Source organism: Saccostrea cucullata, unplaced genomic scaffold, assembly GCF_032062105.1.
Source record: "Saccostrea cucullata isolate Sc308-1 unplaced genomic scaffold, CSIRO_AGI_Scuc_v1 ctg816, whole genome shotgun sequence".
NCBI classification, from domain to species: Eukaryota; Metazoa; Mollusca; class Bivalvia; order Ostreida; family Ostreidae; genus Saccostrea; species Saccostrea cuccullata.
In genome coordinates this window covers 247,644-319,732 of record NW_026927602.1, presented here as the reverse complement: position 1 = coordinate 319,732, position 72,089 = coordinate 247,644, and the positions used below count along the sequence as shown (strand labels likewise).

At 31.9% G+C, this 72,089-nt stretch overlaps 3 protein-coding genes and 1 long non-coding RNA gene across 4 annotated transcripts; 1 reads left to right on the top strand and 3 right to left on the bottom strand.

Annotated features, from left to right (window-relative positions):
* Positions 1-214: 214 nt before the first annotated feature.
* Positions 215-4,117, bottom strand: LOC134274932 (uncharacterized). The gene is made up of 7 exons (XM_062757176.1): positions 3,847-4,117; positions 3,267-3,529; positions 2,850-2,993; positions 2,623-2,670; positions 2,337-2,493; positions 1,868-1,987; positions 215-1,250 (listed from the first exon to the last, which is right to left on the bottom strand). Exons 2-7 carry the CDS (start codon positions 3,449-3,451, stop codon positions 1,218-1,220), a joined length of 687 nt encoding a protein of 228 aa, XP_062613160.1. The 5' UTR covers positions 3,452-3,529; positions 3,847-4,117; the 3' UTR covers positions 215-1,217.
* A 12,151-nt stretch (positions 4,118-16,268) lies between these two features.
* LOC134274931 (uncharacterized) lies at positions 16,269-22,220 on the bottom strand. Its single transcript, XM_062757175.1, has 8 exons — positions 22,203-22,220; positions 19,979-20,040; positions 19,418-19,665; positions 18,553-18,696; positions 18,309-18,356; positions 18,021-18,177; positions 17,374-17,493; positions 16,269-16,564 (listed from the first exon to the last, which is right to left on the bottom strand). The coding sequence occupies exons 3-8, from the start codon at positions 19,600-19,602 to the stop codon at positions 16,532-16,534; spliced, it is 687 nt and encodes a 228-aa protein (XP_062613159.1). The 5' UTR covers positions 19,603-19,665; positions 19,979-20,040; positions 22,203-22,220; the 3' UTR covers positions 16,269-16,531.
* An 11,705-nt stretch (positions 22,221-33,925) lies between these two features.
* LOC134274937 (calponin homology domain-containing protein DDB_G0272472-like) lies at positions 33,926-57,927 on the top strand. Its single transcript, XM_062757181.1, is given in 23 exon segments — positions 33,926-34,282; positions 34,627-35,028; positions 37,185-37,256; positions 37,628-37,725; positions 40,640-40,846; positions 43,762-43,856; positions 45,002-46,597; positions 47,406-47,450; positions 48,825-48,852; positions 49,174-49,205; positions 49,359-49,459; positions 49,735-49,848; positions 50,189-50,330; positions 51,689-51,792; positions 52,128-52,337; positions 52,521-52,559; positions 53,848-53,943; positions 55,192-55,512; positions 55,804-55,872; positions 56,065-56,177; positions 56,495-56,597; positions 57,081-57,274; positions 57,554-57,927. Coding segments are annotated over 23 exon segments (4,332 nt in total). The 5' UTR covers positions 33,926-34,204; the 3' UTR covers positions 57,627-57,927.
* Positions 57,928-62,869: 4,942 nt separating this feature from the next.
* On the bottom strand, positions 62,870-63,906 carry LOC134274930 (uncharacterized). Its single transcript, XR_009993735.1, has 3 exons — positions 63,844-63,906; positions 63,443-63,554; positions 62,870-62,923 (listed from the first exon to the last, which is right to left on the bottom strand). It is a non-coding gene; the product is annotated as an uncharacterized LOC134274930 (long non-coding RNA).
* Between the last annotated feature and the right edge of the window lie 8,183 nt (positions 63,907-72,089).

The window sequence follows — 72,089 nt, the reverse complement described above, 5'->3', positions numbered from 1 at the left end:
CTGCTTGAGAAAATTGAGACAGATAAGCTGATGGGCTTAATCTGTTCAAATTTTCTCAAGCAGAGAGCAACCCTTCTGCAGCTAACAAAACACTAAACACTAGTAACCCCCCTTTTTTTTCGTTCAAAAGCAAAATGTAATTGAAACTCCAATTCAGGAGCAATCAGAGCTTAATGTAATAATATTTAATTAATTTATCTATTTATTTTCGTTTTGATTTTGCAGGCTATAATTACTTTTTGCATATTTCTACATGAATGTAACATACGTTAGAATGGAAGCAAATAGGAAACTGCAAACAATACAAGTAATTTAAAAATAACTCTCAAAATAAAAATCATTTTTACTTCATTTTAAAAGGAGCATTTAGAGAAACATGTAGAGAAATGTGTATCAGAAAAAACAGCACATCTACAACCATGGCCTCTATGAACATGTATATTGTCAGAGTATTGTAAAAGTGATCAAGTATAGTTAGAAAAAAAAATACATAAAGACAATATAAAAGCTAAAATCTTCGTAAAGCTTTTTAACATGCTAGCAATCTGTTCAACAGAATTTTTGTACATTTACTTCTTATCAAATAAAATATTTAACCGAATGAAGTACAATATTCCAAATAAAATACATGTGTATTTCACCGGATGAAGAACAATATTCCAATAAAGGGTAAAATGATCATCTATACAGCCATGTATTTAGATTTTTAAAAGGAAACAAAAGAGTAGATGAAATTTTGATTAGGTTAATAGTCTATATATAGCAAACAATTAAATTCTCAATTGAGTCAATAGTTTTCTATAGAAAGTTACAGAGAAAAAATCTCATATATCTAAGTCGTATAATCATGACAACCCTAAATTTTAACATACACATCTTCACTCTACATATTAATTACATGTACTTTTACGACTCTCTCAAAAATTAAAAAAAATATATTATGCCTAAAAAAGTAAAATGTAAAAAAAGAAACATAACCACATTAAAAATATGTTGCAGTAACAGAAAACTAAAAAAAAAAAAATAATGGATATGACATAAAACAAATTCATGTATGAATACAAAATAATAGAATATATAAATATATAAACTGTACACAAGTGACGAGGACACATATTATACACATGTAAAAGGATATATCTACTAATAATTAGTCAACTGAAATCAATTAGATATAATTCCTGACACCAGTAGAGTCTTCCAAGTAGTTTTTAATATCAATCCAATGACTTTTCCACTGTTAGAAATTCCTACAAAATAATAATAAAATAACTGCAACATAGTCAAAGTTCTGAGAATTTTACGTTTTCTCAAGTAATAATAATCATTTTGATTGTTATGGTGTCATTTCAGCATTCAGAGGGGTAACAGTGTTTTTTTAAACAAAATATTTCTGATGTTAAACAACATATTAAGCATACTGTGATAGATACACATTGCTCAAACAGAGATGTTTAATAGAAAACTTTTACAAATGAAAAGATACTACAGTCAAACTTTAGTATCTCAGATACTGATCACTCAAATACCACGGATATGTCAAAGTGATTTGCAAGTCCTAACCATATTTTCTTTAAGTTGATTGATTGTATACTGTTTAACGTCCCTCTCCAGAATATTTCACTGATTTGGAGACGTCACCATTGCCGGTGAAGGGCTGCAAATTTGGGCCTATGCTCGGCACTTACGGCCTTTGAGCAGGGAGGGATCTTTATCGTGCCACACCTGCTGTGACACGGGGCCTCGGTTTATACGGTCTCATCCGAAGGACCACCCCATTTAGTCGCCTTTTACGACAAGCAAGGAATTTTGCCTTCTATTATCAGTTTGATATAACAAGGTTAGACTGTAGATACACTGTACATACTTTGATCCCTGTTTGACACCACATACAGCAGCAGCGAGAGGTTCTATCCTTGAGCACATATCCATGTCTCTCATAAAGGTGCTTAGCCCGATTGTCACAGGCTACCTTAAGGTAAATTGACTGCAATAAAGAACAAGGTGCAATTATTATAAAAACTGACTTGGATGAGGAAATAACTTTATTTATTTAATCATGTTTGCAAATATATTTCAACATTAGGAAAAATATGGAAAATTCTCATGTAAATTGCATATGTAACCACCATCTGTTTGTAATTTTTCTTAATTTAATTTTGTTTTATTGAAACATACTTAAGATACTTATAGAAATGCATGTTTTGATTAAATTTCAGAAAGTGTCAAAAATTAAGAAAAATTTAAAAATTTATACAGCATTACTTCCTGTAGAACAAACAAATTTGAATGTTAAATCTTTTGCCTGTAAAAAAAATCAAACAAATTTACCATACCTTGCATCCTCTTCTCCTTGCATCGGCATCAGCTGCGTCTAGCATAACTTTTCCTATACCCTTTCCTCGAAATTTGGCATCTACACCAATGGCATCTAAATAGCACTTTCCTGGTGGGGCCTTCTCACCCCCTAAAGCACAATCCATACACACAAGCCTACAATGATATTCTGACCGTTTGATTTAAATGCAAACAATATTATTGGTTATTAAAGTGTAATGAATGTAAAATAAGAAGAAAAGTGAAGAGGAGGGGGGTAATGAAATTTAAAAAAAATGTCCTCACCCACAAATATCTGTACATCCAAGTGGGGGCATGTCCTCCTCTCTCTCCCTGTTTAAAAACAAACAAACCTTTAGTATCTTTATACTATATTATATCTTTTTTCTCCTCTTAATTAATTCTGTATTTGAAATCATCTTATACTTTCCTTCTTATTTATGATTTTTATTTTATGACTAGACTGGTGTCTTGTTAAACTGAATGAAATTTGTTTAAATAGTAAATATTACGGGAAGATTTCACTATCTCCATTGTAAACCAGGACACAGGCACAGGCCCTTTCCCCTTCATACTCCCCCACCAGATTTCTCTCGTAATACTCCGGGGGTCGATTTCTCACTCTGTTCATCAAGAATTGTTCCATGTCGGGAAGGCTGTGTAAAATATAATAGAAAGATTAATTAAAAAAAACAAATTACTAATCTTAATTTTCTAAAATTAAGTTAATTTTTCAATGAACAGAAATCACACATACAAGAAATGTAGAAATAGGTATTTAATAAACAAAGGGTATTTTCAAAAAATAGGCCCATGTACTGAGGAGTTCTAATGTAAAGTTTTAAAACAAAATCAAAGTAGTAAAAAAATTTTCCCAGGTAACAATAGTGAATTACCATTTTACAGGTAAATAGAGAATTTATACATACCTGCCTTTACTTGTAGCATAGACAAATTTTCCTTCAAAGGCTTCGACTAACACTCTTGCAAAGAATTTGAAGTCCTCCTCTGAGTTCCTTAAACGTCTTATAGTAACAGGGCCACTCTTAAGCAGCACAGAATCAGGGCCACTCAGGTCTGAGGCCTGTGGTTGTTGAGTTGTCACTGCTGCCATTATTAATTAACGATTTCTTTAATTAATGATTCGTAATCACTGTTTCAATTTTTTTTATCTACCTCCTCTTAAGGAACACTGAAAAAAAAATGAAAATGAAAATTTTATTTTGTTTAGGTGCATGGGAAAAAATGGCTGACATAACATGTCTAATTAGAGGGAAAATATGATCCCTGAGAATAATTTATAACTGTTTTACATGACTTAAGTGTGAATATTCTGCAGAAAATAGTAATCCAATGCTATCGTCTGCGCAATATCATTGATTACATTTTGCTAGAGCTGTTTCCAAAGCAAAAATAAGAAAATAACAATTTCCTGTCAGGCTAGCAAAGAAAAAAACAACAAATTAATTTCAAATGCTGGGACAGTAACATCATGCAATTTTTTCTTACCTTAATTTACCTGCATTCTCTTTAGGTCTCTCCTTCGCTTTAGGTATTACAAATATGTACTATAGGTTGTCTGCAATTATTGAAACAAAAAAGATAGGTTTCTTTTTTCATTAACAGTACATTTTGTAAAAGGTCTGAAGAATGTCTACAGTCTGTAGATCAGTCAATGTCTCCTAAACACTTAAACAGTAAAAATCCTGGGTTTTTTTTCCACAGAAATCAATAAATAATGCATCTTAAATCCATTTTTCACTGTTTCAGTTCTAATTTTGTTTTTTATAAGACTGCATGCAGGTACTAGATTAATGTCTCCGAAATACTAAAGGAGATTTAACCATACATCATTCTATATATAGTCCTTTATTCAGGTGTAAAATTCTAGTACAGTTCTAGCAATATTGTTATCATTCATGAATTCACATGACATTTCATTGATCTAGTACACAAGGGGATTTAAACTAGGATGTTCATTTTCTAATGTTTCAAGTACTTTTACATATCTAACTTCTTGTATTTAAATACTTGTTTCAAATTTATTGCATCTATAAATTTTTCAACACGTTAAGTTTGCGGAAACTTTTCTTTGTCATGTTGAATATTACAATGTACTCAATAAGTCCCATGATACATGTACTAGGGTTGGTCTAGAAGATATGGGATGCAAGTCAAAAACCAGAATTGTACAGGAAGAATACAGATCATACAAATTAGGACAATTCCCACGTAAGCTTGGACTTTCCGTAAGGCGTGTCATTCTCGATGTTACATTAAATTAACATCTAAAAGAGCCATAGCGCATTTGATAGTCACTTTCGCCTACTCTATTAGTGATTTTTTAAATACATTCTTTAACCAAAATTTTGTCATACAATGTTAGTTAATATATGCCTTAAAGCAAATCACACAAAAATAATATTTAAATATTAATAGTTCCGTCATATGACAGATATAAAAATCATTTAGTTTATATAGAGAATATAGTAAATACTGAGGTACCCCCCTGAACAATGACAAACTGTAGCTAAAGACCACCCTTAACTAGAAAAACAACTTCTGAATAATTTTATTTGGATATGACTGCAGTTCAATTTTGGTTAAAGGTGGTCTTCATATTGAAAATGTTGAAAATACGGTATAATTTTTCTTCTCAAAATTATTTTAAGATTCAACAATCTGTCTTAGATTTGTCTGTCGAATGACAATGACTTCGTGGCGTAGTGGTATAATTGCTGGATTGAAGACATAATGATCGTGAGTTCGAGTCTCTCAGTTTTTTTATCTATGCAATTTTTTTCTCTCTATGCATTTTTCCTAAGTTTTCTTTTTTTATTTTATTTTATAATACGTGTATAAATAATGTAAAAGATACATTAAACAACATTTCACCTTGAAAGCATCTCGGGAAAAGCAGTCTTAAACTATTTTAATGACCCTAAGTCGTAGCTGCTATTTTGATTTATTTTTAAGATTTTCTAAAAGTCTTGTTTAGAATAAGAGTGTTGAACTATTAAAATGATTGTCATGTAGTAAACTTGCAAATATGAAAATATAACACTGGGCCATAAATGATAACAAACATGTAGTTTGATCTTGATTCATGTATCTATAAATAGAAACAGGTGATTTCCTTTTAAATACTTGTGTAGGCCGAGACGTCGGTAAGGCAGCTATGGCTCTTTACACAGTTTTCATTCACTGTTGAAATATACAGGGGATAAAAATTCAGGCAAATGTCAACTAGTGTATCGAAAAAGCAATAAAATTGTCTCTTCCAGCAAAGAAGTGGAGCTTAATTTAGTTGTCTCATCGTTGTCAACAACTTAAAATTCCTGATGTTATTAATTTCTTAACCAATGAGAATCTAAGTTTTTAAGGTATTCTATATTTCTAATTAATAGCAGCAGATTCGCTTTTCCCCATAGATTTCAATACAATCCTTGTTAATTAACTACTGCTTAGTTCATTAAATTTTTGAAACTTTCCTATAACTAGAGGTAATGCGATGAGCTCACTAAATGATACCCCCCGCCTCCATATAGTTATAATGGCATAGTCCATGTTTTGCTGTGGCCGGGAAACCAAAAATATGTGTCGAATCAAAAAGTAAAATAGGAGGTACACAATGGCAATTACAATATGTAATAAAGATTCTGTGAAAGTTTCATCAAATTTCATTCATTGGTATGAGAGGAGTTGCGGATAAGAGATGGCTACCCAAAAGCGTAACAGACGGACGGAGGGACGGACGGACAGAATTAACGATTACTATATACCCTCCCGCCTTTCAAGCGGGGGGTATAATAAACGTGATAAAATTCTTTAATGTGATATTAGAGCATTATGTACTTGATGGGCATTTAAGGGGAGAGAATTTGATCCTATTAAGGATGGAAATCCTTAAAAGTGTTGTTGAACATACTACGCATGTTACAAAATCATGAAAAGTTTTGATCTTATACACCGTGTATATCCCAACATGCGGGGTGTATACTATATATGTTGTTCGCGGGGTGTATGCTTCCGAAGCGAGAGAAAGGGGGTCGAGGTACGTTCTTTGTCCGTTTTCTCAACCTACGGATATTTTTCGCCAGAAAGCATGTGCCTACGGAAGAAAGCATTATCTAAGGAGTATATGGATACCTATGAATCCACTGGACACCTTCTAGTTTCATCAAACACCTCAACACTATTCCGAGGATCGGAGCATGATAGACGCTACACTGTGTTTATGATCAAAGAACAGAACAAAGCTTTGCATTATCATCAATTTTATACTGTCGTTTAATACATGTCTACAATATAAACGTTTGAACAAATTGTCTATAAATAAAACAGTTCGTACAAAAGATATTGACGAAAAATCAATGTTGTGTCCGGGGTGTATGCAACATGGTGTACGCGGGGTGTATACCCCTTTCTTTTTACTCTATAGTATCATTGTCTGAAATATCATTAAAACTTTTACTTAACAATTGACTTTTATGAAAGTTCTATTAATTTTTTAAAATTATTCACCAGAAGAGCACAACTTCAGGTTCATGAATTCGATTTACTGGAAATAATTGATACACGCGTACGTTCATCGCACTTTTGGCTTTGCATGCATATGGAAGTATATGTACAGGATACTTTGTTTAATTGTTTGATGTGATGACCAATAATCCATCCCTTCTTTCGATCTAAAGGCGCCTTATTCAGATATTTACTTAATAAATACTTCACATATGCATCATTTTGAACGTTAACATTTTCTCATAATTTCTGTTTAACTTTTTAAAATATTTTTAAATGACATTGAAAAAATGGGGCTTTTTGTAATGTCATAAACACAGAAATAAATGTTCTCCATCAGGTAGTATCTATATGCTGTGTACTTTGCCCTTAGGCACCCACATTTGGCAGTAAAAATATTTTTTATACTGAGGTATTGTATTGAATTGAGTACATATTTTCTAGGTATGGGCCCGGGGAGGGTGTGTTTGTGTCTTAGGTCATTTTGGGGGGTAACTTTATTACGTGTATGTACTATGCGATAATAAATTAGAGGAGGGGTGAACATTTATTGATATTAATAAAGGTCAAAGTTATATTTGTAATTGTACCCAAAACATTTTTTATATTCAAATTGTGCATGTCCTCAGAAATTGTCGTCCCTTATTACAACTGTGCTTTTTTTAAAGCCGGCTTTACATGTTCATATTGTGATTTGTAAAATATGAAATCTTTTCAGAAAAAAAAGTTTGCCCCTTTTTGTTGCAGCATATAGTCAAATAATGGTTATGTAGTATGTTTAAGTAAGAAAAAAAGAGAATCGGTACTGAAAAAAGATGGGACCTTCAATACCATCTGAAATAGGAGTTTTGAGTTTCGATAAGTCTCCCCCTTTTTTATAGCTAGTCAACTTATGTCCAGTTTTTTTTTCAGGTAACCCCCCCCCCTTTTCAAAAAAAAAAAATTCTACGTCACTGTCATAAATGCTTAAGAATACATGTATTAATAACATAAATGTTGCAGAAACAAAAATATTTATTCATAATACACCATTCATGTAGTGTTTCTATTATTTTTAACAGGCGAAATGTTTAGATTGCATTTGTGTCAAACGAGCTGAAGGGCATAGTGTCCTAAATGCAGGGTTGGGGGAAGGCAAAAATTTTTATGATTTACGTAGATTTAGACCATTGCGCCATCCTACAATGTAGATTAATTCAGATAACAATCGCTCCTTGCACACCTAGCGCTTATTATCATACACCCTGCTTGAAAAGTGGGAGGTAATATAGTAATCGGTATTTCCGTCCGCCCGTCCGTCTAGCTGTACGTCCGTCTGTTACGCTTTGGGGTACCCATCTCTTATCCGCAACTCCTCTCATACCACTGAAGGAAATTTTATGAAACTTTCAGAGAATCTTTATTACATATTGCCATTGTGCACTTCCTATTTTGCTTTTCGATCAGACATATATTTTGGATTTTCTAGCACAAAACATGGACACTGCCATTTTATTCATATGAGAGGCGGGGGTATCATTTATTAGTGAGCTCATTGCTCACAGTACCTCTAGTTTTTAAATATGATCGTTTCTTTTTATTTTTTTTTTAATTCTTTTGATTTTTTTTTAAATTTAGTTTGTTTTATACTTCAGTAAGTATATGGAAATAACTTTTTGGTTCAGCATTAGTATTAAGGTCTTTTATCATCACTATCTGTCGCTTATAAGCCTGTATTTGAATGATTAATGTAAATCAAACAGAACCAAAATAAATGAGAGCAAAGGGATTTGACAAGGTTCAGCATTATTATTAAGGTCTTTTATCATCACTATCTGTCGCTTATAAACCTGTGTGAATAATATTTCCATTGATACTTCGCATTAACAATCCTTAGAAAAATATGGGGTATACACCCCGCTTACACCTTGTTGCATACACCCCGGACACAACATTGAATTTTCGTCAATATCTTTATATAAGAACGGTTTTATTTACAGACAATTTGTTCAAACGTTTATATTGTAGACATGTATACTGAAAGGAAAAAGAAACGCATAATAAACTTTTGAATAAAATTAAAACTTTTATTTCCAATATGTTTTCCAGGATTGTTATCAAACATTTTGATTCAACTTTAAACAACAAGTAACCGAAATCTTGTGTGACTTTGATTGATAATTCCTGAGTTATTGAAATTGATATGTCGATACCCCCCAAAATTAAAAATAAAAATTCTCATAATCTCCCTTGCGCATCAGTAACAGCCTTGATTTTCTTGAGCATTGAGTTTACCAGAGCATTTATCTTTCTCAAGGATTATCATAAAATCCTTCTGACGGTAGTCTTAACGGCTGAGATTAGCTGTATTATTCCAAAGCTAACAAATCGCCCCGCCCAATCGAATACGAATTTTCGATTAAGGATAGAATTTACAGAATCTAGCTGGTTTGGTAAACATGGATGTTTGTAAAAAAGTCTCGACAAACACTGGTTACATTTTCTTAGCGTGAACATGCTAAAAACAATACGCATACAGCGCGTACGTGCGCGTGTGAGGGTAAAATCGACGTCAAGTTGCCAAGCCTGCGTATCAAATTAGAGCAGAGAGTTTCTGTCAGTATTAGGGTGAAAAGATGAGTAGGATTGCATGCCGTTAAAATATCGGTTTCAGTGACAATGACTTGAAGATAACCGGGGTAGCATGATGAAAAGCCCTATCTTGATGTGACGTTGTTACACGGCAACGTCACCCTCATGGTTGGTTGGAAACCTTTTAAGTTACTTTCTGACAACCGAAAAAACTTTTTTGGTTGAAAAATTAAAAACAAACTGCACAGCAACATGTTGTTGCCATTTTATTCACTTAGGCAACTCAATTATTAGACCCAATGTAACTTCCGTCAGCCATACTATGATTGCAAGAAATTTATACTGGCTGCAAATATCGGAAAACGATGTCTATAACTCTAATGCATCTCTTGGCACTACAAAATGTGATCACACAATTGTCATCATCAACATGCACGTGTATTTGGCTTTTTATCACTTCCCCTACGTGACACCATACATTTCATGGTTGAGCGATTTTGACCAGCGATTTCAGTGCACAGTAGCCAAAATACACATCTGACCACTTTTCATAATTTTCGGCCACATATTCAATATTTTTCGCTTTTATGCTATTATGCGTTTCTTTTTCCTTTCAGTATATTAAACGGCAGTATAAAATTGATGATAAAGCAAAGCTTTGTTCTGTTATTTGATCATAAACACTGTGTAGCGTCTATCATACTCCGATCCTCGGATTTGTGTTGAGGTGTTTGATTAAACTAGAAGGTGTCCAGTGGATTCATAGGTATCCATATACTCCTTAGATAATGCTTTCTTCCGTACGCAAATGCCTTCTGGCGAAAGATATCCGTAAGTTGAGAAAACAGACAAAGAACGCACCTCGACCCCCTTTCTCTCGTTCCGGAAGCATGCACACTGTGTACAACATAGTATACACCCCATATGTTGGGATATACACGGTGTTATAGTATAGATATTTTAACTGCATAGTTTAGTTTTTTTTTTAATCTTTTTGAAATAGACAAGTGAAAAAAAATTAACGAAACTCCAACATTTTTGTTATATACGAGTATTATGTAAATTTTGACTTGTTGGAGGACGATCCTGTACCAACAGGCTGGAGAAGGCTATTGTGTTGTGGCAAACCACAGAAAATAACAGATAAACCGTCCTCTTAATTCCTATCATTTTTTTCCAGTTTAATGTTCTGGAGTCCTCGCTCACATACAACTGTGTAATATAATGTTTATGACACATGATTACTGCAACTATACGCTTGAAAATAGCATTTATATTATATTCTTTTTTACCTGCAGGCAAAGGAGAAGAAAAAGTTGGGGTTGCTGAGTAGATTAAGCCGATTTTTTGCCCGTCAATGAATTGTATGAAAGTTGGACCTAGTGGATTCCTATTTTATTGTTTAAGATATTTGAAGAGAACATTAAATTGATTCAAAGAATATAATGATTTGAACAATCCACTTTGCTGTCACCATCACTTTAGGAAGTAAAATTTAAAAAAAATATTTATATTCTTGTGTATTTGCTTGTTTTTTTGTTTTTTTATGCCCCTGTAAACAAAGTTTCGGGGGTATATAGTTTTTGTCGAGTCCGTCCGTCTGTCTGTCTAGCTGTCTGTCTCTCTCTCTCTCTCTCCTTCTGTCTAGCTGTCTGTTTGTCTGCAAAAAATTTAACCTTGCCCATAAATTTTGATTTAGTGGAGTTATTACTTTCATATTTCACATGTGTACATGTCTTCCATGTGACAAGACCTTTCTTTTGGTACCACCAAATTTGACCTTTCGACCTTGGAGTTTGACCCACTTTAAAAAAAAAATTCCAAACTTTTTCTTTGCCATATTTTTTTAACAGTAAATACCAGGACATTTATACTTCATATATATATATATATATATATATATATATATATATATATATATATATATATATATATATATATATATATATATATATATATATATTGTAGACAGACCTTTCATTGGATACCAACGACTTTGACCTTGGAAATTTTTGTTCTTGTGAAAAAACTTTTTCCTTGGTCATATCTTTTGAACGGTAAGGGATAGGACTTTCATACCTCACATATGTAATCCTTGTGAGAAGAACCTTCATTGGATACCAAGAACTTTGACCCCTTGACCTTGGAGTTTGACCTACTTTTAAAAAGCAAACCTTGACCATATCTTTAAAAGGGTTTAGGCTAGCGCATTCATACTTTACATATTTCATCCTTGTGACAAGACCGTTCTTTGGGCACCACCAAATCTAACCCTTTGACCTTTACCTTGGAGTTTGACCTGCTTTTCAAAATTGGTAACATTGACCATAACTTTTGAAGAGTTAGGGCTAGGGCGTCCATACTTCATATATGTTTTTTTTATGGCAAGATCTTTCATAAGATACCAATGACCTTGACCTTTTGACGTTTGATATTTCCGTACTTATGAAACAAACTTTAACCTTGGCCATACTTTTTGAACGCTTAGTGCTAGTGATATTATATTTCACATATGTAATCCTTGTGACAAAGCCTTTCATTTGATATAAAGAATTATGCCCTTGTTCCTTGTCCTTAGAATTAGACGTACTTTTTAAAATTGGTAACCTTGGCCATAACTTTTGAAGGTTTAATGCTTGGGCTTCCATACTTCACATAATTGTATTCTTTGTGGCAAAACCTTGGAGATTTTCGTACTTCTGAAAAAAATTTAACCTTGGCCTACTTTCATATCTTTCACAGTTGTATTTTTTTGAACAGTAAATACCCAGACATTTATCCAGTGAGAATACCCTACTTTGGATACCAGTATATTAAACTTGCATATAAGAAAAGTTTAACCTTCTCTATGTTGCCATACGGGGGTATCAGTGTTTCACAAACACATCTTGTAATTTTTTTTTTTTTTAATTTTGGTTCTTAAAGAAGTTGTACAAGTTTTTTTTTGTCTTTTCAATTTTTTACGTTAGTTTTTGTGTCCCCGTAATCGAAGATTCGGGGGTACATGTATATATTTTGTCCTCAGGCTGTCCGTCTGTTTGTACGCAAAAACTTTAACCTTGCCCATAACTTTAGGTAGGATTGGGCTGTGGCTTTAATATTTCACAGATGTATTCCTTGTGACAAGACTTAATTTTGGGTACCACGCTATTTTACCACTTGAGTTTGGAAAAAAAAAACACACACACACACACTTTAACCTTGATCATAACTATTGAACAGTAAGGCTTTTATACTTCACATGTAACCATTGTGACAAGACCTTTCAAATCTGAAGTTTTTGCTTAAGATTTTAACATACGAATCTCTTACGACAAATCTTACATGTACGTGCTTTTCACGAAGGCATTCGTAGCAGATTGAACTGAAGATTTACTTACGATAGACTATGTCCTTATCAACATTCTCAATATGCATTATAATCCTTAAATTAGTAAATGATAGTAAAAAAATAGCTCAGTTTTCATCATTTATCAGCAAAAAACAAACGTTATTGACAACAAATAACAAGTTTCAGCAAGAAGTTGGAAGTGTGACATCACAATCACAAGTCTGACGTAGAGTAGGTCGTACGAAAATCTTACATGAAACTTAAATCGTAAATATTTTGAAGTGTATTTTATGTCATTTTTCCAAAATTAGCGTAAGAAAAAATACAAAATATTATTGGAAGTTACTTTAACAAGTTCTATTTAATGTGTTTTTTGAATTTTAACATTAAAATCGGTTTGAAAATACTTAAGAGAGGTTTTGAGCTCTCGTAAAGTCACGATAGATATTGCACTTGGGACTTTCTTAAGAATTTTTGTGAGAACGACTTTTATCGTCAAGTTTTCACTTCAGATAAAGATATGTCGTAAGATTTTTTGTGAAAAGGGCTACAGTAATGTTTTTATTCAGTAACAGATTGGCCAGTGGGGTTAATGAAAGGTCAAAGTTAAAATTGAATTAAAAACAAGAGGCCCATGGGCCACATCGCTCACCTGAGCACTAAGGGTAGGAAAAAGTAGAAAATAGCTTTTTATTGTAAAGTTTAAATCCAAAAGTAGTCCCATGACCAATCATGGATTTGCTATTTCTTAGAAAATGATTTTTAAGGAATTTTCCTATATATACATGTATCTTTAAAAACTTTGGTCGGCCATTTTGGCCCCGCCCTACCCCTGGGGGTCATGATTTGACCAAATTTGAATCTACACTACTTGAGCATACTTCCATATAAATATGATGAATTATGGCTTTTTCATTCTTGAGAAGAAGATTTTTAAAGAATTTTCCTATATATTTCTATGTAAAAGTTTGGTTGGCCATTTTGGCCCCGCCCTACCCCCGGGGGGTCATGATTTGAACAAACTTGAATCTACAATACCTGAACATGCTTCCATATAAATATGATGAATTATGGCTTTTTCATTCTTGAGAAGAAGATTTTTAAAGAATTTTCCTATATTTCTATGTAAAAGTTTGGTCGGCCATTTTGGCCCGGCCTACCCCCGGGGTCATGATTTGAACAAACTTGAATCTACAATACCTGAGCATGCTTCCATATAAATGTTACGAATTATGGCCTTGTCATTATTGGGAAGAAGATTTTTTAAGAATGTTCCTATATATTTCTATGTAAAACTTTGGTCGGCCATTTTGGCCCCGCCCTACCCCCGGGGGGTCATGATTTGAACAAACTGGAATCTACACTACCTGAGCATGCTCCCATATAAATATGATGAATTATGGCTTTGTCATTGTTGAGAAGAAGATTTTTAAAGAATTTTCCTATATATCTCTATGTAAAAGTTTGGTCGGCCATTTTGGTCATGATTTGAACAAACTTGAATCTACAATACCTGAGCATGCTTCCATATAAATGTTACGAATTATGGTCTTGTCATTATTGGGAAGAAGATTTTTTAAGAATGTTCCTATATATTTCTATATAAAACTTTGGTCGGCCATTTTGGCCCCGCCCTACCCCCGGGGAGTCATGATTTGAACAAACTGGAATCTACACTACCTGAGCATGCTCCCATATAAATATGATGAATTATGGCTTTGTCATTCTTGAGAAGAAGATTTTTAAAGAATTTTCCTATCTATCTCTATGTAAAAGTTTGGTCGGCCATTTTGGACCCGCCCTATCCCCGGGGATCATGATTTGAACAAACTTGAATCTACAATACCCGAGCATGCTTTCATATAAATATGATGAATTATGGTCTTGTCATTCTTGAGAAGAAGATTTTTAAAGAATTTTCCTATATATCTCTATGTAAAAGTTTGGTCGGCCATTTTGGCCCCGCCCTACCCCCGGGGGTCATGATTTGAACAAACTTGAATCTACAATACCTGAGCATGCTTCCATAAAAATATGATGAATTATGGCCTTGTCATTCTTGGGAAGAAGATTTTTAAAGATATTTCCTATATATTTCTATGTAAAACTTTGGTCGGCCATTTTGGCCCCGCCCTACCCCCGGGGGTCATGATTTGAACAAACTTGAATCTACACTACCTGAGGATGTTTCCCCATAAGTTTCATCTTTCCTGGCACAGTGGTTCTTGAGAAGAAGATTTTTAAAATATGCCACTAAATTTTCATTAATTCCCAATTATCTCCCCTTGAATAAGGGCGTGGCCCTTCATTTGAACAAACTTGAATCCCCTTCACCCAAGGATACTTTGTGGCAAGTTTGGTTGAAATTGGCCCAGTGGTTCTTGAGAAGAAGTCGAAAATGTGAAAAGTTTACAGACAGACAGACGGACAGCTAGACAGACGGACAGACGGACAGACGGACGGACAGACGGACGCCGGACAAAATGTGATCAGAAAAGCTCACTTGAGCCTTCGGCTCAGGTGAGCTTAAAATTAAGGTCATCATTTTAAATATAGTGCATTTGGAAAGGTTTTGTCAAAGGCAAAACACTAGCTTTAGGACCATGGCTCTCTGCTTGAGAAAATTGAGACGGATAAGCTGATGGGCTTTATCTATCCGTATTTTTTCTCAAGCAGAGAGCAACCCTTCTGCAGCTAACAAAACACTAAACACTAGTAACCCCCCCCCCCTTTTTTCGTTCAAAAGCAAATTTAATTGAAACTCCAATTCAGAAGCTATCAGAACTTAATGTAATAAATTAATAATCATTAATTAATTTATTTATTAATTAATTTATTTTCATTTTGATTTTGCAGGATATAATTACTTTTTGCAAATTTCTACATGAATGTAACATACGTTAGAATGGAAACAAATAGGAAACTGAAAAACAATACAAGTGATTTAAAAATAAAATGTAAAATCATATTTACTTCATTTTAAGAGGAGCATTTAGAGACACAGCACATCTACAACCATGGCCTCTATAAACATGTATATTGTCAGAGTATTATAAAAGTGATCACGTATAGTTAGAAAAAATATATAAAGACAATATAAAAGATAAAATCTCTGTAAAACTTTTTAACATGCTAGCATTCTGTTCAACAGAATTTTTGTACATTTACTTCTTATCAAATAAAATATTTCACCGGATGAAGTACAAATATTCTGAGTAAAGGGTAAAATGATCATCTATACAGCCATATATTTTAATTTTTAAAAGGAAACAAAAGAGTAGATGAAATTTTGATTAGGTAAATAGTCTACACTGTATATATAACAAACAATTAAATTCTAAATTGAGTTAATAGTTTTCTATAGAATGTTACAGAGAAAAATTCTCATATATCTAAGTCATATAATTATGACAAACCCTAAATTTAAACAAACACTAACACATCTTCACTGTAAATATTAATTACATGTACTTTTATGACTCTCTCAAAAATAAAAAAAAAATTATTATGCCTGAAAAAGTAAAATGTTTTAAAAATATAATTTCATTTAAAATATGCTGCAGTACATGTAACAGAAAACTAAAAAGAAATAATGTATGAATACATAAATATACAATATATAAATACATGTATATAAACTGTACACAAGTGAGAAGGACACATACATGTATTATACATATGTAAAAGGATATATCTACTAATAATTAGTCAAATGAAATCAATTAGATATAATTCCTGACACCAGTAGAGTCTTCTTAGTAGTTTTTAATATCACTCCAATGACTTTTCCACTGTTAGAAATTCCTACAAAATAAAAATGAAATAACTGCTACATAGTCAAAGTTTTGAGAATTTTACATTTTCTCAAGTAATGATAATCATGTTGATTCTTATGGTGTAATTTCAGCATTCAGAGGGGTAACAGTGTTTTTTTTAAATAAAATATTTCTGATGAAAAACAATATAAGCATACTGTGATAGATACACATTGCTCAAACAGAGTTATTTAACTCTTTTCAACTTATTGAATTGTTTAGCAACAAACACCGAATCCTCGCGTCATAGATATATTACGTTACCATTTCCCCGCAAGCACTTTACAGCGGGGTACAAGTTTCTCTAAAGTTTAGCGTAAATAATGTTATGACGTAATACTTTAATTAGAAAATAACTTTTCTTATTTTATGAGATTTAAGCAAGTATAAAATAGTTGGAATTTGGCAATAAATTGAAGATTAAATGAACTTTTTATAGTGCGTGAAAATGCGTGATTGCGGGGAAAAGGTAAATGCGTGATTTTGCGTTAGAAATAGGAAACGGTATATGCGTTAAAATGCGTAACTGCGGGGAAGGGGGTTAATGGAAAACTCTTACAAATGAAAATATACTACAGTCAAACTTTAGAATCTCAAACACAGATCACTCAAATACCAGAGATATGTCAAAGTGATTTCCAAGTCCTAACCACATTTCCTTTAAGAATTTTACCTTCTATTATCTATATAATAAAATTCTCAATTTTTTATATGGCACTATTGAGTTTGATATAACAATTCTCGAGAGGGACGTTAAACAATATACAATCAATCAATCAATAGATACAGTGTACATACTTTGATCCCTGTCTGACACCACATACAGCAGCAGCGAGAGGTTCTATCCTTGAGTACATATCCATGTCTCTCATAAAGGTGCTTAGCACGATTGTCAGAGGCTACCTTAAGGTAAATTGACTGCAAAAAAGAACAAGGTGCAATAATCATAAAATTTTGACTTGGATGTGAAAGCAAATAACGTCATAAATGTTTGCTTAAATAAATTCAAACATTGAGAATTTTTTTAATTTATTATATTTTCAATGGAAAATTGCTTTAGAAACTTATGAAAATTTATTCTTTTATTAAAACTCTAAAAGTCAAAAAATTAAATACTAGTAAATTTATGAATTATATACAGCAGTACTTCCTGTATTTCAAATTCATAATCTGAATACCGTATTAGTGGAAATTTTAAAGAGACACAAATTTAGCAATTTATCCTTAAAAATTGGTATTGTATTTTTAGTGATGTCATTTTAGCGATTTTAAAAAGTTCACTAAAGAATCTTTTACAAAGAAAGCGAAATTAATTTTTAGCGATATTCAATTTTAGCAATCTCATCACTCTTGCTAATAATGCCAAAATTAAATCCTCGCTAAAAATTCTGCTTATAAGGAATTAAACCTTTTGTCTATGAAAATCCAAACAAAAATCATCAAACCTTGCATCCTCTTCTCTTGGCATCAGCATCAGCTGCATCTAACATAACTTTTCCTATACCCTTTCCCCGAAATTTGGCATCTACACCAATGGTATCTAAATAGCATTTTCCTGGTGGGACCTTCTCACCCCCTAAAGCACATTCCATACACAGAAGCCTAAAATGATATTCTGACTGTTAAATTCTAAATGCAAAAATATTGTTGGACACCTAAAATGTAATGAATGTGAAATATGAGGGGAAAAGGGGGAGGGGGTCCTGAAATTACAAAAAAAAAAATGTCCTCACCCGCAAATATCTGTACATCCAAGTGGGGGCATGTCCTCTTCTCTCTCCCTGTTTAAAAACAAAGTTTTACCTTCTTTACATCATATTATAAATTTTTTCCCCTCTTCATTAACTCTTTATTTAATTCATTTTATATTTGCTTTGTTAATAATTCATATTAAATAATAATAATATAATCTATTTAATAATGAATAGACTGATGTCTTGTAAAACTGAATGAAATTTGAATAAATAAAAATATTACGGGAAGAGTTCACTATCTCCATTGTAAACCAGGACACAAGCACATGCCCTTTCCCCTTCATACTCCCCCACCAGATTTCTCTCGTAATACTGCGGGGGTCGCCCTCTCAGTCTGTTAACCATGTATTGTTCCATGTCGGGAAGGCTGTGTAAAATATAATAGAAAGATCAACTTTTAAAATCAAATTATTGACCTTAAGGGTCATTGATACTCTGATAAGAGAGATAACTCTTTATGACATAATATTTAATGTCTATTATTCCTTTATAGATTTGCCAAGTTGAAGTGTCTTTTTTGTCCAATTTTGCCCCGCAAGATATGCTATACTTGTCAGTATTATACGTATAAAATACATTTCTTTTGGAAAATCATTAAGGTTCAAGCAACATTTTATATGAGCGAGCAGCGGGTTTTTGAACCTTAATTTTCTTTATTTATTTAAATTAAAGTGAAACTTTGATATCCAGGTCACTGGTATCTTGAAATTTCATGGATTTGTTCAAGATGTTTCAAGATGTGACATCCATTTTTCCTTGATGTTTTTAAAGCCTCAATATTTCTATCCCTCAGATATCCCAAAAATTCAAAAGTTTATATCGCCTTGTTTGAGTGTAATTTTTCAATGAACAGAAATCACACATACATGAAATTGTATAAATATGTATTTAATAATAAAAGATATTATGAAAAAAAAATAGGGCTGTTGGACAGTACTCTCTACTAAAGTACTATAATGGTTCTAAATGTACCAAAGAGTTCTAAAGTAAACTTTTAAAACAAATCAAAGTATTAAAAAATTTCCCCAGTTAAGAATATATAGTGAATTACCATTGTGCAGGTAAATAGTTAGAGAATTTATACATACCTGCCTTTACTTGTAGCATAAACAAATTTTCCTTCGAAGGCTTCGACTAACACTCTTGCAAAGAATTTGAAGTCCTCCTCTGAGTTCCTTAAATGTCTAATGGTAATAGAGCCACTCTTAAGCAGCACAGAATCAGGGCCACTCTGGTCCGAGGCCTGAGGTTGTTGAGTTGTCACTGCTGCCATTGCTAATTAGTAACGATTTCTAATTACTGTTTGAATTTTTTATCTACCTCCTCTTAAGGAACGCTGAAAAAAAAATGAAAATTCAAATGTTATTTTGTTTATGTGCATGGGAAAAAAAAATGGCTGACGTAACATGTCTAATTAGAGGGAAAATATGATCCCTGAGAATAATTTATAACTGTTTTACATGACTTGAGTGTGAATATTCAGCAGAAAATAGTAATCCAATGCTATTGTCTGTGCAATATCATTGATTACATTTTGCTAGAGCTGTTACCAAAGTAAAAATAAGAAAATAATTTCCTGTCAAGATAGCAAAGAAAAAACAACTTGAAATTAATTTCAAATGCTGTAACATCATGCAATGTTTTCTTACCTTAATTAACCTGCATTTTCTTTCCTTTGTTTATAGTTTTACAAATATGTACTATAGGTAGTCTACAGTTCATAAAAAGAAAATAAAATCATAAACAGGTTTCTCACTTCATATATATAAACAGGACATTTTGTAAAAGATTCTGTAGAATGCCTAGATCAGTCAATGTCTAATAATCACGTTAACAGTAAAAATCCTGTTTTTTTCCACAGAAATCAATTAAATAATAATGCATCTCAGATTCATTTTTCACTGTTTCAGTTTTTTTTTATATGTCTCTGTGCAGGTACCAGGCAAATGTCTCTGAAATACAACAGGAGATTTAACCATACATCATTCTACATATACAGGTAGTCAGGTGTAAAATTCTAGTACAGTTCTAGTAGCAGTATATTTACATACATGAATTCACTCTAGTACACATGGGTATTTAAACTAGGATGTTCATTTTCTAATGTTTCGAGTACTTTAATACATGTATATCTATAACTTCTTGTGTTTAAATACTTGGTTCAAATTTATTGCATCTATAAATTTTTCCACATGTCAAATTTGCGGAATTTAACTTTTCTTTGTCATGTTGTATATTACAATGTACTCAATAAGTCGCATGATACTAGGGTTAATTGGTCTGGAAGGTATGGGAAGCAGGTAAAAAACCAGAATTGTGGAAGAAGAATACATCTTACAAATTTAAATTAAAAGGAGGAATACCACACAAAAATTGTATTTCAAAGATCTTTAAGACATCCCTAAACCAGTAGTTTCAGCATTGAAAGGCCGAAAATTAGCTTTTAGTTATTTTTAAATGATTTTTTTGTATTATTTCAAAGAAATGGAAAAAAAATGATAAATTTCTATATAAGATGCTTTTTGGTTAAAAATTTGCCATAAATTAGTTCATCATATGAATATGGCACAGCGCCAAATGTAATGGGATAGGAAATTTAAGTACAGCGGACCAGACTGAAATTTGAACCTGGGCCCCCTGAATCTAGGTGCTCTACCGACTAGTCTAACAATAAAACCAGGCTGACCACCACACAAACTTACCAACACATTAGATTAAACAATAATTGATTTTTATATACAATTTTTTAATCTCTGTTGAGATTCTGCTGGGCTAGATATTTGGACTGACGCCCACATAATCTCTGGACAGCCATTAATATTTCATGTCTGGAAATCAAGTCCCATTGACTTTGGCCGAGTATTATACATAAAAATACTCACTGAAATTTCAGTTTTAAATATGGCTCCTGTAACGAAATTGTCTACCTCCTCAAATAAAAGAGTTCTTATATAGTCTGTTTTTACCCTATTAATTGATGTTCAATAGCCACAGAAGACATTGGTTCAGATTCACCAAGGGTAAAAACAGACTATACGAACTCTTTTGTTTGAGGAGGTAAACAATTTCGTTACAGGAGCCATATTTAAAACTGAAATTTCAGTGAGTATTTTTATGTTGGGATTTACATGCCTAAAAGGTAAGCAATGTCGAAATAAAAGTGATAGAGAGTCAAATAAACAACCAAATGACTTAACTGAAGCGAGCAGCTGTGTGGCTTAGGTGAATTATTCTTGCTATAGTTGGCCGAAGTTGGGACTTGATTTCCAGACATGAAATATTAATAGCTGTCCAGAGATAATGCGGGTGTCAGTCCAAATATCTAGCCCAGCAGAATCTCAACAGAGATTAACATTTTTTTATGACCAAACTTGCAACTGACTACCTGGTAAATATGACGTCACAATACAGAGGCGCAAATATTCAAGAGTACGACATTTTTTGTGATCAAACAGCCACAGATAGGAGAGAGCTAGATGCGGACTCCGGACATGGCTTGAGACGGTGATTTGATATGGGAACTCCCCTATTATTCTTTATATACTCGATTTTGCTAAGATTGCCTCAAGTCCCTGTGCATCTCCCTGTCTTTCCCATTCACAACTTCGGTACACTAATTTGTTAAGTCATTGGAAATAAAAAAATAAATGTAATATCAACAAAGGTCATTGAACTCTGACCAATGATTGCACGACGTGACAACCAATGCTGTCTACCTAAACAATTAAAACGACTGAACATACACATTGTTCGATGTGTATCAAAGACAAATGTATGATTTCAAGTGGTTATTCCGCAATTCTGTCTGAATTATTCGGTTTAAATCAAATTTGCATTTTAGCATGCTTAGAGACGAATAATTTGTTTACTTACAGTACAAGATTTTACGTCTGCACTCAAACCTCAAAGCATTGTTTATTGTATCAAAGGGGGTTGCGAAATACAGGATATTCCGATCGCCACGAAGTGTAAAAACCGAAACACGGTAAAATTCACTTTCCCGAGTTTCATGTTAGGTAAAGGGGGTGGGTGGGGGTGGTCACATATGTACTTTATGGTCTATCTGAGCATTCACTGATTGAAAAAAAAAAAACAACAAAAGAAAATGTGTCTTTTTCTATTATTTGAATCATGAGATGAATGCTAGACTATATATAGAGTCTGCTCGTTACGAAGCAACGGATAGGAGCTGCGAACAGGAAGAAAAGACCTTGGGCATGTTGAGTCAAGGTCAAACCGAGGTAATAAGCAATCTTGTACGGTGGTATAACTTACAATGTTTCTCCAGTAAAAAGACATTAAGGAATGTGATCCTGAACGTGTCCAAATAATTACCGTGACCTTGCATTAACCCATGACACACTCTGGTTATGAGCATACTGTATGGATTTCAACTGACTTAACAAATTCACACCTGTTCTCTCTGACCATACATCCAGTCAAAACAACTTATCCGTAGCAATTTTGAACTTGAGACAAGGGCATAACACAGGCTCTGATTCACAATAGTATACAGTGTAGAAAGACAGTAAGAAATTAATATACAGTTTTTTGTCCAGTGACCTCGAACTTGTTTCTGACTTGATAACCTCAAACATGTTCTTTCAAATCATACATCAAGTCAAAACATCAAATCCTCTGTTGTCATAATTTATTTTTTTTTCAACTCAATGATTTGAAGATTCATTGTGAATGTTTTAATATTGAACAAAATGTGTTTGTTAAACATTGACACACCTGTAAGGCAGCTTTACAAAGGTTAAAGTTTCTCAAATGCAAAGCAACTCCAAGGTGAAAGACAAAAGATAAAAAAGGATGTTACCTGACGATCTTGTGTCAGCAGGCACGTAGCAACAGGGGGGCCAGGCCTCCTCACTTTTTTCCCCAACATTACCTTTACTAAAGAAAATGTCCACCGAAAAGGTGGTTGCCCCCCCCCCCCCCCACTGTTCACCATTGTATATTCATAGGAAGGAAATATAGGAAAAAATTGGAAGTTAAAGGAAGTTGGCCCTGAAAAAAAGTTGGCCTTTAAACCCCCCCCCCCCCCCCCGCACGAAATAGGATTTTCGAGTTTGGGCAATTTCCTTTTTCTTTTTCTTTTTTTTTTTTGCTTTTCAACTTTTTTTAGGTAAGTAAAAAAAAAAATTCTCACTTTCAAAAACGATGCTAAATTTTCTCACTTTCAAAAACGATGCTACGTGCCTGCTCAAGGAATATAAATGTGAAATAACAAACTTAAATTAACCCTAGCACTAACTGTTGGAAAGTTACGGCATCGATTATAAGTTTTTTGAAACATGTCAAACCCTGAGGTCAGGGACAAATGGTGAGAATTAATGGAGCCCAAGGGAAGGTATTGTCACACGAAATAGACATTGAAATAATATGAAAGGCCTAGCACCAATTATTAGTAATCAGATTTATGGAATACTAAATATGGCACGCCAAATTCACAAAAATGAGCTAATCATAGTTTCACAATTAATAAACTATGTTTATTGGTTGTGAACTATAGTTTACGGGCTGTAAACTATAGTTAACAACGTTAATCTATATTTTACATCTATAAACCTTAGTTAACGCGATAATCTATGTTTCACAACCGTAAAGTATACTTAACACTGAAAACGATCATTTGCGATTGCAAAGCATAGATTATCTGATAAATACAGTTTCACGATTTGTAAACTATAGTTACAACTCTTAACTATAGATAACTGTTAACTGATAAATATAGTTTCGATTTGTGAAACTATGATTAACAACTCTTAACTATAGTTAACTGTTAACTGATAAATATGGTTTCATGATTTGTGAAACTATGATTAACAACTCTTAACTATAGTTAACTGTTAACTGATAAATATAGTTTCGATTTGTGAAACTATGATTAACAAATCTTAACTATAGTTTACGGTTGTAAATTATAGTTTACATTTATCAACAAAATCTAATGTTAACACTTTATTAAAGACAGATAAACTTAAATTAGCATTCGTAAACTATAGTTAACAACCGTTAAATATAGTTTTACAGATGAAAACTATAGTTAACGAATTGTTAACTATAGTTTACGGTTTGTAAACTATAGTTTACAGTCGATAAACCTTGTTTATCAACTGTGAAACTATGTTTAGCTCATTTTATATCTTTATTAAAAGTGAGTAAAATTCCAAAGTCAAGGTCATAGGGTTAAAAATATTTATTCTCAAAGAAAGGTCTTTTCAGTAAGAATTTCAGATGCAACGTGTAATCCTTAGCACCAACTATTCAAAATGTATGGCCAAGGTTAAAGTTGGTTAAAAATTTTGCTAAGTATTTTGCTAACGCAATTATGAAATTTCATATGAAAGTCATCATTCCAAACAATCAAAAGTAATGGGTAAAGTTTAGGTTTTGTGGACAAACTTAAACTAAGTCAGACAAATGGAGGGATCGACCGGGCAAAAACTACATGCCACGTAAAAAATAATTCATTGTAATTTCCAATAAAAAATTTAGAAAAGCAGTCATGACTATGAGAGCTTTTTTCCACATCAGACCAAAAAAAAATGTATCCTGATTGCCTAGTCTTTCCGAAAACGGTAATTTGTATGATCATGGCCTCTTCTTTAAAATAACGTTAAATTTAACATAGGTATCGGGAATACTTTTCATGCAAATTGAATTCCACGAAAATACTTTATTTTCTACATAATTCTATTAGAGCAGTCAGTTACGGGAAAAATAAAGCTGAAAGTAATGGCGTCATGATAGATTTTAGTTTAACAAGTTGAATATATTATCAAATACATGTACGTATACATGATGATTTTAACAACGTTCAGCTACTATATTAACAGTGATGTGTCCTGAGTATTTTAAATAAGTTGAATAATATGTACAATGCACATTCACAATTATAAACATTCAGTAACACATGTACCATATCATGAATTTATAGACCCTTTTCCTATAACATGTTTTGCCTAAGAGGTTGAATAATGAAGAGACTTACAATATCGTGGTCATGGGGAATAACTCTTGCTTAAATCACCTCAACGGAAAACACTATCAATATTTTCATAATCCATTGTAACGGGAGAGGAGAAAATGCATGCAGCGGACCAGACCGGGATTCGAACCCGGGCCCCCTGAAACTCCGGTCAGGTGCTCTACCAACTGAGCTATCTGGCCACCAGCGATCGAACCCGGCTGACCGCCACATTCCTCCCTCCTTACAGGTCTTTGGTCCTCCAAAGACCCAAACCCAGGCTCATCCCTGGCAGGTCTTTCACCTGACAATTCCAGGGCACAGCACGACACCAAATGTAACGGGAGAGGAGAAAATGCAGCGGACCAGACCGGGATTTGAACCCAGACCCCCTGAAACTCTGGTCAGGTACTCTACCAACTGAGCTATCTGGCCACTGGCCATCGAACCGGCTGACCACCACACCATATTTATTATTCACACCGATTTCGTTGAAAATCTGAAGGAAACAAGATGTGTTTGTGAAACACTACTAGTATACCCCCAGCGGCAACAAAGTTCAAATAATCCACTCTTAGCATATAGGTCAAGGTCAAACATCAATGACCTTGATTTCATTTGAAAGGGCTTAATTAGTGGAGTATGAAGTCTCTCTCATGGTTCAAAAAAGTTATGGCAAAAGTTCGAAAAAACTATTTTTAGCATATAGGTCACAATGAAGGTCATTGACCTTGATGTCATTTAAAAAAGCTTATTTAGATAAGTAAGCATACCAAATATGAAGTCTCTATCTCTCATGGTACAAAAGTTATGGCCATGGTTAAAGTTGACAACAAACAGCTGAACAGACAGGACAAAAACAATATACAGTGTACACCTCAATATACGCCAAGGATAAATCAATGCGGGTGCATAAAATCTTGATGTTCTTATTTGTTAACTTTTTGACTAGTAGTGATACAAGAATCAAGATTCAGGGGCCACAACAAGAAATCCAAGTTTAACATTGTAATATACAGATATATAGGCAAAATATTTAAAAATCTTCCTCTCAAGAACCACAGGGCCAGAAAAGTTGAAACTTACATTGAAGCATCCAGGTGTAATGTAGAATCTAAATTGTTCAAAAATTAACCATCGGGGGAAGACCGGTGCCATTGCAAGGGAGGATACCTGGTGAAGAACAGCATGGCCAAAGTTACTCAGGTGAGCATTGTAGCCTTGGACCTCTTGTTATATTTTGCATTGTATTACAAGTACAATAATCTAAGATGCAAAGTGCTTTCCACTTTTTAATATGCTTTCAAAAACCAACAAAAATCAAAGAATTTCGACACTAAACATTTTATTAACAAAAGTATATATATTAATATTACATATGTAAAATGACAACTAGATGAATTGCGTTGAAGTTTTCTGAATGTTCCTCTTACAGTCTCTATGATCTGAAAGATAAAAGCATCATATACAATAGTAAACACATATATACTTACATGAATTAACATATAATTATATGTATATATATATATAATTTATACTTAAAATCATGTAGTTCATGAAAAATATTTATTAGCAGCTACTCTAATCAGACAAAAAAAAATCTTGTGGTCTTGTCACTTGGGTTCAAAATACTTGAAATTCCAAAAAAATCTCTCTTTTTTTAACGTACCGGTATATTTTTTCCATATTTTTTTCTTCAAACAAGGTATTCTAAATACATTGTTCATATTTAAATTAAATTTGATCTTTATCAAACATGTGAACCTTAAATCATAAATGAGTTTCATTCTTGTTAATACACACCTTCTTTTAAAGAAATTGGAGAAAATGTTGATAAACCATGATGTGTACTTAATATATACAATGTACATATACAACATAAAAATTGTGAAATGTTTCTTCATACCTTCTTCGCTAAACATAAATGCCAACCCACAATAATAAGAACACGACTCCGAATCCCATGAACACAGATGCTACCAGGGATACCAGTAATTCTTTGTAAAGGTCACGGGTGAATTTGTTTGAGGTTACCTCGTATCTGATCCAGCTGTTAAGGTAAACTGTATGTAAGTTGAAGGGCATATTTGGCATGCGATCTGCAAGAGAAATGCATACGAAACTTTTCTAGTATGTCTACGATTTTGTTGGGTGACCACACCTGAACTTTTACTTTATAAAGTTTTTTTTCTTCATGTGACAGATTAATGAAATTTTCACTTTTCATGAATGCCTTTCAAAAGTGCCTAATTCTTTGGTCTTTTTGAAGTTTTATAAAACTGGAGTTTCATTTAGTAATTCTGTGGGATATCTCCATATTTGATGCAAATACTCTCTGACTATGGGGATTGGACAAAGACTAATAGATTAACAGTTTTCATAAAAAACAATATACACTGTATATATAGAATTGCAGTTTAAAAGGATACACAAAGAACCAGGCCATGAAGAAGATGCCTATTCCTAGAAGTACAACTGTCAAGTGTGGAAAAACAGCAGGGTTAATGGGACTGACGTAACGATTCATCATCTCCACTGTCATTTCCGCCTGCAAAAAAATGGAATATTATGGGTTATGAACAACATGAAAAAATTTAAACTTTTTGTGTTCTATTACAATAAATCTGATCAAGAAGTAAGACATCAAAGTGGTATTTTGACCATGATGATCTTAACTATGGTCTGGTACGTGTCTCTATGAATCTCATAATAGTGAGCACAGTGAGCAGTCATACAGGGATAGAAACTCCCTAAAATTACTACTAGCAAATAATTGCAAGTTCCAAAAAAATGAACTCGCAATTTCAAAAGACAACTCGAAATTTTGAAATGAAAGCTTTCTAAAAATAAATCTCTATCTATTTATCAATTTTCAAAGAGAAAAAAAAAAATTCAAAATTTTCTACATGAGGTTAAAAGAAAACATGTTAAACATTGTTTCATTGTTTCTTGGAATGTAACCTTCCCAAAAAATCATTGTTCGGTAGGTCAGGTTTTTTTTAATGATTTTATGATTAAGAGAGTCAAACATTCCCGAACTGAATAAACCAGGTATTATATTTACAGTGGACACCTAACATGGCACCCAACATGCTGCCTAGTGGCAGTGAATGAAATTCAAAAAGTTGTGGGGGGAAATTGTTGTTACAATAATGATTACTCTTAATATTTAAGGTAAATGTTAACTAGGTTGACACATTTTATGTCTCAAGTTAAGCTACAATTAATTTTATTTGAATAAATGTAATCAGCTGTTTGATCAAACTACACAGATTTTGGAAAAACCTGGAGGTAATTTGAATGGATCTTTTTTATTAAAGGCCTGATCGTCGGACATGGGTTTAAAAATGGGGGATGTCAGATAGATTTTTTCCCAGGTGAAATTAACAATGAAAAAAAATCAACTCACAAAAATTTGTGAGCTACAAAGTTTTTAACTCGCTATTTGGATAATCTAACTGGCATTTTGTGAGTTATATATAAGTGAATTTCAAATCCTGGCAGTGCAAAGCGCCACTCGCAATGCGAGCTCTAACAATAGGTGAAGAGAAAATTTCAACTAACACATTGATCTATACATTTTTTTTTCCGCAGCACATTTGGACCCACAATACATAGCTTCTTTATATGGAAGGGAATTACCGCCAAAAGTCTATGTATCTTGCTTTTATTCTTATTCTGCCTACTTCTTTATGCTTTGTTATTATTCTAATTATATGTCACTTTATTGTTTTCGTATTCGTCTTTATTACATTACACTTGAGCTTTTATCGTTCTTTATTTTGTCCTTACTTCTATGTTGCTTTATTCTTGTGAATACATCCTACTTTCTTTTAATTTTATACTGTTTCTGAAATAAACTATCTTGATTATCTCGATTACGAACGTAAATTCAATCATGTAAACAATGCCACCTAGCGTTATAATGCGGCACTAAATTCAATGAAGACGAATGCAAGTTGTCCGAATTTAGTGCCGCATTATAACGCTAGGTGGCAGGGTGTTCGCTATACGAGTGTTGGTAAAAATAGGTAAGCAAACCCGGGCCGGGGTTATTAAAGATTTTTTCAATTTTCTGCCTTAATACTTTATCAATCGAACTTAAATTTTCAAATGATGTTTGTTATAAATTCAGGTATGTACCCGATAATGCCATTTCCTCGGAAGATGGTAAGATTTTCCCTGGAAGACTGACTACATGTATAGTGATGCTTCCTTCGGAAGACTATACAGTGAGACTCCCCCCCGGGGAAGTTTCAATATATAGCTAGTCTTCCGTGGGAAATCTAGCTGTATATAGTAATTTGTCCCCCTTCATAGCAACCCCTCCCCCGAATATTTTTTTTAATCGTAAAACAATGTTTATATGCTAACGTTTTCAGTTTTTGAAGAAAAGTTATCCGTCCTATATGAATAAATGTTTAAATGAAACCATTTTAATAGTGATTAATAATTAAATAATTTTAACCATTTAGTTTGACATAGATAATCTTCACGAGTACAAATGGGTCATGAATCCCCCCCCCCCGATCCCGTGGATGCCCCTCCTCCCGGGTGCAATCGCCCGCGTGGCACTGTGGTTACGGCGTCTGCCCCCCGGTTCCGACGCCTATGCAATGTAGTCAATTAATATATTAATAGTCATGTATTTAGTGGCATATGTAAATATGAGTAATATTTGGTACTGAAAACAAGTTGACGACCCCCCCCCCCCCCCCCTCACCATCACCAAATACAGAATTTTCAAGTTTTAAGATTTTTTTAACTCTACTGGCTGATGTAAAAACGTTGCGTTCTAAAGATATTTTTTCTTTATTAAAAAGTGCTATTTCAATGTAAAATATTAATGCATAAAAAAGACTGGGGAGTTTCTAGTATGCCTAAGGTGTTCCCTGGTTCCGACTTTGCCTACCCATAACACTCCTCACTCCTTTGCAAAGCCCCGTCCCTAGAATCACACGCATGAGCAATTACTATCTGTCGTGAAATAAAGTTCAGTTCAGTGGAACCAGTGACGGATTTAAGGAGGGGGCGCACCCGGCGCCCCCCCCCCCCCCCCTAAAATTGTCAAAGTAAACATAAATCACAGTCTCGTCTAGAAAATGTAAATATGCCTACTTGGTAGACCTCATTTTTACTCTACAAAATCTCTAGAACCCAGGAGCTTCCGGGGGCTTCGCCTCCTGAGCCCCCACCAGGGCTTTGCCCTTGACCCACTGGGGGCCTCAAGGCGGCCCCCAGACCCCTTGCCTACTTTTGGCGTCCCGTCTAACTTCATTTCCTAGATCCACGCCTGGGAACGTCCTGAAAAATAACTCAATTTATAAATTTATAAAGGGGTATCTAGTATCAAAATATTTAACATTTTTATGTCAATTAAACTGTTATACTGGAATTCAATTATCCAACAAATAACTTTAGTAGAGTGATATTTTTCAGGCGAGAGAACAGTGACGTAGCATCGATTTTGAAAATTCAAGCTATCCGCTGAAAACAACTTGACAAGCAAAAAAAAAAAAAGAAAAAAAAAGAAAAAACAAGGAAATTTCCAAACTTGAAAATACATAGGCGTCGATCGGAACCGGGGAGATGGCTTTGCCCCCACATTTTCGCAAAGTTAAACTTAGTATAGACATTGAACATTACTGCGTAGGTTTAGCCCCCCCCCCTACTTTCCATGGACACGATGCAGTATAGGTTTAAAATGTGGATAGTGGTGGTGTTTTGAAGGTCTAAAAAATATTTCTTACGCTTAGCCCCCCCCCCCCCGGCCCCAACTTTCACTTTGCTTCCGACGCCAATGAAATCATATCAAGGGGGCGGGGTGGGTTTTGGGTTAGATTCAAATTCATCTATAGTATCAAATTTAAATGTACTATACTACATTAACCTTATTTGACCCTTACCCTTACAAAAAGTGGGTCGGACTTTTAATGAACATATTCAGTAAAGTACCGGTATGTAAAGTTATGTCTGAAAAAAAAGAGGCCTCTATTCCTGTGTGCCCATAGAAAATAAATATTATATGGAGTTTCCATCATTGTATCGGGTGATCGGATTCGGCCTTCAGATATTCGATTGATAAAGTATTGAGGCAGAAAATTGAAAAATCTTAAATAACCCCGGCCCGGGTTTGCTGACCTAGTTTTACCAACACTCGTAGCGAACACCCCTGCCACCTAGCGTTTTAATGCGGCACTAAATTTTGACAACTTGTATTCGTCTTCATTGAATATGCTTCATTCTTTGTGTGATTGAATTCACGTTTGTAATTGAGATAATCATTTAAGAAACTGTATCAATTTAAAAGGAAGTAAAATGAATTAAAAAGAATAAAGCAACATAAAAGTAAGGGCAAAATGAAGAAGGATAAAAGTCAAAGTGAAATGTAATAAAGACGAATACGAAAACAATAAAGTGACATATAATTACAATAATAACAAAGCATAAAGAAGTAGGCAGAATAAGAATAAAAGCAAGATACATAGACTTTTGGCGGTAATTCCCTTCCATATCTTTAAGCTATGTTCTCGTAAGAATAACAACAAAATATAATCTCCATGTGATTTTATGGATATATTGCAGATAAATAGTAATCAAAACTTTTTTCATTTCAAGTCAGAACTTATTGTCAGAAACCACGGCCAAATTGTACGATCCTCTCATTTTTGGTTGAATGAGAACAGAATATTTCGTAGCTCATTAAAACATTGACCTATGCGAGTATAACATAGTAAGATAATAAACCTGATGCGAGCTTTCGATACCCAATCAAAGTTTAGGAAATACTGCTGATGTAAATTGTGGATTTCAGTTGCGATGGAAACATCAAAGTACTCAGAAGTACAGAGAGCCGGGCTCATTTACAGAGTAGAGTGGATTTCTTACATGAATCACAATTATATTCTGATTAAAAAATTTTAAAACTATCAATATAAATGATAAGACACTGACAGTGAGTTTTTCAATCCTAATACCACGGTCCGATTTTGTCAGAATCAGAATTTATCTGGTACCGCAGCTGAATGTAAACAAACAGGCCAGTCTGGTTCCCTCTCCTGCTTTACCTCGTATGTGTAGAGAACTACGGTAACACTGATTATCAAAAATCCTTACGCTAATGAACTATGTTCTTTTGACTTATGAAGTTTTCAAAGTCATTACTACTAATGTTTATTTATATAGATAAAACTTCATTTAATTTTTGTTGCTTTATTTAGCGTTTGTATTATCTCAAAAGCGGTTGAGAGTGAGAACTATATTTTTGCACGTAACTTTAAAATGGCGACTATGGGGTCAACATCCTGCCTTGAACAGGATCACATAAGCCGGCAATTGCTCTTTGAGCAATAAGCCCGGCTAAAAATCTGTTATTCATATTGACTGTATATGAAGTCACAATAATGAGGTGTAAAAATATTTATGATTATGACACTTTTTGTGATCAAGCAGCCATGGGTAGGAGAGAGTAATATGCAGACTTCGGACTGAGGCTTAAGACGATGGTCAGCACTGTTCAGGATTTGGTTTGCGAATGTAATTAAAAAACCAACGTCACAGGGTGTCTTCTACGTGCCAAATGTCGTGTGGTTTGATGCAATCTAATTAAAGTTAGATCTGCTTGCATGCTTGCTACACTGACATCTAACAACATCCCATAGATGGTCACGTAAGAGGTCAAATTCTATCACTATCATCAAATCAAATCGTCGCCTGCAAAATCATCCTTTATTGTTGAAGCTAATAAGTCTAGAGTTGTTCGGCATTTGACCTCTGACGTGACCCCTTTAATCTATGAGATGTTGTGAGATGTTTGTGTAGCGAGTATGCAAGCAGATGTAACATCGAACTTTAATTAGATTCGGTTTGATGAGTCTAATCTACATTAAAATTGAATAAGTATTTGCACTCGCCCTTAATGTTGCACCGTCAACATAATAAAGGTGTTATTAAAATAATAAAATAGACCAAAAAATTCATAATCGAAATAGTGGAAGTGCGTTTTTCTATGATTATGTGATAAGAAATTTTATGTTAAATAAAGGAAACTAAAATTTTTAACAAGTTACGACTTTTTGGACAACACTCATACAAACGCCGATCACATCTTTTGGATCTACAATGTTTACCGATGTATTGCATTTTCACGCTTTAGTTTCTAGTGCTTACGTGGCTCATGTTTTTCTATTTAATTACCTTATTTTCCAGCTGAATAGACATGGCAATCTCAGTAACTCAAAGTTTATTTTAAAGAAGCTACATTTTTACGATGCAAAAATGAGAATAATTAGTGAAAATCTAATGCAAAGTACAAAAAAAGTTTTATACCATGTTGACGAGTCGTGTTGTTTCAAAAGCGGAAGTGCCGGAAGAACAGGTGCGATTGACTGCGCATGTCCCTAAAGTGAAAGTAGACGCTCCCATCTAGGATAAAGGAAAGGGGTGTGAAAACTTTTCTTTATAATTTTTGAGAATTGATTTCTAAAATAATATCGAATTACTAATAATAGTCAAGTTCAGTTTCGTCAATTTGAAGATTTTGCATAAGTGATGCAAAAAATACAAATTCTTATAGAATTTTCAGGTCAAAGTATTTCAGTTATCATAAATTTCATACCTCAAATAATGAAATCGTCCATATTTGTTTCCCTGTCAGCGGTAAATAAATGGAAGCGACTTTTACACACTTCAGAGGTCTCAACGATCAATAATCGATTAACTTGACTTAAAGTTTCGCTCAATCACATCTCACGGAAATATGATAACTTAAAGAGCGGGTTATTTCATCCCTACTGAGATTGTGTAAATTATTTTCCCCAAAGGAATATTAAAAAGAACAGTTTTAGGCGCGTGTATTGAGAAATGTGTTTACAGGTGCACTGATTTGTAAGTGATAATTATGCTAAGTCCGCTGACAAGGGGATATGGCTCCTGGGACGGGGCACACTATGATCCTTATTCCGACCATGCTTCAGAGGTAGGATTTTTAATGTTGATTTAATGTATTTAAATTTTTTTATAACTGTATAAAATAGATATAAATTAAGTTGTTAGTTTTTTTTAAATACTTATTTGAATAAATAAATAAAAAGTAATCATCTTGAAGATTTCCAAATATAAATAAGTGATTGTCTGGAATAAATTCATTATAAATTAAGAGAAGCTCACACAGGTATATCCATCATTTTCAAATATGAATCGATCCCAATATTTTAAAAAAAATTCAATATCAAAACATCTTTAATGTATACTTTTATGATATCTATTATTCAAGCGATTCAAATAAAATGATTTTAAAATTTTAACACTGTTAATTATTAGGAGAAGTTGCCATTCATAAATGAACCAGAGCATCACAGACATGGAGTCACCATTGGTCATCTATCAAGATGTTCCACCTCCTTGTCAATCAAAAGCAACATCGCTCCCCCAGCCACACCCATCAGCCGGTCAGAAAGACTCCAAAGGGAAACAACCCACAACCGATTGTCAAGGGAAACAACTTCGGTTGATCACAAGGTTGACCTACCCAAAACATACCTTACTAAAAAGGGGGCACTGATGTTATTTACGGCTCCCAAGGATGATGATGAATCAGATGAGGCATACGTGGATCCAAGAATGGCTAAAATACACAGAGAGAAGAAGTTAATAGATTCTTCGTTGAAGATAAAGTCATTGGATAGACTGGCCATGTCTATTTTGCAATATGGAGATGAAGAGGTATACTTCTATAATTTATACCCTTTTTGTGATATTCTTAATCGAGGATGCCTCACCAAAATTAAAGCATATTGTATAAATATTAATTGCCTGTAATAGTGTCATAACCAATGGGTTTTCCATCCTCTCCATATGTACATGTAGTGTAACGGGGAGAAGATGCATAAGTTTGATGACTTTCACAGTACCTGTAGTTGCACATTGAATGCTCGCTGCCCTCCCTAAAAAATAATTGCCAACAAAGGCACAACATAGGTTTTCAGTGCTTTTTGAGGAGTAAAATTTTTCAGTGTTATCTTCAACTACATACAATACTATAATTATTTATTTACTATTTTTTTTTTATTTATACAATTTTTTTTTCACAAAGTGAATGGGGATTGGGCATATATATAGGCAACTGTTTAATATCAATACTTAGAGAAGTTTTGTGAAGTACATGTATGCTTGTTAAACAACAAATTCTTTTGCATTCCATATTGTAGCAGTATCCAACATTACATGCCTTTACATGCAAGTTTTTTTGATGCACTTTCAGAAATAAGAAATAAACTTTACATTAAGCTGTAAATCTATCATTTATGTGCATAACGGCCGAGCAGCCAAAAATCTGTTTATTTGCTCAGGAAGGAAAACTAATAATTTTCTCTGTTGGTGAAATTTAATTTTCTATTTGTACGGAACATTCAGTGTCAATATTTAAAGTAACGATAGTAGCAACATACTTGAAAAACCATTAACACCCCATAATGTAAATAAAAAATGTGTGGTACATTTGTGTAGACAAATAAGATATTTTTCATTGCAAAGATTCAATGCAAACAGTTACTAAATGAAAGCACTGCAAAGTAATGAATCAAGAATTGTTTTAATAACATTGCAAAAATAAATCTTTTATTGACAAATGATACAGTTTTAATGTCAGACAAGTCAATATTATATATTTGCTGGACTGAGGAATATTGACACAGCATTGTTATCTGTTATGCAGAGAAAAATGGATATATTTTTTTAAATTGATACTTGCATATTTTACATATTGATCCTGATAAAAGAGTAAATATTTACTTTGGCATGGAATTAATTCAAGAATACTATGTTGTTGATTTTCAATTTATGAACATAATTACAAAATCTAGCTGTCTTTGCTTTAAGAAATACAGCTAGCAATATTGATCACCGTTATGTCTATGAGTATAATCACACGTGTGTATCAACACAATCATTAATGTCAGGTATATTAATTTTTGTTAATTTACATGCACATGATGTACTTAAAGCAAGACTTGCCCACTGTATGATTTTACAGTCATGTAAATACTGCAAACAGGGATTAATCTTGTCTTTTTTGGGGGGTGGGGGTGGCTCTAGGGTGGGGTTAGTGAGGGGAATGGGGAAAAGTCCTTGACAGAAAAAGTGTAATGTCTTCAGATTTTTCTTAGATTTTCTACTTTAAAATTGAATATCTATATCACATGTACTTTTCATATAATGCTGATTTACAACACATTATTGGATCTTTAAAAAAGTCGCAGTTAATCGCGGCCCCCCTGGAAATTGTCAAAACCATATAGGCGTAAATCACAGTTTCGTCTAGAAAATGTAAATATGTCTAATTGTTAATCCTTCCATTTTTATCCTACAAAATCTTGAAAACTTGTCCTTTGTAGGTGTAGGATATTCACGGGCTTTGCATTTTAATCTCTTTTTAGACTCCACTGCATACATAATTTTTACATAGTGCGGCCCCAGACCCCTTGCCTAATTTTGGCTGTGTTTTTAACTCCAATTCCGGCTATAAAACAGTCATATACCCTCCAATGCACTTTGAAAATCATGGATCTCTATGATTTTCATGCTCCTTCTCCTTATAGAAATGTTCTTGTCTAATGAGAATGTTGACAATTTTTACCATCATTAGAAGGATAATGTTAAAAAGGAGGAAATCTTCCCAGGAAGTTTTAACTTATTTGATTTTCATAGATTAATATAAATCTCGATCTGACTGTTTTTAACCATGTTTTTAATTATCTATGAAAGATCTGAAAAATTGTGAGTTTTTGCAATATTTATCAATTCTTTTGCTTGTGAACCAGTTATTTTAAATGTTGAAAATATCATAGGAAAATATGAGAAAACCTATTTTTTCTTCGTAGGAGTATGATAAAGAAAATGCTAGCATCTCAGATGAGAAAAGCAAGATGTTCATGAAAATATTATCGCAAATTGTCTGAAAACCATTAGAGAGCTTTCTTGTCGATTTTACAAATTTGTTAGGGAGTGAAATTAAACCATATATATTAGGTATCAAATTCAGATCTAGGTAAGTTGAGATATTTTTCAACCAGAGAGAGATCTCAATTCATATCTCAGGGATCTCAAGACAAACTCAGACTGAGTAACCGAATTATTTATGAGAAATCTGTAAAATTGTGACATTTTTTTTTTTGCTTAAAATTTATTCAGGTTTGAGGGATCTCAACTTTTTTTGTTTTGCAGGAATATTAAAGAAAATGCTAGCATCTCAGGGAAAAGCAGATTTCAGATCTAGGTAGGCTGAGATATTTTCAATCAGAAATTGATTTCAACTTTATCCCAGGGATCTCAAAACAAATTCAGATTTAGATAAGCTAAGATTTTTTTTAAACCAGGGAGTGATCTCAACTTGTATCTCAGGGATCTCAAATTCAGAGCTAGGTACATGTAAGCTGACTGAGATATTAAACAACCATTCCAATTTGTATCTCGGGGATATCAATTGCAGAGGTATATTAGGTTCTTTATTCTGTCAGAGATGTCCAACAAATCTCACTTCTGAGATAATGGTAATTTTCACATTTGAGGGCATCTGTAATTATAAAAATTAATAAAGAATTCAAGACAATCAATATTTTTGTCATAAAATGAAAAATGATCGAGACATATGCTTTTGAATGAATAAATACTGTCCTTCTGAAAAAAAATCCAGAAAGGCTGATTCAGAATGAATAAGAAGTAATAACGCACACAAAAACACATATTTATCTGATATATTATGATTATAAGATTTCATTATATACAGGACTACCAAGTCACAGATCATAATGTCTCTCCTTAAAAAATCTCTCAGGGGTTTCAATGCTAATCTTTTCTTTTAAAATTGCACAAAATTACGAAGTTATGGGTAATAGCATATACTTATCAAACATTGCCTAAAATTTTGATGTGGATCATTAACTTTTTTCCCCTCTCCTAAAACACATTAAAGTCAGCATAAGTAAGATATTATCAAATGCCACACATTTGTGTAATTATTATTTGAATACAAGCCATGCCATAATCATATAATCATGTCCTCTGAATGTATGGGTGGTTTAAATATCAATGATGGCCATTAAACACTCTCTGTTTTTTTCAAATATTATTTCTGGTCACAATTGATCACATTTTGAAGACCTTTAACATTTTTGTAAGCAACAAAAAGGATTTTTCCCCGACCGTAAAATGTTTATGCTAATCCGAGCTTATAGATAACCTGAAGGTAGTTTGGCCCAGCCATGACAGAATGAATTTCCGTCCCTGTTTATTGGAAAAATCTTCACTGAAGAATGATTTAGGGTTTGATCCATTACAAACACTCAATAACATCCAAGCTTTTCATCAAACATCCGAGACCATTTAAATCCTTTGGGATCTCATATAAAAAAATTTTCATTTGATTTCCCTTTTCAAATTAATTTTACAAAATAGAAGTATACTAGACCATAGGGAGAGACTCAAGGGTTATTAAAAAAAAAGGCAATCTTTAATACACTAAGCATTTTTTCAGCACAAACGAACTACCTGACAGTGTAAAGAAATCGTATTGACTCAGGCCCCGATTTTGACTGATTTTGCGTTTGCGGATTGGCTTTAATGGAGTAATATTGATCGATAAGTCTCATGTGTTTCCGGTCTTAAGGTAGTTGGGTAGATATCTCACACATACTTGTTGACCTTACATCTCAGGCCTTCAAGATAAGATAATGCAAAGGCACTCTCATATTTTAAAGGTACATTTCATGACATGCCATCTGGAGAATATTCACATTTGATAGTATAAAACCTGTATTTGTTCAATTTTGTTGATTGTTGTCCATGTAAATTATAAATTTTAATAACAAAGAAATGAAAGTTTAATGGATTCTGTTTTGAAACATCTCAGTCTCAAATTTAATGCTTTACAAGTTTGCAAGTCATTTTTTTTTTCATTAAAAATATTTTTAAAGTTTGTAAAGAGATAATATACGTGTATAGAGAGAAAATACTTGAAAAGAGATGTTATCTCCTTAACTTCAATGCTCCTATAGAGAAATAGCTACTTACTCCTACACACATTTTGATATCAGATGACTTTGAGAGAAAAATGCTTTTCAAAGGGAAGTAACTCTTATTCTCCATAGAATAGTCAATTTAATGATATTGGAAATTTATTCTTTTAATAAAAGAACTTTTCTTCACTCTTGCTAGAACTATTAATATAATACAAAATATAAATGAAAACTTGTCTAATGATATAATGTTGATGTTTTTTTTTTTTTTCATCTTATTTACAAAATTTTTGTTTTCTAATAATTACGTGCAGGTGTGCAGTTAATTGCCAGCTATGTATATGTATATGTATATTTCATTATTTATGTATATACCTCTCCAGATTATTTTTCAAAACTATTCAGCATAAATTTTATGTAAATGAGCTTCTTGATACACAGTCACTATTACACATCACTAAGCAATACATCCTTTATGTGGAATTCAAAAATCTTTTCAGCAATTTCAATGTTGCATATTAATCTTTTGGCTTCACGTCAGGAAGATTGCTTAAAAATATCTTATAAGACCCCATATTTTCAGAATAATAATTTCACTGCTTACAAAAATAAAAATGAAACATATATGTAGACTGATGTAGCATAAACAGTGTGAGAGAATCTAAAGAAAAAAAGGTTACGTAAAACACAGCAAATTCACCCGAAATATTAAAATGTATACATATGGCCTAAAATAAAAATTTGATTGTTTGCAGTTGCCGACCAACCCACTGAAAATGCACCCGACCCCAACTTTTTTTAACGATTTTGTAATTTTTTTTTTTTTTAAATTTTTCAGGATGTTGAAACTGTTTCAATTTCAATATTTGATGTTTCTATTAATCAGTGGTTTATAACAAGAGTGGAACTTATTCATGCTTAGTGGGCCTATGAGAAGCTCTATTATTTGTTATCTTGAAAACAATTTTTTCTCAAAAAAAAAAAAGAAAAAAAAAAGAAAGCCTACCTACCTACCCAGTCAAAAAATTATAGGTCGGCAACTGCAAACAAAGAATTTTTTAAGCTTGGCCTATGCTGTTAATAATGCATATTTGGGGGATGGGGGGAAGGGGGGTGTTAAATTCTCATTTCCATCATCTGAAATTTTGAATTAAGGAAATATAGTATTTTTTAATGTTGGTTATGTATCTAAAAACTTTTCTCCTTCAAGGCTGTTTGATTAAAAAAAATCTTTAAAAATTATTACAAAACATAAATTATATAACTTTGTATATTGTTTTAAATAATTTGATTTAACAAATATTTGGTTATCATTTTTTTAGCTACAGAGCAAGCATGAGTGGGGATACTAATATACCTCGGAGCAGAGAAGCAATGGAATTGCGTGCAATACTTCAGGGACTGCAAGACAACCGCTGGCCCATTGTGTACAACTCGGAATCGGGAAGCTTTGAAAATCGCAGTAGTTTTGGGGACCAGTTTACCAGACCCTCCTCTCAGCAATCTAACAGAACTCAAACTTCACTAGGGTAGGGCTCATTTGGTTGTCATATTAATACTGGGTACTGGCTCATGATTGAAGAAATCCATTTGTATTGACTTCTCTACTAATATATCTGATTTTCCGTAAAAAAAAATTTCCAATTTGAAAGTATAATTGTAATTTAAATGATAATAATTTAATTCATGGTATTTGATTGGATAAAAAATTTACTTCATATCGTATAAAATGGTTGCTACGTAAAGTGTATGTGTCTGTTACACAAATTTTGTACAAATTGAAGTCAAATGGCTCATTTTTTTTTCTTACATCAAATGAATGAAAATTGAATTATAAGCAATGAATTTAATAGCTACCCATTCTATACGGTATAAACTAGGTTGGAACAGTTTACGCTTCGCGGTTTATAAAGCGTAAACTGCCCCAGATAAGAGTTTTTGTAGATGTTGACATGCTGTTTTAAATCTCATTGTAGAAACTCTATATAAATTTTTATGTTTAGCAAATTTAGCATCTCGTAAAAATTGGTAAATTATCTTTAGCGAGATGTAATTTTAGCAATTTGAAAATGCTCACTAATAAAGAAGCTATTAAAAATGAAATGCAATTAATTTTTAGCTAAATTCAATTTTTTTCTGGAGACAGATTGGTTTTAAGGTTATGAAATTAAAAACACACAGAAATTAAAAAACAACATATAAACGCCCCATTTATCCCCTGTGTACACTTGCAGCAAAAATATAAAATTAACCTTGTCATTGTTTTAGTTAGGAAATTACATGTATAGTTTTTTAATGTCTTATAGTTTAATAAAAAGTGGCCGATGAAAAAATTACATGACCTATAATTTTGTCTTTTGTACATGAAATTTGTACATGTACAAAAATATGAAAAGTTAACACGGCCAATAATTTTGTCTTTTGTAAACGTACATTTCTTGAAATTTGATTTTTTTGTCAACTTTTAAGAATTGTACATGTACATTTTGTCTTTTCGTGAAAGAACTTTTTATATTTTTGTACATGTACAAATGTTCTGTAAGAGACACAAAATAATAAATCTTTGTTTATAACAATTAAAATTTGCATTAATGCTATTTCCAGGTAAAGCCTTGTACACCTTTCTATCTGCTATATAAAATGTTATACTTTTGTTTAATGCAAGATAAGATGAGAAAAACTCAAAATAGTCACAGTATGTTCCATGTTTAGCCTGGATGTCATTTTCAAAATGAACCTGCAGTTTAAATGGCAATGGATAAGTGATTTAACAAAAAATGAAAGTTTCCACAGACTTTAAATCCTCTCTGACACACACAGACAGATGACAGGCTCTTTGTTGCTAAGTACCTTGTCTATATATATAGATATTATTAAAGTCGGGTTTTCACACCTGTAATATTTTGTTGCAATGTGAATTCATTGTTACCTGACAGGGTACAATATAAAGACGATAAATAGCTTATGTCTGAACAGTTTTAAAGGCTGGGTCATAGTTCTTGCAGCTAGACAGCTTTAATTTTTTTTTTATTCTGTCTGATATCATTTTGAAATTGAATTTATCTTAAATGGCAGTCTTAAAAATTGATACCAGTTTAAATATGATAGGTAGTGAAAATATGTTATATCATATGAAAAGCAAAGAGGGACCCGATTTCATTTTGATCAAATTTTGTGTATATATATCATGTAAATAATAATTATCCCAGCTATACTGTAAACCAAATCTTTTATATAAGAAGTTTTGTACGTGAATAAAAGTAGGTTTACAGTATTGTTTATGATAAAAAATGTACATATTTTTTATAAATATGATAAAGACTTGTAGAAGAAGCATAAAGATAATGAAAAACTAAATTTTCCAAACCTCCAATTGCTATGCATGCAATTATAAGTAGCAGTGTTATGTATATTGACATTCAGTGTTAAGAGTGAAACATTTTTAAAGGATTTTATTCATGTATGAAGAATCTTTTTTGTTATCTAGAATATAAAAAGAAACATTTTCATTATACCAACTTTGCTCAGATAAATACACACTACCTGAATTTTTTCAGTTAACAAGTTTGAAAGAAATTCAATCTTAAATGCACTCAGTAAACTTAATCAAATAGATCTGCTGTTATAAGAACTGAAAAAAGCAGTTCAATTCAGACAGTTGTCAAGTTGTTGACATATCATTAATTTTTGTCAAGGATTTGGGAATAAATATTTTAAATTAATATAACATGAAGATATTTAAAACTTTTTATGATAAAAATCCTTCTGGATTTTATTATTACTTTTATGAAGATAAATCTTTAAGATTTACTAATAAAGGAATAACACAACCTTGGATACTTTTCTTTTTATAAAGAATTTGATATTGCAGTACAAGAGATGAAATCCTTTGCTGTGGAAATATGATTTTGACCGACTTTGTAATTAATCTTTATTGTTATGTCATGATATCTAAACAAAGACCTTCACATTTAATACATCTACCTAGAGGATTCATACATAAAAGATTTAGGATTATTCAGGGCAGGGGATCACAATTAAACAGTTGCATCTGGGGTGACAGTTGGGGGGGGGGGGGGGCAAAGCCCCTGAAATATTTTAGGTGATTTTTAGCTTAATTTAGCTATACCTAATTTTTATTACTGAAATAATTAACTTATTAATCTTATGCATATTTCTTTTCATAGAAGGAAAAGGGGAGGGGCAACCCCATATTGGGTCTTGAGTTAAAGTATAAGACTAACATTTACACCCAACCTTACCATCCCCCTTCCAAAATAAAAAGACCAAAAAATTGCCATTGAACATTTTATTTAATATGAAACAATGTGGGCACCAATACATGAAACATGTTTCATTGAATTACCTTTACCATTTTGATAGAATATTGAGAATGCTGTTAAGCTATATGTTTACAAATGTTTATCTTTATTTTAATTTACAGTTCTGGAAGTACAACACCTCGTTCCATTTTGTCAGCAAGTAAGCTGAGAGCCTCTCTCAAGTCTTACAATACCTACATGGGTCGCCCTGCCACAGGTAAACCAGTGAAAAGAAGGCTAAAAATAAGTGCTTATGAAATGTAAAGTCAATTCAAAGGTGTTCATAATGTAAAGATATAAATACAATGTATCTACTGAAATAACATTTAATCCTTGCAGTAATTAAAAGGGATTAATATTTCAATGGGGCAAATATTATGTTCTGATGCTTGTAAAGTGCATGGAGAAATGTCAAGAAAGCAGAGATATTGACCTCTTATTATATTTAGTGTGTATGTAATTGCTTATTGGCATGCATCAGTGTTTGTATTTTTTTTTAAAGAATTGGTTTTATTTATTTTTAATGCTGTTTGTTTCTTCATGAAAATATTCTTTAGTTTAAGTTCATTGACCACTGAGGTACAGTGTAAATGGACTAAAAGACATTTAAGGCTTGTCAAGTTAAAGATTCGAGGCAATTAGATATCCACTAGGCATGCTCAAATTTGAGACATTTTAATGAATACTTTAATTTGAAAAATAGCAATTTGAAACATTTTTATCTGTTATAGCATATACATGTATTTAAGTGAATGATTAGATTGATGTTGTTCTTGAATGTCTTTGTTACATAATTTTACACAAGGTCAATAGTATTAAAAAAAAATAAATAAAACTATACACATATTAATCTCATACAATAAGTTAGAAATTATCAAAAAATACATCACACAGAGTACATTCTCTCTGTTACATCATCAAGGATATTTGTAGCTTGTCTTGTAAAAATACAACTGAACTTAAAAAAAATTATTTAGTAGATTTTGTTCTGCTTTTATTAAATATAAAAATCATAATCTTCAAAAAAATTAGTATTTTTTAGTGTACAATTAAAGTATACTGTAGAAGGAGTCAGCAAGCTAACAGTTCCTCAAGAGCAAGCTTAAGCTTTATATAGACCAATGTTCGTAAGGCAATGTTCTTATTAAGGAAAAACAATAGAAATATAAAAATAAGTCAATTGATGTGTGAATCACAGTACTTGTGAAAACAAATGTAGTCAAATGATGAGCATGATAGTAGTAAGCTTATAGTAATAAATTTTAATTCTTTTCCATAAGCTTCTATAAGCAATAGTCTCTAGAAAGACCTGCTTTTGGTGGTTGTTCCAATGCTTTTGCTATTTTGTGTCTTTGAAAATAGATGATACAGTCAAGGAAATTAGAGCCTCTCTACCAACAGTCACCATTCGCCATTCCTCAGCGCCTTCTAGTGGATCAAGGTCTTCTGATATATTTTCTCCTGCGAGAGGAAAACGTCGAATCAAATCCTCCATTTCAGGAGGAAGTATTGTGGAGGAGGATGAGGGAGGTCTTCCTCTCTATTATGATCCTTTATCAGGTATGGAAGGATCCTCAATAGCCTACACAGATTCCACAGACCTTGGGCCGCACATGTACACATTTGATCTGGCATCAGGTGAAAGTTCACTCTTTGATGTGGGAAGTCAAGGTGATGGGTCAAAACCTGCAGGTGATGGGAGTGTGGATGTGATTGATGAACATGAATCTGAGTCAGATGTAGAGGTGTTAGATGTTCCTGGGCAAGGTAGCTCTAATGTGGCTAGTGTACCTGAAAGTAGTTCTAACCAAATACAGGTGGTGGTGGAAGATCATGAAACTAACACAAAAGATTACTCTGCACAATATGATTTTGATGTAGATTCTGTTAAGGGTGGTGGTGATGGAATCCCAAGTATTATAATTGGTGATGGTGTGTCTACCAATAGTCTTGCTGATATGAGTAGTGCAGTAAGCTCCCAACCTGATCCTATTAGCGAAACTGACAAATTTGATACTGAGACCTGCACAACTATCAGTGAAGAGCTGATAGAACCCCCAGTGGTCAATAAAGTAGATATAAAAACTATTGCAGGAGTAATTCCAGAGGAAGAGAGTGTTGATTTGGGTTATAGTGGTGAGGGTGTGCACATTCCACAGGGTAATGATGAAGTGGATGATGGTGAGCTTGATTGGGAAGAAAAGGGTGAAGAGGCAGCTAGCACTGAAGTGGACTTGGCACGATATGGAGTTATAGGTGATGAAGATAATGGTGAAGGTGATGAGATAGAAGAAAGCACAGATGCAATAAAAATTTCACCAAAACCAGAAACTTTACAAGAAAAATCTGCTGCACGTACACCATCTCCCATAAAACCTACTTCAGTATCTCCTAAACAGGGATCAGTGTCCCCTCAAAGAAGGGCTTCTTTAGCAAAACCAGGGTCTAGGGCATCTTTAAAGTCCCCATCTCCTCATCTTCAAAAATCTCCAATCCCTTCGAAGAGAAAGTCCTCAATTTCACAAGGCAGTAAGAATTCCCCCTCCCCTGCTCAAACACCTGATCATAATGCATCTTCCACTGTTGAGCTTGCAAAACCATGCCCCTCACCTGAAATTCTAGGGAAAAATACTCCCCCCTCTGTTACAATCACAAAAAAGCAATCGCAGACTCCAAGCAATCTCCTCTCTGACAAGGCTCAAGAAGAGCCACCCGCAACAACTAGTCAACCCGCAGACAAATTACCCCAACCTCTTTCTGAAAACAAACAATCAAAGGACATGGTGGACAAAACGTCCACAAAGTCTGATGATGCTCTTCCAATTGCACCAACCACTAGTCCAATTCATAGGGAAATGGATGCACTTGTTGCACAACCGGCGCAAGCTATGGAAAAGGGAGCACCTTCACAAGAGACTGGCAAGACAGATATGAAATCAGAGGAAGAACCTACGAAAGGTTGGTTTGCCTTTTTTTCCAAAGCACCTAAAGAAAAATAAATCTCTGTTCTTATGAAAATTCAAAAAATTATAAAATGCCCAAAAAATTGAAATAAATTAAGTGGTTTATGAAATTTGGATTTAGTAATATAGATTATTAAATGTTTTCAATAATAAGATTGAATTCGAACTTCTTTCTCACAGGGATATATTTCATTCTAAGTAATAGGGTATAGTATATATTATACATAAACTCAACAGTGTTCACCTATTTAAACAAAAAAGAAAACCCACCGTGCATGTCACATTATAAAGATCACTCAGAATTGTAACGTTATATAATGTGTAATACTTTTAATTGATACAATGTATATATTCAAAGAAAGAAAACTCTTGCATGTTATTTTCAGCATGATATGTCCTTCCAATATGTTGTAAAGCACAACATTGGCTGTCTTCCCTTCATATAATGGCATGATAATTTATCTATATTATAAATAATGTTGTTGTTGTATATGGCTATTGGCATACACATAATTGCAAATTGAAATACTCTTGCAAATTGGCTTAGTTAATTAAAATTATTTTGTCTTAATGGGTTTTACTATTAATTTTGGGGTCATGTTTATACATTTTTGGTGATTGTTGTATTTTTTGGTGAATCATGATTACTGCACATTATTAATTATTATTTCAACTTAAAAAAAATATACTCCATATTTTTCAAAGGTTAAGTCGAGAAAGATTTTATTTTCATATTCAAAATAATGCAAGGTTCGGCAAATTTTTAAAGCTTTATAAATATATATTTTATTAAAAAACAGAAGAGGAGGAGGAGGTATCACCTGAAATATCAGCTGAATCTGATGATGGTAAGAATAGTTTTATTTTTTTAAAGAATATGTATGTATATATTTATTTACCTCACTTTATACTTTTTAAAATATTATTGAAGTAGTACATGTAGTCTCTGCGAAAAACCAAACTAGGAAATTCTATTATAATATGAAATTAATCCTAAATTTATCTTGTTCATTAAAAAGTACATGTATTAGGCCACCGTTTTCCAGAATAATGAATGAATTCATGCAGAATAATTAAATGAAGATTATCTGTGCAGAAAATAGTTCTTTGTTTATTTGTTCCATGCAATACTCAAATTTCTTCATTTTATCAAACAATTTGGTGATTGCATGCTTATGTGCCATTGCTTTGGATTTTCTTCTATTAAAACGTAAAATGCATGCTTTTAAAGGTGTAATTATGATTTTCTACTTTTAAAAGGAACAATGGAAGCAAGCAAAAGGCTTGATTTTACTTTGTTGTTTACCATCAACAAATTTGTATTAAAACTTGAAATTTTAATTAACAGATAGTTAGCAGAACACTTAAATATGATTAAAAGTTAGCAGACAATGCGTTCTTGAGTATTATATTTCTCCCATGCATGTCATTTCTATTTGAACTTCGCTGTTTTAATTTGATTTCGAAGCAGGGAATTTTTTATGCACTTGAAATTGAATGGAAAGGTAATGGCAAGGGGTAAAAAAACCTCAGCAATTGACCATGCCTGCATACAAAAGAATTTACCCTTAAATGACTCTAAATATTATTTGATATGTTTATTTTATTCTTTAATATATGTCTGGATATGGAAAGTGGATTGATTGTGCTATGTTTGTGTTTCGACTTTAAGAGCTATAATTTCACTTAATGGTTAACACAGATATAGCTAATTCAGTGGATTTAATCCGCTAAAAATGTTTACTTAATCTTTTTGGGCATTCTCTGATGCATTTGGTTTAGGATGAAATCCGAAAGCATGCATGGGAACAGTAAAGTGGTATCTACACTCATTTTGTTATGGATTCCATCATGTTTAGTCTTCGTGTTCTCAAATTTACTTTTTATTTACATTTGAATTCGTTTGTAAATTTTGAACCTGTTAAATATATAACTGGAGATTTCTGATGGATGAAATTTACTTGTGATGACACTTGTACGTGTTTCTGATTTTAAAGGAAATAACTGAAAGTGCTCCACCTTAGTGCTTATGGAATACTAGATTTTACTGAAGAAATAATTGGATGGTTCCTGTTCATTTTATTAATTTGAAATCAAAAAGACAACATTAATCTTTGTGTATATAGATTAATATTAAATTCTGTTTTGGAGTGGTTGAAACACAAATATATTTGCCAAAATGGGAATGGATGCTTTTACATTTTATATGCTTTTTGTTAAAGATAAACGCAAGAGGAAGCCACTGGAATCGTAAGTTTATTCAAGCAAATTGACCACTATCAAAAATTGCCATTATATTATTCAAAACTTTTTTTATTTGAAGGATATACTAATTGAAAACTATTAATCAAACTTTAATTTCTTTTTTATTACATGTGCAACAATATTTTTATTTTATTAAATTTTATGTTCCATTCTTTTTAGCCATTGTTTTATTATTTGTTATTAAGCTAAATTTCTTTTTCTGAGTTTAAATTTCAATTATATATTAATCTTCTCAGTTCATTATTTAGATTATTCAATTTGAAAGTTCTCTCAAAAGCATTTAAGAAGATACTTTTTTCATTATAGCAATGATGTCAAGAAAGAATCGGAAGAAATCGGTAAGTGATTATCTATTATTGTTTTTAAAAGATAAATATATATGATATACAATGGAAATCATACTCATGCAATAATAAACACATTTTATTTATAAAAGAAGTTGAAACAATAGCATTATTTAGGTATTTCAGTACATTTTTACCATTGTTTAGGTGGCACAAAAGAGAAAGAGGCAGAACCGGCAGCCCCTACAAGACTTATTGACCAAATGCCTGTTATTCCTGACTATTTGAAACCGAAGCCCCAGAAAACGGTACTAGTAATTTTGTCAAAATGACATCAAGTCTGAAATTTTAATAAGTCTTTTGAGAGTGATACTGCACTCAGTGCACAGGTACATAATTGGGTCATAATTTCTTTTTCGTTTTCATAAAATTACATAAAGAGCATAAGACTATTTTGAAAAAAAATGTAAAGAGCAATACAAAACCCCTAAAATCACAGAAAAAAAAACATCAAATTAAACATTAGTTAGGCATACTTGTTTTATCCTATAGGGCAAACATATCTATATTTGTTTAATCTTAGCCAAAGATGAAAGAGAAAAAGACCAAGAAGCAGACTCCAACAAAGACAAAGAAGGATGTGACGAAGGCCATATCTGTGTCCTCAGTGCAGCCAGATTCTCAGAGTGCAGAAAAGGTAATTCATATACTGAAGTAGATAAGGGTTGAATGAAAATATTTCTAAGAAAGTTGTTGTTAGAAGTTTGACTAATTTTATGGACGATTTTAATTCTACCACCTTTCAAATATTATCAAATTAAATACAAATGTATTTTTGAAGAAACAAGACATAATTTACTATTATGGGAATAAGTTTTCTTTCTTTTTTTTTGCCAAATTGTCATATTTGTAGAAATAAAATAGCATTAGACAGAGAATGAATTAATTATTTATTATACAGTTTATATTTTACATGGCTTTATATTTGACAAGTATACATAATAGATTAATAACAGCTTTGCATTTTGATGTTAAAGGCTGCTCCTAAAGTATGGGAACATGAGAAAGTTGAGATTCCACCCGAGAAAGAGGAACTGGTCATCCCAGAACACATGAAGGAAGCCTTTGACAGAGACACAGAGCAGTCCAAGACAGCGCTGGAGGAACAAATGAAACAAAGTAAATATCGGGACTGGTGTTTCTAATATACAGAGAAATCATTTATAGAAAAATCGCACATGTCAATCTCAGGAAAAAGAAATTTTATCATTTCAAATTACATGAGAACATATCAATTACGCTTGAAGCTGTGCATTATAAAGAAAATCATTTTAACCTTAAATTAATTGAAGGACTTCAAATTTAGAAAGGAAATCCATTTTATTAAAAATCTTTACTTGCACCTTTTTGACATATTTTTGTTTCTCACAAACTTACTTTACTTACAAAATAAGATATACATTTACTAACAGTTTGTCTATCATTTTGTTTAGAAAATAATTACAGGACTGTGAAATCATTTACAAAGGGTAAGAATGTGTCTGTTGGTGGGATATGGAAAAGGAAATAAATTAATAAAAATGTTGAGACATCATGAAATTATCGAAATATAAAACGGATATCTTTTAATGCTTAGAGACATGTTTATATCACCAAACCCCATCTTTATATATGTGTTTATATGTATATCCTATTAACAAGTTGATAACCTTAAATTTTCATCTACGGAAATCTTCAAACAATGTCATTTTAGAATCCTTTAGTTCAAATATTTATATCTATTATACTTTAACTCCCCATACCCATACTATATGAGAAATTCATATCTTAATTATCAAATCTTTTATGCATGCAAATGACGGAGTACAATTGCAAAGTACATTGTAGAAATAGTGTGCATGGCACAACCTCAAGATTTCTTTTTAGCAAATATTTGTATGTCTATAAATGAATAAACATCAGCAACTTTCCACTTCTTTTGCTATTACACATGGTAATGTATAAGGTATCAATAAAAAAATGTCACCATTTCAGCGCGCAGTTTTCTCTATGAAGTGTATATAAAATAGAACTGAGATGATTTTTTTAGAGTTAGAAAAAGAAATTCACTGGGTATTCGCTTGGAGTGTCGGATAAATGTGGAAGACTAACTCTGAACAAAAAAATCTATTATACATTCACTGTTTTAGTAGCTGCAAATTAAATCAACACCTTTTCTTTTCTTGAGAGTTATAAAAAATAAAGTAAAAGTCAAAAAGAGGAGAAATTGAGATGACTTAATTATAGAGACATAAAACGAAAATTAATCTTTTATTAGCTCCTGGGTCTAATCACACACGTTTTTAACAATGATCATGAAGGTAGTTGTATGAAACGAATGTAATGAATGGGAAATTTTTATAAATAATTAGGAAGCAATTTGCTGTTGCATTGTCAGTGATCAGTGTGCATTTCATCCGGTAGCTATTGATTCTCGCACCTGCATTATCAAGATATAACATGGAATGCTCAGAGCTGTTTCTTTGGCATTGTTTTAGTGGCGAATGTCGTGGACGGTACCTTTAAAACTACCATAGATGCAGAGTTATTAGAAGTTGGTCTCACAGAGGAGGAATTACTGGAAGCAAAGATGGAAGTGGAGGTATGTTTTCACATTACAATAAAATATGTTTTTTCGCTAAACTACTCAGATTTTTAAACTTCCTGGATTAACATAATTTTAAAATAAATAAACTCTTATTAGACGATGAAAAATACCCGAAATGAGCAATTAAGTTTTAAAGAACTTCAGATTTTTGTAATGAAAGCAAGTTATTTCGATTTTAAAGAAAATTGAATCATTGCACTTTCTTTTGTTAGTAAATTTAAATAAATATTATATCATTGACCGTTCCTTAACATACAAATTTGGCATGGATTGCGTACATTTTTCTCATATGAGAAATAATATAAAATACCTTTTCACTCTTATTGTAGGAAAAGCTTACAGTTGCACAAGCAAGGATAGAGGAAATGGAGAAATCGGGACCAGGCGAATCAGAGGAAGCAAAGAAAGAACAAAGAGAAAAGGCTGTGAAATTAAAAGAAGGGAAAGGCAAGAAAAAGGGGGGCAAAGGTAGCAAATCTACTCCAAGAGACCAAGCAGCTAAGGGACAAGCTAAAAATGAAAAAGATTTAGAAAAACAGGTTTGTTCCCTACTTCATTTTGATTTTTTTTAATTTAAGGTTGTAATAACTATTCTGTATAAATTATTGCAAAATGTGCATGTATGATTTAAAAAGATTGTTCAAGCTTACTTCAAAGAGTTTAACTGAGAAGGTATATTATATTAAATTATCGAATTCTTCTTTCCTTTTCGTGAACTGAAGAAAGTACTCAAAAAAGAGCAAAAGAGAGCAGAAGAGAAGGTAGCTGAAAGCCTGTATTAACACATGTTTTTTTGAAATCCTATAACCAACACACTTCCGAATCAAATTAATTTTTACTTTCAATTGATTTTTGCTGAACTTGTTCTTTGCACTTTTTTAGCATATAATTTTGACAAGTGCCTTATTTCCATGAATATTATTCATTGATATTTTTCTAATTCACATCATAATCAAGTTATAAACTTTAAATCTTTTAAAATACATGTATTCAATTTAGTTATTAAAAAAAGCTTAAAGAGCCATTAAAATTATTTTAACTTGTAATTCATTAAGTCCAAATGTATGAAGAATGATGCAATCTTTTCTTTTGGCTGTTACAAAAATGTTGTTAAAAAAGTACAGATGCAAACATTTTAAATTTGAACAAATTTTCAGATGGAACTTTTTATAATAAAGGGTAATGAAAGCTAGAAGTTTTTGCATTTAATTTTAGCCTAGATAATTACCATGATGTCATGTGTTAATATTTATCTGAATGTGGCTTATAAAAATAAGTTGTGGAAAACTACATGTAAGAGCTAGTCATTAACTTTTGTTCATTTTGTTTAAAACAAAAGTTTGAACCTAACAAGTACTTATAGAATTCAGTTGATTTCAACATTCTAAGAAGCACATATGACTTCAATCAATATTGAAAAAGAAAACTTCTAATGTCATAGATTTTGCTAGTCATCTTAGTTCATTAAATTCATTTATCATCTATTTAATTGATACACAAGGAATTTAATCGATTTTCTTCCCAATTGTCTAGAATATATGCAATATTCATAGCAGCTTTATTTTAAAGTTTTATGATTCATTACCGAATGAAACTTCTTAGAAGAAAATATGAATGTTTTAATTTGATTAAGCATAGTATTTATTTTAACTTATTTTCAGATTTGTTCTAATAATATTCTTTTACGTGCAATTAACATAATTAGTTTTTGGTTGGCTATTGAATGTGATAAAAATGTAATAAAATTTTGCACCGTGTGCTTGGTTAACCAGTAATAATAGGTATAATCACTTATTTTACAGCTTTTCCATGCATTTATTTCTCATTAGTTAAATATTCGAAAAAAAATGAGAACAAATAATTTTTATCTGATGCCTTTTTTATAGTTTGATATAAAATAAAATACATCCGAGTTTCTTTTAAGATCGTTGTTTTTGAAGGAACTTTTTAAAAATACACAGCAATTTCGTTCTGGTGATTTTAGGATATCCAGTTTTGCCGCTAATAACATGAATAACTGACTGTTTTGTCAACATTTTCATCTTGTAGAGAAAATTAGAAGAAAAACGTAAGTTACAGGAGCAAATAGATGAAAGACAGGAACTTGTAGAAGAACACGAACAGAGAACTCGAGATAAAGAATTGGTATGTAAATTCAGAGTAAAGGACAACGATCTTATTTGTTAATTAAAACGAAATAACATGATTACCTTCTGATATTAAACGAATGACACATCAAATCTGTCTGTAAAAAAATGAATATGAAAGTATGAATAAAAATATTCTGCTTTAAAATAAATTTGATGTTTGATAACGTTAAAGCAAACATATAACATTAAAAAAAAAAAGTTCTATAAATGCTGATTCGATACAAAGAACAAGCATGGGGAAATTATTGAACACTAATATTAGCACTATACAATAAATCATAATCGCACACATAAATTATCTAATTTTCTACAAAGAAACGTGGCAAAAAGAATGACAAAAAGGTATTTATCACTGTTGCACATGGGGTCCCGGGAATCTGTGTTGTCTTGCAGAATGTAGAAATCTCATATGCCTGTTGCACAGATGTAATATGTAGGACAATATGATGGATCCGGGATAACATAGACTTGCTTCCGTAAAACTTTTTCTAGTATTTTGCATAAGAGGAAAGCTGAATCGATTAATCCAAGTCTTGGAAAATTGATTCCACAGTTTGATTGAATATATATCGAGAAAAGTATCTTTAGGTAACTTTCAAGACTCACTTCTTATATAGGAAATTGTTCATATGCAATAGGAAATATTACGACAAAATTAATCACTTGAAATAGGAATCTAATCTAATCAGACGTAATTTCTTAAAGATACGTGCATGAAGACTGCAGAATAAAGAAGTTGATATTTTAGTCAATAGTTTGCTTGATTATTAACAGGAAAAAGGTCTGTCATCAATCTTGATTCAGACAAAAATTTCATTACTTGATGACAAAGACTCTTCGTCAGATGAAGCAAGTATACACTACTGGTAGAACTTTTGGTGGATGTTATTATTGTAGATAATTTGGAGGAGGTTTCTTTTATAATTGCAGGATTTGTGTTTATTTACTGAACCTGTGAATAAAAATTCAATGCATGGTAAAGGCAAGTTAACATTTATTCTGAAATCATATGAATACTGTGTGTATCAAGAAATATGATTATTTTTGGTTTCACAAAAAGAAATAGTTAGAGTGGGGGTTTTCTGTTTTTATTTTATTTCTTATTTTAATGTCCAACAGCATCCGTTTCAAATTTTTCAAAATTGAACTCGATCGACAGTTATCTACAGTAACTTTAACAGAAAATAAAAATTAAACCAACATTTGAGTAGTAGTATTTTTAAAAGTTATAATTTATACACAGGAACTCAAGTTAGAAATGGATCGTTTAATGAGGGAAGAGCTAGAAATGCAGGAAGCAGTAGACGAAGTCCATAAATATCTGGAAGAATCCAGAAAACGACAACGGGATGAAAGGGATCAGAGGAGAAAGGCAGATCAAGAAAAAAGGCGGGAACAGGCGCGGGAAAAATTCGAACAGGAAAAGAAGAAGAGAGAGGAAGCCAGCAGAAAGGTGATGGAGGAACTGGATAGGATCCACGACATGGAGATGAGGAAGCAGAAGAAACTGGAGGAAGAGATGAGAAGGGAAGAGGAAGAGAGGCTGGCCATTGAACAAGCAGAGGTTCGATTTTTTAACTAAAAAATAATTATATACTTTAGAAAAATAAGAAGGAAGGATTTAGAATATGGAATGTTATAGAAAGAAAAGAATGATAGATTTGAGGATAGAAGTGATTGTTCTCTGAATTATCAACAATGCTGATTCTATATAGTAACAACAGCAAAGGGAAACAGAAATATGGAATGAAACTTTGCAACATACCATTTTTGTGAATTTAATTGAATGACAATTTCATGGAATGAAATAGTCATCAGAAATATATAGTAAAAGACTTATGGTTTATTTAAATAGGAAGAGGAAAATGAAAGAGTGAAAGCTGCAGAAGAACAAGAACGAAGATTAAGGGAAATTGAAGTACAGGTACGTATACATTTACATGTATCACATTGCGACAGCTGCTTTCTTTGCATTATTAAGAATGCAAATCTATACTATAAGTTTTTACTGTAATAATATGTTCATAAATAATTCAGTCTCTAGGTCAAGTTAAGTTGCTATCTATTAAAGCATCATAATGCTTTAGTTTTATCATGTTTTGTTTTTTACTTGTAGATGGAAGAAGAGGAAATGCAGCGGTTGTATGTACAAGAACAAGAAATCAGTAGGCAAAGAATATTACTGGAAATGGAGCGACAAAAAATGGCAGAGGAAGAGGAACTGAAAAGGTCGGCCAATTTCATTATAACAGATGTTTTGACATTATATATTTTCTTTTATCTTTATTCTGAACATAAATTATCTCATTTTCTACAATGAAACGTGGCAAAAAGAATGACAAAAAAGTATTTATCACTGTTGCACATGGGGTCCCGGGAATCTGTGTTAAGTAAGATTCACGTAATGAATTGACAAGTAATGAAACAACTTCTCAGCGTATTTTTATGCCATTACCTGATGTATTAAAACATGACTGTATCATTTTTTTTTAAATTCAGCTTTGGAATATATAGAATTTATCTTATATTTTTGTTGTGTATTTAAGACAAGAGCTGTTGGCAGAACAGATGAAGTATGAGGAGATTAAACGTAAACAGGAAGAAGAGGAACAAAGGGTGTTAGAGGAACAAAGAAGAAGATTATTGGAGGTATGAAGAATTATTCTGGCTTTTTAGAAAATTAAATTACCTTTCTTTATGTAGCATGAAAAGTGAAAAGAATAAGTATCAGGTTTACAATTCATAGTTATAATTTTATTTTTTCCAATAAAGATAGAATACCTGACTTAGTGTAACACAGCAATGTTTTTTTTCCCTTTATTACAAATATACAAAAAATTTATTATGGGAGCAATTTGAGAAGTTATGTAGACAACGTAGTACTGTTAAATCACATATTTTTTATGGTTTGAGTAAAAGCTCTTGGTTCATGGATGTAGAATTGCTGAGTAGTTATGTATGTAACATTTTACTTTTCATGGTGGACATTAATTCATGGGTCTCTTTATACCTCGAAAACAACAAAAATTAACCCCCACGAAAATTTGTGATTTCACGATATGTATTTACAAAAAACTAAATAATTCCATAAAATATATATTACAATGGACTAATTTGCCTTGAAATTTTTAGTTAAAAGAAATGGAGGAAGCAGCAAAGATAAAAATGCAGCAAGACCTGGAAGAGAGGAGAACCAAAGCCTTAGCCAGAAGAGACGAGAATTTGGAAAACAAGGCCAACATGGACAAACTGAAGCAGTCCCAGGGCATCACCAAGGCTTGGGTCTTCTCCTACTTTGTACGCTGGCCATTAGAATCCTACATGGTGTAAGTAGATGGTCTAGAAAGTTGAAAATTTAGCTCAGTGTAAATGCCTTCAGATGTTCAAGTTTCAAAATTTAGGATTTTGAATGTATGTAATCTTAGAAAAAAAAATTCAATGATATTTCAAACTGTTCGTTGTTAGTTTTATTTTAAAACACTTTTTTCTACAGATTTTATGATAGATGAAGTTTATTAAAAAAATGTGGATATGTTAATTAAAAAAATTATTAAAAAATTGTACACAATTATATTATTAACAAAAAATAATGTTATTCTTGATAGACCTATTGGTGGAGATGAAACAAAGAAGAAAGGATTCAGACCAAAATCTAATAGACCTAAAACTGCAAAATGATTGTTATTTTTTGTATCTTAAATTGGAATAAATGACAAATAATCAGTGCATCTTCAAACATTGATTACAATTTTTCTTTATGTTTTAAAATTGAATTATGTTCATGTCTCAGAATTTAAGCAATCAATGAAATTGTAAATAAATTCTATATTTACTAATTTATAATTCAGCTGTATTTGATGAAAATGAAAACAGGGTCATGCATGCACATATTTTATGTAAGGTCATATTTTGCAATTGCATAATTTTGATGCTTGGAATAATTTATATATTTATTTTTTTTGAATACAATCTATATAAGACATTGTACAAAAGGGAAATATGATTATTTATGTATAAATTTTTATAAAATAACTTATTGATGAACATATAATTCTTGACGTCAAAATATGAAGTTTTTTGTTATTAATTTTTATGAAATACATGTAGATATTTTTCACAAAATTGCATGAAAAAAGCTCAATAAAACTATTCTCTTGAGGTTTTTTTTTTCGTAATTAATAAGTTGTTTTAGGTACATGTAGTTCTCTATTTTTTGTCTGTGATATTCTTGTTCATTATTTATAGAAATTTTTAGACAGATTTATTTTACAATCTTTATGATTTATATGCAATTTACTATTTTCTTTGTGTGTAAGAATTTTTTTTTTGTTGAAATTTTTTCACTTATCATCAACAGTTTCAATTTTGCAATATGTATTTCTTTAAAATTTAAAAGAAGTAACTTCTGCATGAGGTAATGTATCTTATTCAGATGTTGCATTTTCTTCTTGTCGATTGCAATATTCATTAAATTCTTTTTAATAAAATGAGGAATAATTTTCTATTTTTAAGTAACACAAATATATGATTAAACTGCAATTTTCATTGTCTTTTTTCATTCCTTCGTTTTAAAATTTGAATAAAAATCAACACCCCTATTGTTATGCCATTACCTGTGGCAGCTTCTTTATTGATGATGAGACATACTAACAACAGTTACTATGTAGTCGAATTCATTAATTCATGAGATATGGTATGAAATTCGTCACTAAAAACCACCTTAATAAGTTTTTATTTCCAAAAAGCTTATCATATGGTAATGTACAGAAATCTGCCTTTAATGATGCTTATTATAAACCTAGTAATATCAACTTTTGTGTCAGGAACTTGCTCTTCTTTTTAATGATTTTTTCTTACTTGAAAATTTTTTGGAATAAATTTTGCTTCCTCGAAACATTTAATTCAGATCATCAATGAAGGAGCACTATCAGTGTCCATCGCATTTCTAAATTCAAGTTTGAAGATCTTAAATCTCTGTTGAGGAGATTAATTTATTTTAATTCAAAAAATTTAATTTTCAAACAATTATTTTATTTAACATATGATTAACACAACTTCTTTTATATCATGTATCACAACACGTTTAAGTTTCTCCCTGGTTAATATTTTGTGGAAGCGTTAGAATAACTATTTGGTTGGACATTTACTAGACCCTGTAACATATCAAGGCTTTTCTTACAAAGGTTTAAAATCCGGTATAAGTTCAGCAAATTAAACCTACATATACTTTCATTAACTGAATTGGATAACGAATTTATGACTAAAAGCAAGAATATCCTCCAAGAAAAAGTCCTGTTAGTGCAAGATGGATAACTAGATGTCGGGTTCTATTCAAAAAGAGTTGTAACAATGATCCTTGCAAATAAATCCTATGTTACACGCTTTTTTATCTTGAACCAAAACATATTTTTCTGTTATTTTGTAATCCTTTTATCAAATAAAAACATACAAAATATCTGCAGAATTCTAGATTTATTCGTAAAACTATTATAATACGGAAGAACAAGTTTGGCGTTTGGAGAATTTATAAAACAAATTCTTTTCGCATATAAGATACACTCAAGCAGAGAGAGAGAGAGAGAGAGAGAATGATGTAACATTGATTTTATTACATTGTTTCCTATATTAGTTACATGCTCAGTGATACATTGTAAAACACAAAGTGTAACTTAGTAAAATACATATGTTAATTTTAGATATTTTATGATATTTTTTTCATATTAAAGATATCAATCTACATGTATTTTGAATCTTTGGTCTAGGAGCCCACCAAGATTCTAAAACTGTTAATTTCGATACTGTGCTAATTCCCAAAATATTTAAGATTTACATTGATGAATAACTTCATGGATTACTCATAGAAAGGAACGTGATTCCTTTTTACCTAGACGTATTTGTATCTTGCCCTGAAGCCCTTTGCTACGTTATTGGAGTTTGTCCTAAATAGGACCAACATAACGCGTCCATCGGAAGTCATAATGTCTGTAGGCCTGGTGCCACAGCAGAACCTGTAAAAAAGAGAATATTTGACGGTAGATATTGTCCTTCTGCAGATATTGTCGTCGACAAAAATATGTACTTACCCTCGCTGCACATATTGTCGTCCATCGGTCAGCGACACATAGCCATCGCTGACTACTCAAAAATTAATTCCTTACATTTTGAAATATTTATTCTTCGGTATTGATTTTAAGAGATGTTTATTCATGCCTTCAATTTTACTGCTTGTTTTTAAAGTATTCTTATATTTACCAAACATGGTCTAGTGGCAACACTACAACTTTCAAACATGATTATAAATTTTCCTGAACAATCAAAATATATTTGATTTCCTATGTTAAAAAGTGTGCACAGTCACATCTAACAAAGTTAGCTTTTTAAACAGTTAATCGCATACTTTTCAACTTGCTACATTAATATGTAGATAATTTTATCTGAAAATTACAGTTAGCAGGTATGTAAAATATATATTTTTAAGATCATTCTTCATCTGAAAGCAAAGGTAGGACATGCATGTTATAATCCACCTTAAAATATTTGCGAGAAAAGAAAATGGACTCTGTACATTTTAGAAAATTATTTTTCATTTATTTACCCAAACATTAAATTTGTATACATATTATTTTTTTAGCAAATCGTTTCAAGTAAGAATCTGGTATGATTATGAATTATTTTACTCTTATTGCCCTGAGATACTGCAATGATTTTCCTAACCCGAAATTACAATGTTCCCTAAGCTCGAAATAAAAAGATAAACATGGCAATACGAGTGCTGTTAAATCATCTTCTAACTAATTGAAGGATTGAGCATTAAAATTGTCAACATTTTCTTACCTTGGACCTGTGGCAGAGAGACTTTTGAATCGAACTTCTACAAAATCCAAACACCTCGTGTTGCAAGTGATACCAAACATGCTGAACTTTCTAGTGGTGCCTATATATATTACTCAGGTTTGTGAAGATCAAAATATCAATTTTGGTGTTTGTCAAATGTAATTTTTTTCCCATGAACAAATTTGTAAGGACTGTTTTTAAATTCACGAACACATACATGCAAGTACATAGAAATGCAAGTAAGCAACAGAATTACACTTATCCGTGAAGTTTACATTCAAATGTATCTTGAATAGAATTAGATGAAAACTCAATAAAAGTGAAAAAGTGTATAAAAAGAACAGTGATCCATCTAGAAAATCCTTTAAATACAATTATCTATGACAAGGCATAAAACACAAACCTGTAGAATTTCCAAAGATAATATATAGTCATTAAGCAAACTGTGTGGGATTCAAATGAGAAAAATCTCTATGATGGACGACTTTTTGAGATTAATAATACCTTAATCTTCCAGGTACATTCCGAAGCTGTTGTATACTGTCCAGGACTAGAATACCCTGGTGATCTGATGTATCTGTAGTTTGCTTTGGCAAATTTGTACTTTCTTCCACATCCAGAAGTTGCTAAATAAAAAAAAGTTCAAAACAGGAACCTTGATAGCTTTTATATTTGAGTGAAATGAAAACTTAAGACAAATAAATGTATTTGGTTAAATGTGTTTGATATTCAATCAAAATTCAATTGTTCTTCTTCTAATTGCCTTTTTGCTAATATGTGTCGAAACATGGGGTGCAATGTTTTATCTGTTTACGGTACATGTATCTGTATATTTTTCTTAAAATAAGTTAACTGTAACAATTACAATAAATTTTGACCTTCACGATCATTTTACCTGGGCCCTTTGGAAACTGACAATGCCGCCCAATCCAACCATCCGGGCATTTACATCGTCCGCAGCGTTTAGGATTCCTATACCCGCCATTTTAACATCTGCTCCATGTTAATCCTGCTGAGCATTTGCCTTTCATAAAACATGAAGCAAAATTATCATGTGAATTACAAAACAAAATAAGCCAGTTTTATGCAATCAAAATAGAGGTCTTAAGCATTTTCTCGAACTAAAAATGTGTCAACTCTAAACTTAACTCGTTTTTAGCTTTGTGTAAACGATTTTTTGACCCTGACCCCGATGAATCTTTTCAACAATCATATTGAAATTTTCTGAAAAAAATTCCCGTATATATACCGTGTACCGACCAAATTCTTTTACTCCGAATTCGGTCAGTGCAAAAAACTCTATTTAAAAGACAGTTGTATGATAAAAAATAATCTAAATTTCTGTGTTTTCTGTAAAATCTTATCATACCATCCTCCATGTTACATGTAATCACACAGTGTATATCAAATTCAAAGAAAGTAATTAAAACCTGTCGTTCTCACTCTGACAATAATGGTAGTTCATAGCTTTGATGTCATAGAATGATAATGCAATCCTTTGACCCATTGTCCTTTCATAGTTGTTTTGCTTGGCAATTATTGTTTTCAGCCCTGATGATTTTGCGAAAGCCTATTAAATTTTCAACCAAAAATCCGTTTTAATAAAGAAAAAAAAATTGAAACATGGAAACTTCATATAAAAAAAAATCTGAAACTGAGCTTTAATTAAAATGTACTTACAGTATCGGGATAGTGCATTACGGATCCGTAGTCGAAACGGGTTTCGTATGTTAGACTACTAGATTTGATCAAGAAATTGTGTTCATATCCGCTTCTAATATTACTGGTTTGCACGGTGACGTAATCGTTTCTGTCTGGTCTGCTTTGTTCGTGCCACATACCCAAAGCATGTCCGATTTCATGAAGGACGATTCCTAGCTAAAGTGAACATTTCTGTTTAATTTTGCATGAAAGATGTTTAACGTATCTTATTTTTTTTTAATTCCATAAAAAGAATACTAGTTTTGTCTTAAATTTACATATAATTTGAATATGATGAACAAATAGCATTTTAGGTACTTTATACTACACTCAAACAAAGTGATAAAAATTTAAAAATTTAAATACTCACATATTTACAACCATTTTGGAGGTTAATGTCATTAATAGCAGAGTTCCCTTTACCAACATAAGACCAGCACCTGTTAAAATAAAATAAAAATCAATTTCATATCTTAATGAGTAACTTTAGCAAGATCAGACGTTGATGGTTTTATCTTACTACATCAACAGATAATTATACATACATGCGTCGGAAATAAAACAAGATATGGAAAATGCTACATTATTTTTTAATTAAATGAGCTATTATCTTTTCAAGTACATATGCAATATTGCCCGCAGAATGGTTTGAGCGTCTGCTCTAGATATGCAGAGAAAGGAGTTGTTTCTTTACGTCACAGGTTCGAATCCACTACGGGACATGGAGACCGATTCTTCGGAGATGGCATAAAGCAAGGTCCCTTGTCACAACAGCTCTTGATATGAAAAAGAACCCCCATTGCTAAATGAACCTTACTCCCTTGTATAGGTATTTTTCAGCCTTCCATCAACAAGTGGTGGTCCATATGAATAAATAATTCTCGAGAGGAACGTTAAACAACATACAAACAAACATGTGCAATATAGCGAATCCAAGCTTTAATGAATATGAACGTTACCCAGATTCATTTTCCTTAAAGTTAATAGCTGGTGCAGTTATTGTTGTTGCCTCCGTAAATGTTATACAAGTCTGTTGCTGCCAGATAGAAACTGCTTGCCTAACCAATGCAACTACAAAATGGAAAAAAAGCATTTGTCATCTGTCTTCTTATTTATTCAGTCGAATCAAAATGGATTTATTTCTTCTTTCTTCATAAGATTAGTAATGATGGTCACGAACGATTATAAACAGGCATTTAAAGAGATTTCTAATTTTAGCCGACAACGCATTTATTATTATTCAGAATATCAAATACAAATGAAACAAATACTACTCTAATGAAAAAAAATGAAATTATCTTTTTTATAAATTTACAACTATTTATCATTACAATTAAAAATGTTTATTTGAACATCTTACCGTGTGCAGCAGAAGCTAGCTGAATACGGTATTTTATTGGAAAAGTCCACTTTGGACAATCATGTACATGTACCTTCCGCTTATCAAAAGGCTCAGGTATCTGAAATATGTTGATAAAAGGAAATATATATATAATAGTCTTTAAGATTTAGAGAAAATAAACTTCTTTTAAGTCGCCGAGTTTACAAAGAAATTGAAATTACTATTTAAATTGTAAAAATAAATACACGTAAAGTAAAAGTTGATAACCCTTTATGCTGGATACAAATTTTTAATTTATTTTTTTTCCCTACATATATTGAATATAAAATGCAAAGACTTATTATGAATTATCTTACAACTGTTTCCGTTCCGTTGTTGTTAAGTCGTAGGAACTGGGGATTTCTTTTGTAAAACTCCACAAGTTTTGCTGCAGATTCCTTGTCTAATTTCACATCACCATCTATCACGTCCATATCTTCTAAGCTTCTTTTGGATGACTTTGAAAATAAAAAGAAAAATGGGAAAGAAATATTAAAATATATAAAAAAAAATTGAACTTAAATTTCAGTGTTATTCAAGTTTTAACACCCAATTTTATGTTAACGCCCCCCAAATCTACCTGATTCAAGATCAATAATTTACCGCCTGTCAATCATTAAAAAAACAATAGCTTCTGATTTGATTGACAGATCAGCTACCTGTGCCACGTGATAATCTGAGTTTGCCTCGTCGCACGCCAAACTCTTTCATGTACCCGCCTTGTATATACACGTCGTTTGAATTTTATTTCAAAAAATAATTGAAAGTACGTATATAATTAAAACATTGACATCATAAAATATTTCTTTTCGATCTTCACTGCTGCTTTTTTACTTATAAGTGTTTTACTTTGAAACCTGAAAGTCCACAGAAACCGGCTCAATTTGCCGTAATCATTGGACGTCCGACGATTAAAATTATTTTTTAAGAACTGGGATATTAAAAAATATTCAGCATTATCATCATGTAGTTTACAAAAGATGTTTTGTTTACAAAGGCTACAATGATGAATATGCAAGATGTAGTACAGAAATTTATGTCGCTGCTCAATTTCCTCTAGGCCCATATTCGTAATGAAAAGTGCCGATAAAATGTCAAAATTTGAAGAGAAATCTTCACCGATAAAATTTTGTTAACACACGGTGACAATCTATTGAATATTTTGGAAATTGTTGGCCAGAAAATTATTTTTAAAAAAAAATCCGATCGTGGTAAATGTTCACAGCACGACGGATAAATGGATTAATTATTTTTTATTTCAATATTCAGAGTTTTTTTTTTTTATTATGGTGATTTCTTTTATTGAAGATTAAAAAAAATAAACGTTATGTTTTCGTAGTTTTTAGTCGTGATTTTTTCTTTAATTTAACGAAAACATTTGATTTTATAAAACGATATATCTTTATATTTTTTCCCTTCAAAACATTACGTACGATAAATGCGGTTAGTTTACAAAATAAAGTTCATATTTAAATAAATATTTTACGTAGTTTCACTCAAAACTAGACACAAAACACGTAATGTTGACCCTGATTACCAAACACAGACTTCAAAATTTTTAGGTTTATAAATAACATACTGTACTTCGATCACTTTATTTTTAAAAAAATTGGGTCTTTAAAAGTTTAGGTTTATAATCATAAGACTGCATATTGTAGATCATTTTATTTTTGCAACACTCATTGGCGAGACAAAATTTTCACGAACTTTGGTTATTGCTCTAAATAATCTTTAGGAATGATAATATGCACGAGGATAAAATTTTTCGCGAGCCAACTATCTCTCATAATTGCGCGAAAATAAAGTTCTCTCGAAAAAAAATTGATTTACAGTATATTGAATTTTTTTTTTAATTTTATTGCCTTGTTTATTGTGTGGCTTACAATGTTTTACCCTTAACCCGGGATTTGCTTTGCTAGTCACCTCATCTAGTAGCGAAATAGAAGATTCCAAGGAACGCTCAAACGCTCTTTCTGTTCTTTCTTCATCTTCCTTTGATTCCATTGGTTTGTCAATCATTTGACGGAGGTTTTCTAGATTAGCTTTTGCTGCATCATCCTTTTCCAAAAGACTTGCAACTAAAACTGCTAAAAGTGGCAAAATAACAGCTACACTCAACATAATGCTTTGGTTCTAAATTCAATTTTTGTTCCTTTTTCATAAATTCAGATCCGGATTTTGATTTGACTTTCGTAATATTCAAAGAACAAATTGAAAACAAAATTCAATACATCAATCACGAAATGACCTTTATAATATCTCATCTTCATTAAGATATTTTTATGATCCTTTGAAAAAATATTTAATTTTTTCAATTGCAATAAATTTGTTTTAATGACGTTTTGTTGGTATTTTCACCAACTCATTACGACGATTCATTGACTCAAGAAACAGGACATTTAATAGAAACCAGTCAAAAAAACCTGTATGAACATGTTTATAGTTCATGTCTCAGTTTTAACTGTGTTATTTAGTACATACTACATGTTAAAGTACAAGGGTTGATCCAAAAGTAATGTCACCAATACTGCAATTGTTATATCATGAATACTAGTAATAAAAAAAATTACAAAGTTTGACATAGTTATACATATAGTTATACCCTTATCTGTCATAAATTATTTTTTATCCTGAAATTTCAAACGATTTAAAAAAGTAATCTTTAAGATATTGAGATAAACACAATCGAAAGTTTCATTATTTCACAAGGACGAGCATATTATCGATGGCTGATTACATTACTTTTTTTTACAATTACTATATTATGTAATTTATGTATATTATTTCAATTTAAAACATTCATTTTCAGTCTCCTTGCAGGCTATTGTATACTTTATGAATGCACGTGGTTTTTTTTGTTATTTTGCAATTATCGTGATGTTTAAAATCGTAGCATTGAATAGTGTTGGTAGTTAAATCGATTTTTCTTAAATAGTTAGTTTTATAAAGTATTAATCTAATGAGTGCCAAATAGAACCGAATAGAAACGCAAAAATGACGTCACTCATTCTTACCGTGTCGCCACGGATGAGGTAGACTAAGAATTGCTTCTGTTTCAATATTTTTGCTTATGCTTCAATACTTAATAGAGTACTGTAAATCACTTTTTATTCGCGAAAATTTTATTTTCGCATAATTACGCGAGACAGTGTGCTCGCGAAATTTATTCTCATGTATAATAGTATTCCTAAAGATTATATAGAGCAATTCGTGAAAAATTTCCTCGCTAAGAATGAGTCAATGACTATTTATATCACGAAAATAAGGTGTCGCGAAAATTAAGTGATCTACAGTATTGCAAATATCTGAATTGAATTTAAGAGTAAAAGTTAAATTACATAGAGATATAAGTATGTACAAAGTTTTGATGAAAACAACTTCAATAAAGATTTTCTTAGGAGTAGTGCTATTGTTTTTTGTTTGGATTTATTATCTCTAATTTCAAATGATGCAACAATGCAAACTCATTGGGGAGCTAAAATAAAATTGTTTATAATATTTTTCATGAAAAAATATACACCATGTAGCCAGTAGTATTAAAAACATGGTCAGGTTCATATCAAGTACATGTTCACTTTCTTCAAAAACAAGCAGTATTTTGGCGAAGGCCAGAAAACGCGATAGAGGGCAAGGCTTATACCAAGACAACATATCGTGTATATTTCATGTCTTTAACTATGTATTTTGTTTATCCTAAAACATTTTTACATCAGACCTACAAAATGAGGTTTTTCATAGTCTCTTCTTATCAGCATTATGACGTGATCGTAAAGATTACTGTCATTTTGAAGATCGCAGATGAATATACTTAAAGAGACTATTTAACAAATTTTAAAGTTTGATGATACATTTTCAAAAAGGAAATATATCAATTTATTTCCATGCCAAAAAAAAATTTTTCCCGTCTTAACCCTTTAAAACCCATTCATTTTAACTTATAAAATAAATTTATGTCAAAAGTCAGAGTTCACTTATTTAATGTGGAAAAAAAATATATATGGCTAGCGATGATAATATTTGTAACTTAATTATGAAAATGCTGTATAATCAGTTGTGCAAAATAATGATATGGAATATGATTTGTACGCTTTCTGTAGTTATTATTTGTTATTTCATTATATTTCTTTGTTCCCAGGATCTTAAAATTGGAGTAAATTTACACTGAAAATCCATAAACCTAGAATTGCATGAACGTATTCAATTCATACGTAATTAACGTGTAGGAATTTCTTTTAAAGTGTTTCATAAGATAAAATTTACTGCTGTCACAGTTCATATAATACATGTTTAATAAAAAATTAATTGCCAGATTCTACCCACTACACACTTAATTTGCTCTATTTATTTTAATTAAAAATGTACCAATAAATTTTTAAAAATCTGATTTTAAAGCACCAACCTTTTTCGTGAAACAAATATCGGGTTCATGCATAATTTTTGAAGAAAATAATGGATGAGGGAAAGCACATACGATTTATGTACCACAGTTGATAAATCTCATGTAAGTTTCCCCTTCTCATTTAAAGTAAAAGTAAAGCGTGATTATTAATCCAATCGTCTTTTCATCCCAACTGTAGTTCTGTCAAATTAGAAAAAAAAAACAAACAATCCCACTCTTCTTTTCGAAGATCAAACGCCACACTGCTGGAATGAACAGACGTTGTTATGAGATACATTTTGTGATAATTGAGCAAGGTATATAAGCGGATAAATTTATGCATCAGTCTAAAACTTTGATAACAATTTAGTAAAAAAAATCATAATTAAAATGATGTTAGAAAATTCTTTTATATAACAAATGTAGAACCCAATAAATTCAATTAATTTTTTTAAGTTGACTGGGGTGGGGCCAACAAATTTACTAGCAGATATAATTTAATTTTTAGATATGTATCTTAAGCTGTCAACTATCATATGGCAAGGAAAACATTTAGTAGATTTTAGTTTTAACATTTGATATTTTTGTATATTTTTATAAGGAACTCTTCTTCTAAGGGGACCCATGTTGTCTAAAAAATGGCTACAACCACCCAGCCTTTTAATTCTGGACAAGCTAAATTTGTAAATATTTTGACGCATTTGCAAGGTAACACGCTTGTAGATGTTTTGCTTTTGCTAACATGATCTTTATACATTATCAACCAATGAATGTGTGAAATGATGATTTAAATGAAAATGTTAATATTACTGTTTTATCACCTGATTTTTCAATATATTGCCACCTTTAAGAAATTATTCGTATGCATGCTTTTGCATAATAGACCGAAAGTTCGTTTACAGTTGATAACGGTAAACTGTGATATCGCTTATTAATGTTTTCTTGTGGTATCAACATTTTGTCAACCATGAAATCAAATTCTATAATCATGCATTTCCCCACAAACCACAAATTCACACAAAATTTGCAAGGTAACACGCTTTTAGATATATTGATTTCGCTAACATGATCATTATACATTATCAACCAACGAATTGTAAAATGATAATTTAAATGAAAATATTAATATTCTTTTTTTTAATCAATATTGATTTTTCAATATCTTGCCAATTTTTTTTTTTAAAAAGGAGGAATTATTCGTATGCATGCTTTTGCATAATAGACGAAATTTATATACAGTTGATAACGAATTAATTTCGATTAATGTGTTATTCATTTTTATTTTGCTTTGAAATTAAATTACGTATCATCCCCAAAACCACACAAATTAAATCACAAAATCCAATCTTTCTTCTTGAAAATTGATAGCACTACGAAAATTGATGAAACCATAGTGTCTGAATATGAACTAGGTATGTCAAACTCTAGAAACTTTAATTAAGGAAATACTATTAATATGCTTTTGTATCTATACACGAATAAAAACGTACATTGTTAATTGAATAGATATGGTCCATATATCTTAAATGTTATAACTAATTGCATATCATTGTTCTTGTCATTTAAAATTCATTTGAATAAAAATGGCTTCTAGGTTTCCAGGTTATTTTCCAGTATATTGCTTTGACATTGCATGTTAGTTCCCTAATTAACCATTTTTCCAGTTTAGCTTTCTTTTGCATGATCCTTTTCTACCTGAATTCTAACATGTATTTGAGCCGTATCCAATCGACGTTAATATTGTTGAGATTGTGTTTTGTACTCTTCCTAACCTGTTTACTATTGCCTTCACTGGACTTTTATATGTTGGAACTTTGTTTTTTTTTTTCTTGTCTATATATATCAAAATACCTTTGCACTATTTTATGAAAATTTCTGACCTTTTCGACCAGCAAAAAATACTCGGAGACATTTCATAAAACATTTAACAAAACCGAATTCTGATACCATGAGAACTTTGAATCCATTAAATGAAACAGATACATATAAGTATACTTGCTAGAACGCTTCATGTTCTGGTTGATGTTGAATGATGTTTCAGATCTATGTTAAATGTTCTTTAAAGCACATCCTCGTGTATCTTTATGTTTGAACTGTTTTAGTTCTGCTTACCGATGTGGTTAAAAAATAAATGGAGCAAAAAAGTTTTCATAACATTTTTTACAATTAAGTTTAAGAACTTTTAGAGTAATTTACCAATTGAATTACTATTCGGTTTTATGAGACATTGGTTTTAATTAATCAATTGAAGGTATGGTCTAATGAAATTATTTATAAATATGCAGTGAGATGCTTTATTAATTCCATAAAATAACCATCGTGAATGCCATAGCCTACATAAATTGTACTTCTGTATTACATGTTTTCTTCAAATAAAATGCATTATTATATACCTAATGTGTATCACTCAATTTAACTGTTTAATTGATGCAATCACGTGACGTCGTGATCCGATTTTCCGGATCACCAACATGTTGTTTTCTGAATCCATATCACCACTCTCTAAATTGATGACGTAGTACGCAGAAATATGACGTTATTTATCTTACGCGTTAAAAAGTCCCTTGTTATTATGCTTTGTTTTATAAATAAATGTTATGCAATTCATCTCTAAAGTTTTCTTTTGCTATATTTTGCTAGTTATGAGGGGGTATATAATAAATTTATCATTATAACAGTAACTTGATCCGAAAAACCCTATCACGTCTTGTTGGCAGGCGCGGATCATAAGATCAAACTCGACGCTTCACGTCTTGTTTGATCTGATGATCCCCGCCTGTCAACTCGACGTGATACGACCCTTCGGATCAAGTTACTGTTATAATAATATATTTACATTCCATGTATTTTTCCTTATGAAATTCATTAGAAATCCACGACATTCAAATTTCTATAACACACGCGAAACCTTGTCACCTTGCGTTAGAATACACAGTAGGAACTACATTGTATATGCATTTTTTCTATAATCTGGGAACACCAAAATGTGCAATGTTTTGACTCAATTTAATTAAAAACTATGATCCTGATAAATTAACGTAAAAATACTACAAATGTGAGTTTTAAATTAATTTGTCACTTTTTTTCCTCGCAATGTTTGTTTGCGTTATTTAACTTTGCAACGTCATCTGACGTCACAAACGGCTCTTACGTCTATTAACCGCGTCAGTTTTGAAAGGCGTTAAATTCACATTCAAGATTAACGAAATAAGCAATTATGAAGAAGGAAAATTAGAGAATGTAAATATAAGCATTGAATTAATATTTTTGTCTGTCTTCGGTCCTATAACACACCTGGCCGTGCCGACAAATTTATCATACCGCGCTAACGCGCGGTATTCAATTTGTCGGCACGGCCAGGTGTGTTATAGGACCGAAGACAGACAAAAATATGAATTCAATGCTTAATTAAATGACTGCCGTCATGAGAAAAGGGCCCTTATCTTTTTGACGTCACAATGTTCAGAAAACGACGTCAAGGTCGCGGTATTGTAAACACCGAAGTAATTTTGTTGACTGCATTTTGTGAACAAGAAATAAAATTGATGCCCTGTTCACACGGAGAGTTTAATTCAAATTAAACGTAAGTTTACTGCGAATTAGCTTCGCTTAGCGTTCACACGGAGGATTTAATGCGAATTAGTTTAATTCGAATTAGTTTAATGCGCATTAAATTACTTCGCATTTGCTCCGTGTGAACGCTAAGCGAAGCTAATTCGAATTAAATTTTGACGCATGCGTAAGGCCAGAATTAAGCCACAGGACACGTGTTGGTGGTTATATATAGGTATTTGTGCTATATTTGTTTCAAAAATTGAGGGAAAGTATGTTAATCACTAAAATCATT

Bases quoted from the DNA above. Each gene is read 5' to 3' on its own strand.
- LOC134274931 (XM_062757175.1), bottom strand. From the start codon at position 19,602: ATGGCAGCAGTGACAACTCAACAACCTCAGGCCTCGGACCAGAGTGGC. The intron at 18,697-19,417 runs GTATGTATAAAT...TATTTTACACAG, and splicing joins TATGCTACAAGTAAAGGCAG to CCTTCCCGACATGGAACAAT. The intron at 18,178-18,308 runs GTGAGGACATTT...ATATCATTTTAG, and splicing joins GGATGTACAGATATTTGCGG to GCTTCTGTGTATGGAATGTG.
- LOC134274932 (XM_062757176.1), bottom strand. From the start codon at position 3,451: ATGGCAGCAGTGACAACTCAACAACCACAGGCCTCAGACCTGAGTGGC. The intron at 2,994-3,266 runs GTATGTATAAAT...TATTTTACACAG, and splicing joins TATGCTACAAGTAAAGGCAG to CCTTCCCGACATGGAACAAT. The intron at 1,251-1,867 runs GTATGTACAGTG...ATTATTTTGTAG, and splicing joins GGTGTCAAACAGGGATCAAA to GAATTTCTAACAGTGGAAAA.